Source organism: Lates calcarifer, linkage group LG21 (genome assembly GCF_001640805.2).
Source record: "Lates calcarifer isolate ASB-BC8 linkage group LG21, TLL_Latcal_v3, whole genome shotgun sequence".
Taxonomy (NCBI): Eukaryota; Metazoa; Chordata; class Actinopteri; family Centropomidae; genus Lates; species Lates calcarifer.
The window spans coordinates 8509744-8581832 of record NC_066853.1 but is presented as its reverse complement, the minus strand read 5'-3'; the positions used below and the strand labels follow the sequence as shown (position 1 = coordinate 8581832).

At 40.0% G+C, this 72089-nt stretch overlaps 3 protein-coding genes across 3 annotated transcripts; 1 reads left to right on the top strand and 2 right to left on the bottom strand.

Moving 5' to 3' along the window:
- The first annotated feature begins 11750 nt into the window (after positions 1 to 11750).
- On the top strand, positions 11751 to 21475 carry fzd4 (frizzled class receptor 4). Its single transcript, XM_018681600.2, has 6 exons — positions 11751 to 12454; positions 15625 to 15762; positions 15943 to 16329; positions 16989 to 17134; positions 17791 to 18038; positions 18200 to 21475. Exons 1-6 carry the CDS (start codon positions 12185 to 12187, stop codon positions 18616 to 18618), a joined length of 1608 nt encoding a protein of 535 aa, XP_018537116.1. The 5' UTR covers positions 11751 to 12184; the 3' UTR covers positions 18619 to 21475.
- A 26020-nt stretch (positions 21476 to 47495) lies between these two features.
- On the bottom strand, positions 47496 to 56416 carry rab38a (RAB38a, member RAS oncogene family). Its single transcript, XM_018681599.2, has 3 exons — positions 56106 to 56416; positions 52443 to 52723; positions 47496 to 48888 (listed from the first exon to the last, which is right to left on the bottom strand). The coding sequence occupies exons 1-3, from the start codon at positions 56305 to 56307 to the stop codon at positions 48733 to 48735; spliced, it is 639 nt and encodes a 212-aa protein (XP_018537115.1). The 5' UTR covers positions 56308 to 56416; the 3' UTR covers positions 47496 to 48732.
- Positions 56417 to 57078: 662 nt separating this feature from the next.
- Positions 57079 to 66514, bottom strand: ctsc (cathepsin C). The gene is made up of 8 exons (XM_018681598.2): positions 65889 to 66514; positions 64977 to 65122; positions 63993 to 64147; positions 61885 to 62040; positions 61529 to 61647; positions 59940 to 60071; positions 59311 to 59543; positions 57079 to 58536 (listed from the first exon to the last, which is right to left on the bottom strand). The coding sequence occupies exons 1-8, from the start codon at positions 66046 to 66048 to the stop codon at positions 58270 to 58272; spliced, it is 1368 nt and encodes a 455-aa protein (XP_018537114.1). The 5' UTR covers positions 66049 to 66514; the 3' UTR covers positions 57079 to 58269.
- Between the last annotated feature and the right edge of the window lie 5575 nt (positions 66515 to 72089).

Genomic DNA, 72089 nt, shown 5'->3' with positions numbered 1-72089 from the left:
AGGCCTTGGAGAGAGAGAATAGAGCCGAGAAGAAAGAGAAAAAAAAACAAAGATGGAGGAAGAAAGTGGGCCACGAGGAAAATGTTGGAAAAAGGGGGAAAGCAAGAAAGAGAAAATAATAAAATAAAGAGCGAAGAAAAGAGATAAATAAGCAAATAGATTGGGGTGGTGATGGAAATATGAGAGGTGAAAAATGTAAAATACACATAAACAAGCAAAAAAGGATAAAAAGAGAGGAAATGGAGAGGAAAAGATAGAGTGAGGAGGAATAGGAGACAGGCAAGGATGCAAAGGGAAAAGCTAAAGAAAGAGGCAATAAGTTGTGAGGAGAGAAACAGCACAGGAATGACTTTTACATCTGTAGCCAAAAATCCCTCTGGACCTTTGCACATACAGCAACACATTCACACATGCGCACACACAAAAATTCATCCTTGACTGTCCACTGAAATCTTTACATGCTGAAACACATATATTCAACAGTTTATTTTCCCCCTTTAAAGAAAAAGGAGGGATGTGGAAACATATAAATTCACAGGGGCTGTTGACAGCAGCCAGGAAAACAAGATGATGACTTGCCATGAATGACCTCATTAGGGTCAGGGGTCTCACACCCTGAGAAAAATAGCAAGAAAGAGAAAAAAGAGAAAGAAGGGGAGGAAGGGGTGGCGGGAAAAGAAAAGAAACAGAAATTTCTGACTTAATTTATTGTATTGATATATTTCACTATTTTCCATCGGCCTAGGAAGTTTAATGGGTTGGAATGTAATGGATGTGGCTTTGTAGTGACTTACTGATGCCCTAAATACATTTTTTTATCTTGTAAAAACAAGATGTCATCTTGTGGGAATATTAGTCATTACCAAGTTGGAACCAGATTTATTTATTGTGGGACTAAGTTGACACACATCTTACAGGGATGACGTACGTACGTACTGTCATCATAATAACTTTGGGTCAGAGACTATGTATTTTTGAAAACAGTTATGCAACTACCAAAAATGGAAAACTATTTTAAAGATGTTGGGTTTGAGGATGAAGTGCCAAACTCCCAGGTTCATTGAATACGGCAGTGCTGTATAAATCCAGCATGAATTATTGGACCCTATTTGCTCACATGGTTCTCTTTATTTCACTCAAGACGTTAAAAACTAGTTTATGTACATTTTTTTGCGACCCATCAAAAACTCCTTTGCACCTGTGTTATGTTCCTGTAAAAAGTTAAGATGTTTGTAGTCAATAGCAGGAAACGCTGGTAGGAGTCAACAGCACTATAAACCATGTCTGTGAAAAATGCCTCGTAACACATTCCACAGAGCCTCCTCACAGTGTTATGAATAGTTAAGTAGAAAAAGAGGGAAAATGTCAGGATGCCGTGTTGCAGATTTTTTTTTCTTTGTCCTTTACTTTAAAAGCACTGAATCATGTAAGAGATCTAACAATATGTATCTGTAAAAGCTTTCAGCACCAAAAGCGACATTAAACTTTGACTTTCCCGAGGCAGAAAATTTATAATTACAACATAAAATACTGTAACAACACTTCTTTGTGTCTTTAGTCAATTGTTTAACCTCACAGTGAGTATAAAGGAATAGCATACAAATACAACCTACACTGTCACACCCCTGCAATGTCACATCATCATCCTGCAGCCAACAGCACAGTGAATACACAACACTCTATCTCTGCTGCAGTCAAACAGACAGGGACAAGTGTAATTGTGGCTTGCGGTTTGGCTGAGCATTCAAACGGAAAAGCAGCTTGTCCACATCTCTGTCTGTGTGTCAGCGAGGTCCATTTGTCTTCCAGTCTGTGCATGTGCTTATGTGTGTGTGTGTGTGCGTGTGTGTAGGGAATGATTCAGTATGCATGTAGATTATGTCTGTCAGCCGCTGTCTGTGGTAAAGCTAGAAGTCATGAGACAAAGATGGGACACATGGACACATAAAACACACACGCACACACACACACGTGCACGCACACAAGTCAAACCACGATTGGGCTGAGAGGACCTGGTATGGTGAGAATGCTACGGCGGGCGCCCACTGCTGCAACAAACGTGAATAAGCCATTTGTATAAAGTATTTTCCCAGCACACACACACAACATATGCTGGATGACGTATGACTGTAAACCCACATCGGGTATCAAAACTAAACACCCACATGAGCTTATAGTGTACACAGAGGCATATTCACCAAAAACACACAACAACAGGCACACACGCAACTCTGAGAAGCTGCTGTTATTGAAGCTTTATCATCTTATTACTCCTTCAGGCAATTCAAGCATGGTAAAAATGATCTATTTATCCTCCAAATGTTAAGTAAACTTAAATAATGCCCTAAGATAAGACTGGGTTTTAGTATTAAAAGATGAAATAAAACGTATTGGAATTATTTCGGAAGTGTGTGTGCATACATGTGCATTCTTTTGAGGTTATTCTTGTCCAGATTCTCTGAATGAGCGGCAAAAAAACAGGAATCTGACTGTTGAATGAAAAGTGTTTGTGTATGTGAGAGCAGCAAACTGTGGGAGGGGGCTGGATCCAGCAGACAAACCAAACCACATATCAAACAGTGAGTGTGTGCGTCCGTTGTGAGCATGTGTGTGTTTGGTTTGATTTTTGTCATGCATATCAAGGCAAACACACACTCCCTACACTCCCTGTGCACATTTAATTCTAACGCTTTTATGAAACAGTACAACACACTACTCACACACACACATACACACACAGATAACTATATTCAGTGAATCTGACAAGTACAAAGGTTATCTAGTAATCAACAGTCACCCTGATGGAAAACTTGATTTTAAAACCCACTTTAAATATTTGGACTGTTCTCTCTTGTAGTTTTATGTTTCTACTCTATAAACATACACACACACACACACACACACACACACACATATAGTCTGTCTCTCTCTGTCTCTCTGAGTGTTTTCAGTGATTAAGTCACAGGATACCATGCAGGCTGCCAGTCCAGTTCTCAGGAATATTTAGCATCTCGTGCCACTGGGCTCTGCAGGCTAGTCTAGGCTGGTATGACGTGAGGGGCTGAATGCAAACACTAACCTGGTTAATATTCATTGTAATACACTCATGACTTTGTATATCTTCTGTGATGTTTTTCATAATCACGTGGCCGTCTGCACATGAAATCACATAATTCACGTTTGTGGTTGGTTCATGGTTGGTTCAGGTGCAACAGGAAAAAGCACTAAATATACTTATTAGGCTTTACCGAGAACACTTCCAGCACTACAGGAGAGCACCTCAGCCTGCCTATACATACAAACAAATGTATTAAATTAGCGATTTAAAGTCCTATTCAGCATTGGCCTAGACAGTGCATCCTCAGCTCTGAGTCACACTGAGTGCTTGGACCTGTTTTTCTTGGTCTTAGGGATTGACACATCTCAATAATAATTCAAATAAACCACTAACTCCCCAGTGGCAGATCAAGTAAGTAAGTGCACATTTTCTGTACCACAGGATTTGTCACTAGTGGGATGAGCTTGCTTTGTGTTGATCTAATCAGGTTAGCATCCAACACACTGAGACTCAGCATGTGTGAAGAGCAGTTTTATTAATTATATCTGAATATTAACCAGTGTAAAAGCCTGATCAAACATTAGCCAGAGACAGGCCACACACTTGACCTCTGCTGTTGTCAGAAATGAATTGTGAGTATATTACCACAGCAATATGCTTGAGTGTGTATTTGTATTGGTCTGTATTCCCACGACAGGGCCAGTGTTTACTCTTCCTCTGGAGACATGAGTTCTATTTCAGGGAGCAGAGCAACAAGACAGGGAAGAGACAGGTGCCAAGGAAGTCAGCACAGGGGTCTATGAATAACAAACTGACGGAGAAACGGATGATGGCGTGTCTGCGGTAGAAAGCAGCACACTAACAGAGCGCACAACCACGAAAATTATGATTCATTTTTTACTTTTTAAAAGTTACAGTTGCTCTTTCAGTCATATCACATAAAGACGATTTGATGAATATCTTCGTCTCTCTGGGAGCACGCAGTCCCATCTCTTTCCAACACTATATCTCTGAAGTAGTCGCTCCCTCTTTCCTCTCCGCATATTTCTCACTGTGTCGGAAAAATAGAGCACCCACCTCCCCTCTCAGTGTACAGTAAATCATTCTCTCCTTTGCTCTCTTTCTCTCTCTGCCTCTATGCACAGCTGCATGTTGGATGCCTGCCCTTCACCTTTTCAACACAGCAGTTGACAGAACATTTCCACTTCATTGTCAGAAAGCTCGCGCACATATATACACGTTCTCAACACATATTTCTCCCACCTTCTAAAAAACATCAGAGAATTGAAATCCCAATCATTTCCTCACACAATTTTGCCAAGAACTCAAAAAAAAAGTAAATATTCTAGCTGAACAACACATGCTTGTCGTTTGCGCATGTGTCGTTCACACATACATAATACTGTACAGGCAAACGTTGGCGAGTTCTACATTCTCACCTGATGGTGTCACAGTGGTCCTGCAGAGTCCATGGATGTATTACGTTCCAAGGACACACATGCAAACACACACACACACACACACACACACTCATGCTAAAGTGGTTCTCAGAAGTTGTCTGTCAAGAGGTAATCCTACTGGTCTTTTATGCACATTTTCATGAAATGGTTCAGTGTCTTGGCTTTGTGCAACATACAGCGAAAACACGGATCATGGAAACACACTTAGTTAAATATGCAAACTGTAAGACTTGCCAAAAATCCCATACTATGAAAATGATCACATTATTTCCAGGCACCAGGCAAATTTTTTAGCAACAGCACATCTACATTTGCATCTCTGCTACTCTAAAAATGAGTACAGCTTGGGTGTGGAAATGTTATTTCAGTTCATTTAGTTGCCAAACAAATGTATGTAGGTATTCCACTAATCCCTCTCAGGCAACAGTGAAGGCTCCACTGTCACTGAATAGTTCACTGCAGCAACAAATCTTGGCAGTGCATAAAGGGCATCTATCCATATATAAAATACTGTACAGACATAAAGTGACTACATGCACACCCACCCACCCAACGAGCACGGAGATAAATCAGTCTGTGAGCAGGGCTACAGAGATCCATATTATGTGGTTACTTAGTTACAGTGCATTAATAAAAGTTATCCCAGTCACCAGTCAGAGGAGAGGAGAAACAGCTGTGTCTGCAGAAGGTCAGGAGGAGGAGGAGAACTACTCCCTAATTTTCTGTGTGGGTGAATGTGTGTCTATGTGTGCACACTTAACTGTAATTAAGCTTTTACATGATACATGTCCCCTCTGATTAACTGTGAATAATGACAACAAAAGAACACAGTCACAGAAACATAGAAACACATTTAGTAGCCCCAACAGCTACCTAATTAGTTTGCCCAGCCTACTTAGTTAACCTCTGTGCTGACATGCTCTGCTCAGATACGGCTTTTCATCTGCTGAACCTCGCTGTCGTGACATTTCATTAATCACAGGAAGCTGCTTTCAGCTGGCGGTGCAGATGTTAGATGGATGGGAGATGGGAGATTTTATTTTCCTATTTTTCTTTTGTGAGCCAAATTCTCACCCACGCAGCCATATAGAGCAATGGGGACAATTTTTTTGAGGCAAGCACATCCGTCCACATCCCAACTGGACCGCTACCACCTGCTCATCAGATTTCTGGGAAAAGCTCATCAGCTGCCCAAAGCTGTGAGAGGGGAGTCTGCTGTTACATACGAGCAGGGTTACGGGGGTTAACTCTCCAACAAGAGGCCGATTTACAGCCACAGACAGGAGCCATCTATCAGCAGTCTGTTGCTTGTCACTAAACAGGCCAGACAGAGCTGCCTTGGGCCAAAGTCACCACTCAAAAAAGTGCCTTATAGAATTAAAAATGAATAGACAAGACACTTCCTGATGCATGGTAGTATCTTGCCACCAATTATGGTCATTTCATTATCAAGATATTTTTATGTAGGATATTATCTATGCAGGCAAACCAGTTTCCAGCAGTCTGTGGTTAAAAATAAATTTAAAAAAATACAAAAACTGAATTTCAAGACATCAAGATATTCCTTAAAAGGGCCTCCTTCTGAAATCCTTCATAAATATTCTTTTATATTGCATAAGTGGTGTATAACCACAAGCAAATTAGCAAATAAAATAAAACAAGTAGTCCAGATGATTTTTATCATCTGCTTATCCAGTATTTAGTGCATATGATGAACTACTATCCACTGTCTGTGGTTGGGAGGGAGAGAGACTCAAGCAAAACACAATCAGAGCCAGACCCAGACTCAACAGGAAGGCTTCGCTTGGTATTTCTCTGTGGTATCCTTAGATAGACGATAAGGTTGCAATGTGATGTTTCTAGGAATTGTACTGAAGGGTCAAATCTAACATAATATGATGGTAATGTAATTTAAAAAACATGAAGGAACCATACAGTTGTATTGGTTGACGTATTACTTCATAACAATGAACATGTTACCTGCACTTTATTCTGAAAAGTCACTATGAGTACATTTTTGGTGTGGTTTGTGGGTTTTGCTGATAATAATACAAATATAAAATTATGTAATTATGTATCAAGCATTTGGAGATTCATCTGAGTCTGGAAACTCTTAGGAAACCCACAGGCTCATTTCATGTTCAGTTGTATGACTGTTGAGCTTATTTCTGCTATATAAGCATGAGTAACGGGATCCATGATGACACAGGGTGTCTAAAAAGGCAGAAATAAGAGAATCTTAATAGCAGAAGTTCATGAAATTCCAGCTGAGTATAAAGAAATGGAAAGCTGAAGTAAAGGCCAGCGTAGAACAGGATGTCAGTGCTTGTGACGAAATGGATTTACTAGAAAAACTAATACTTAAGTGCAGCCAGTGATCCCTGGGGCAACTTTACCAAAGCTTCTTACTAGCAAAAACCCCAAAGGACTGAGGACTGGACTTTTTGCACACCAAGATTATAGATACTCAATACATGATTTATATGATAAAAACTGCCTAGTAGAAAAGAATTGTTATTATTGTTATTATTATTATTATTATTATTATTGCTATTTATACTCTGTAAGCTGCACAGCTACAATTAAAAAACATAGAGGAGTATATGTAAAATGGGGAGGATGGGAGTGGCAGTGACAGAGAGGTAAGATATGGAGCCAGAGACCAAACTGTGGAGGTGCGAAGTGATGGAGGAGAATTAAAGAAGAGTGTCTGGTTGTGTGTGCATGTGTATGGTACTCTAAAGCAGGGTAATGTGAGCCTGCTGCCCCAGAGGGGATAGATCACCTGCAGAAACTCCCCCACTCTCTTCTATCAAAATCCTCCCAACCCCATAATGATGTGAGCACTCACTCCGACACACTGTCTCCCCCCATCTACTCAAACACCCACATTCACATACACAGAAGCTTAAAAATACCAAATTCATGGAAGTAAAGCCACACACCTTCAGACCTTCACTCTCCTGCATGCAGAACATTCGCAGTTATGCACACTCACACCATTCCAAGGACTTGGCAGGCCTATTAATACCACACTTCAAGGACTAAGGCATTGGGCATTGAGCCATAAGATGCTATCTGGTGACTGATACACACTTGTGTCTCTCTTTTCTGTCCTCGGGGTACTGCCTTTCACTATGCCTGCCAAGCTGAAAGGTTAGAATGGCTACATTCCCACAGCAAGACCAAGCTGCCCTTAACAAGGCTGTGGCCAAACTAACATATTTACGTGTTCATAATAGAGGAGAAGGGGTGGTATGCTCCACATGTAAGATAACCACATACTTCAACTAAAGAGTTACACTTTGACACTGACCCTTAGAAACTGTGTACTTCAACACTGAATTTATTTAGTGATGTTCTTTGTGATGTTCTTCATGCAGGAACTGAATTTTTGTCAAATCAGTTTTTTCTTTTACATTTTATGAAGCGAGTAAATCATCTAAAATTAATTTGTAAAATCAAATATACACAGTACTGGCAAAAATAGAGGAAGTCTAAATTAATTTTGAACAGCTGGTGTTAAATCATTAAGGACAGATGCAGGTGCCGTGCCCATAGTAGTGCTGCAGCTGATTTTAGCTCCACTGAGCTTTACAGCTGTCTGCTCAAGCGAGGCTACATTATTAATAATCATAAATCAATTCCTCCACACCGATGCATGAATTTTAAACCAGCGGACACGCCAACTGAGACTGTGCGTTTTTCGAGCAGAGACGAGAGCAGATGTTATTTAACAGACATGGATAGATGAGTCTGTGATTAATGTAATTCCAACAAGGTCTTATTCCAGGAACGTCTGATAACAATTCAATACCAGAACTCTGACAAGACATAAATATTTCTTTAACTTGTCTCTTCACCCCAAATCCTGCCTTTCTACGCATAAAAAGTGGTGTTCGCTTATCATATTTACTCAGCCAGCCTATCTCATGTGGTACCTAAAATTCTGCACATATATTTCTGTTTTTTTATGTTATCGAGGAAGTAACAAAGCTGGCAGTGATGCAGGGTAGGGATTAGGGAAGTTAAGACTCTGGGGAGGTTTGATCCCAGGCCAGCCCGGGCACATGTCCTTCCAAAGGCAGCGCTCTTAAGCATTAAACCATCAAAATGCTAGCAATGGTGGGTAATTTGGGAAGGAAAACCACACCATTGAGTCCATCCTTTCTGTTGGCATCAACACGCAAAAAGAATCACATGAATGTTGTGTTGAAGGAAACTGTGTGGCATAGATAATTAGAAAGCCCTGACTATTTTTGCTTGGCCTACAGTGGTGGAAATCAACGCTACTGGACTGCACAACAAACCCTCACACAGACTTCATGCTGCATGTCAAGTTCGAAGTTGTAGTTTATTAGTCTGATCTAATCTCAAGTTGCAAAAGTTGCTTTCAGCATGAAATGTAGAAGTGTCAGCTCTTTATGTTCCAAAAAAGATAAACTCATAAAAATATGTTGAACTAGTAAATGTTTTGAGACTGTACACATGAACATGTTATCACTGCAGTGGGTAACATGCACGGCTGAAATTCCTAAACCCTCCTCAACCTCCCACGTCCAACCGTCCACATGTTTCTAATGCATTTTGATTAGATATTTACAGTGCCCATGGCCAGCCTCTGAAAACTGTTTTCCATACAGTCACCATCAATTAACTACTCAGCATAAATGTTTATATTATGCTTGCACTAACCCCAATATTGGCAGCCTGATTTCCTCCTGCAGCTGATTGCTGGTTTGGTCAGAAAAAATGGTTTGTGCATGGCCAGAAAATACACTCCTTGTGGATTCATGAAAAACCAGCACCAAAGTACTAAAATAACTTATTATGAGCAGCCAGAGATGCACATAACATTTAAGTCTCATGCACTGAATCAGCTTTATTCATGTCTTGTCTCATGTAAATAACTGTGATCTTAAATGTAGCTATTTAAAACCTCCAAGTTGCATATTTTTTTGCTTGGCAGCCAAATGTCAATTCAGTGAAGTAAATTTTAATGGGAAGCTTGTTTGGTTATTAACTCAGAGGTTTTATGGCTTAAAGGGTAACTGCGGTCATTATCCACTCAGTGTGATGGTCATTAGTTTGTCAGTTCCAACACGTTGTCTGCTCACCCTTGCTATTCACACTCTAGTGTGAAAGTAAACAGAGGGCTGATAATGTGCTTCTGTAACTCCTTACCACACACTCCCTCTCTCTCCTTCTCTCTGCCATCCTGACTCTACTTCTCTTCATCTACTGTTAAATTTAATTGACTTAATTAACTGATGTGATTAAGTGTCACTGTGATGCCAAAAAAGGCTCAATTTTTTTCCTTTGCTTTCTACTCAGATGTACACAAGTCTTTAAATTAAGCTTCAGCTTGGTTCTAAGATGTCTCTATTTCAGGTTCCCATCCATTCCTCTCTTTCTTTTGCATGCATGCGCGCACACACACACACACACACTCATACACACCACGCCCCTGATAACCATCAGCTCCAGGGCACACTCTATTGTTTCAGCTCAGTGCTAATTACTTCAGGTCTTAACCCCAGGTTCAGCCAAAGAGCAGCAGAGGGGGATGGTGTGTATATGTGAATGTCTGTATGTATGTGTGTGTGTGTGTGTGTGTGTGTGTGTGTGTGTGTGTGTGTGTGTGTGTGTGTGTGAGCAGAAAGAAGAAGTGTGTGTATGTGTGTGTGTTGGGGGCAGGGGGTAGGGTTGGCAGGGTGGAGAGGTCATTGCTGCTGCCAATCAATTGTCACACTGGATTTACCTTAACATCCCAGAATGATCCAGGAGGGAAAACATGGCAGCACAATGAGATCAGCTCCTGTTCTTTTCCTGATTTAAGAATTTATGTGATTCTCTTATCAACAGCAATTCCCATAAAACCTGATAGAAACACGTCAGGTTAAAGAAAAAACAGGAGTTAAGGAGGGAAGGGTTGAGGCACGAAATGAGTTGTTTCTAGTCTTATCTGGAAAGTATGCCATTTCGAACGGGAATGCCTCCACTTCCCTCTGTGTTGGTTCGGTGTGTTTCTTTAGATTAGGTTTGAGATTTAGAAAAGGGCACATATTTTGGGGTCCAGTCACACTTCCTCACTGTGTCTGTGTGTTTCTGGGTCATGTGTGGAATTTCAATATCAGGTCTGTTATCTCACCCTAATTCAGCTGTGTCAAAAGGTCAACACACAAAATTTAAATAAATACTGCTTGGATGTGAACATAAGAAGAAAACATCTGAATTTCAGAATTCTCACATAAAGGATGTGTATAGATTGAATTAAAAATGGGAGGATTTATTTAAAAAAGATTCTCATTTGAATGTCTGGGTACAGTAACATCAGGACATTGGTTCAGGTATTTGTAGTATTAGAAAAGGTCTGTGGAGCTCTTAGGTTGAGCTTGATTATACCTGGCAGACGCTTTAACAGCCTCAGAATTGTACAAATCACTTGGAAGAAAACACAAATCAAGTGTTCCTTGAGCTCTCCTCCTCCCAAATATTTGCAAAAAATCCAAGCACTTTCTCACCCAAGTCCACTTATGCAACACAGAAAAAAGCCAAAATAACACTCTTCACTGCTAGTTTCATGCTGTAAAAGAGAAACATTCTCCTGGGGTGCCACAAGCAAACAAAACCTGTCCAGTATGTGCATTCATTGCAATGCAAAACAGATTTCCAATGCCTCAGCATCACTTAAGGCCCTACTTTCAATTACAATGTCATGAGCACTTAGCGCTGACGGGCTTTTAGAGAAGGGGAGTGGAACCTGTGGTGAAGTTCCAGACAGCCTTAAAAGACCATTAGAGACTTTAAATATAAAATAAACACACACACACACACACACACAGGGGCACACTGAAAAATCCACTTTTCAGATGCTTATTTTCTAAAAATACAGCCAATAAAAATATATGTAAGCCACATCTGCTGGTATAAATACAGGTTCTGGATATTGTCAGAATTAGTTGGGCTCAGTGATTTTCTTTGCAGGATGAGAGGAGAGGAGAGGAAAATGGGGAAAGAAAAAGAAAAGGATGCAAGAGGACAGGAGTCAGGAGAAGGAAAAAGCTAAAGGAAAGGAGAAGGAGTAGAGGGGAGGAGATGAGGCTCACTCTTCTATTTTTCTCATGGATCCCGCCCTCCTGGTCAGGGGTTGGTCAGGGAAACCCAATTCCCGCGCATTGATTGGTCGGCTCTCCTCCGGACGGGCAAAATAGTCTCTCCTCACAGACACAATAAAGTTTAGTGCTGGACGCTTGCAGGCAGTAGGCGCAAAACCAGACCGCTGTATACCGTGGCTGCGCTGCGCTTCTCCGTACGGGAGTTACTAACGGGAAACAACGCAAGAGAAAAGGGACTGTGGGATTTATCCAAACGTAGGTTTTATTGACTGTACATGCACACATTGTTTTAATTGAAAACACGCGCTTTTGGTTACGCACAGATCTCGCAATGTTTCACTGCTCCTTTCTGGATATTTTCATCTATTGAATGGCTCGGAGTGGGATATTGTAGCCTCCAAAACGCACGGACTACACGCGCTCCCCTCCTGTTGGGACTATAAACACACGCTGCGGTTTCCAGGGCGACCTAACCTAACTTTGTGTTTGAGGAAATATCAACTTTGCCAACATTTACAGAGCGGCAGCCGCTCAGTGTCGCGGTTACCATGCCCGGGACGATGGTGTCGCTCCCCGGGGCAGCAGCCTTCCTCCTCTTATCCGGGCTGGTTGTCGGTCCGCTCAGCGTGGTGCGGGCTTTCGGCGACGAGGTGGAGGAGATGACCTGCGACCCGATCCGGATCAGCATGTGCCAGGGTCTCGGATACAACGTCACCAAGATGCCCAATCTGGTCGGCAACGTGCTGCAGTCGGACGCCGAGCTGCAGCTGACCACGTTCACACCGCTCATACAGTACGGCTGCTCCAGTCAACTCAAGGTACTGATGTGATACACAGTCAGTGCATACTGGTATTGCAATACAGTGTTGGATAGAATGGACAGTGTGTTATTAAAAGCATGCACCAATACTTTTACGCACATGCACACATTCAGGAACAGTGATCCTGGTCTCAAAAAGGCATGGCTGAGTCTGGGTAGTCTGCTACATGTGTATGTGTGTGCGAGTGTGGTCTCAGAGCACATGACAGGGAGCTAAGAGCAACTATTCAGTGAACACTTCAGACTAACGGTGCCAGTGATAGTGAGCAGCATAATATCGGTTGATAATGATTTCCCATATAGTGTTAGAATAAGTGGCGTCCCTTCCTTCCTTCCTTCCTGTTGTGCCAGGCTGTCATGCTAATTTCAATGAAAATGCCCCCTCTGTCTGTTGACATTCTGAGTTCATGCCCCACACAGCAACAGCTGAGTCTTGGGGGCTATATACTGTACTGTCTTCTTGTTAACAATGGTGGCCTCAGTGTCCTAAGACAAATGCTGCTTGTTTGCCTCATGCACCATGTAAGAAAAAATTAGATTGGCCCCATTACTTGTGTCTGAGATTTTACTTTAGACTATAATTGGAACAACTAGTGGCACGACGAGAACCTTTTTTTTTAAGTATCAGCAGCAATGTGAATTAATTGACTTTTTCTGAGAGACACCCTTACCTACACACATGAAATTCATGCCTATACATCTGCATACATGGATGTGAAAAGAAACACTTTCCCAAATGCTCCTTTGTGTCACTATTTTAAGGAAGTTTTATTTGCAAATCCACTGTCCTGTCTAGAGTGGTATGTGATTTTTATTACAATGTTAGAGTGAGTTATTGGTGTGTACAGGTGCTGGGAAACGGGTGAAATGAGTTTGACATGCTAAATTGATACAGCGCTTAAGGGACATTTGTGAGCATGTGTGTGAGACAGACAGACAGAAGAAGGAGCAACTGCAGCATAAAACCAAACTGTCCTCCTCCAGCTGAAAATTGTCTTGTAAGATTAGCTGACTGCCCCCCCCCCCCTTTCTCACACACAGACACGCTAAAGAGGGAGGAAAGGGGAAAGGGAAACCGTATCCCCTAACATTTGCTCTAATGGGAGGCTTCCTGACTAGTAACTCGAGCAGCTTTTAGCAGTGAAGTGACAGCACTCGGGTTTCTAACGGTCGGGGAAAACACCTAGAATGTGTTACATTACTGTCACAGGTAGAGTAGGCACAACTCACTATAAGAAATTGTACTGCATGTCATTTAATATCCACTGATTTTATAAATATTTGAGACTTTTACGAGCAGACACATAAAAGCTACACACACTCATTCTCAGGGCCACTTTTCTTAATTTGTGAACTTTGCTCATTTCATTTAATCAAATCATAAATTACTCAGGACAGCCATAATAAATGTGGTTCAAGTTTGGGAACAAAGATTCTCTATTTGTGGTGAGAAACTTAATACTGATCCCAGATCAGCCTGGCCGCTCCATTTGCAGAGATAAAGCTGTGCTACAGCCCAGATACTGATCAGAGAGCAGTGTAACAAATTGAGTTTAAAGGAAGTTCCCTTTGACTCAGATAACTGATTTTGACATTCCAAACTTCACAGTCAGGAACACAGTAGAGAGTTACTGAATCACGTTTTAGACTCAAAATCAAAAGACAAACGTAGGAATATTATTAGCCTGTAGATGTGTAACAGAACAGTAGCTGTAATATCTGTAATTCTTATACAATTTAACATGGTGCACCAATGCATATTTTTTTATGTTTATTCTGCAAATAAATTCTCACAGAAGGTAAGAGTTGTATGACATTTCTGTGTGTATTTATTTCCCAACCTTGACACGTGTCTCAGATTCATGTTTCATTTGGGCTCCGTTCAAGGGCTGATTTCAAGAAGAGATTTCTCTATCATTGGATCAAGGCCGCAAGCCCAAAACATTCTGTTCCTATTACGGCCCAATAAATATTTTGGTATTTTAGAGATGAAAACCTGCAGCAAACTCTTCACTGTAACACATTTTTGTATTTAAAGTCAATCACCACATCCAAGCTCCTGGAACGTATGTTTGTTTCATTTACCAGAAGGTAGCCCAGCGAAATGTAATTTCTGCTTCTGTGTATTTTCATATCGTGAGCCTGGCACAATTTTACACCCTGGCTTCAAACAGATTTGACCATAAAGGCATGAAATCACTTAAAATTGCAACCTTTTGTAACCCCAGAGTACCTCTTCCCACACATCTCAACCGCCTCATATAGTCAAATGTGACTTCAGACTGTTCACTATCTTTATAACCCTGACTTAGATATCTATTTCAAAACCATTGCCATGGGACATAGAAAACTGAGCCTTGGATTAGGGGGGATTATGCAGCATTACATGGCACATGCCCCCAGTGTTGTTAAGTCCACAGATTGTTTTTAAAGACGCAGAGTTGTATGTGTAACCTTGGAGCAGGTTAGTGTTGGCCGTGGTGTCTTGACTCAAGTTGTGGAGTTTTTATTAGAAGTGAAAATGGAGTCTCACAACTAAAGGAGGTGATGCAATGAATTGAAAGTAAAAGGCAGGGAAAAAGCAGCAAGATATGGGGGATACACATGTGGGAGTACATGGTGTAGCTATCTACCAGCTGTAATCCTGTTGTAATATATAGAAAGATGAGTCCATGGGGCATGGATAGCACTATTTCCACTTCTTAAACAAGCACATTACCACAGACGTGATTTACCTTCCCCTTCACAGTTTGATGTAACTTGACTGGAACAAAGTATACCAAGCAGTGAACTGAAATGTGACATAATATTGGATAACTGTTGCTCTCCTGTTGCACTTTCAGTGTCTCAATTGCAGTTGGTTTTGATAAACTTATTTTTCACTCTTCTTACATCATTGCTCAGGAGGTTTGTTTTTCTCTTTTCTCTTAAAAAAACAATAGTTCATACACAACACACTATTCTAATAGTAATTCTACACATTTGTAGTATCATCAGTCTCAGCCCATTTTATGACTTGTCACTGCTCCCTCTCTCCAAACTTTCTCTGCTGTTACCCTTTAATACATCCTGTTAAATCTCACAACTGAGGACACACTTTGCAGAATTTGGTAAAACAAAAAAATAAAAATGTTCAAGTTATAATCTTTTATCTTCATTTATCTCCAGTTCTTCCTGTGCTCAGTCTACGTGCCGATGTGCACAGACAAGGTGCCCATCCCCATTGGTCCATGTGGTAGCATGTGTCTGTCTGTCAAAAGAAAATGCCTCCCAGTGCTCCATGAGTTTGGCTTCATATGGCCTGAGGTGAGTCACATCATGACAGGAATATCCTGTGTGGATTAACAAATATAACTTTGGGGTGTGTTGTGTTATGTGGAAAAGGGGTGTAAATTCACACCAACTTGATGTGGATTATTTCAAAATGTTAATAGTATGTATCACAGCCTTAATAAAAATGCCACTTCTCGTCATATTTATCTCTAGGTGCTCAACTGCAGCCTCTTCCCACCTCAAAATGACCACAACCACATGTGTATGGAGGGTCCGGGCGATGAGGACCCTCCCTACCAGCCCGTCCGCCATCCTCCCCACCAGGAGGAGTGTCAGGCCCTGGGATCTGCACCCGACCAGTACACTTGGCTCAAACAGACTGAAAGCTGTACTCTCCAGTGTGGCTACGACAGCGGGCTCTACCGCCGAGGAGCCAAAGTCTTCACAGACGCATGGATGGCAGTGTGGGCCGTGCTGTGCTTCCTGTCAACCACTCTGACGGTCTTGACCTTTCTGTTGGATTCACAGCGTTTCTCCTACCCTGAGCGGCCCATCATCTTCCTGTCCATGTGCTGTAATCTGTACAGTGTGGCATACCTGGTAAGTGGGAGATTCAGGGCTACACTGTCCCATATAAATGAATTTGTTTAAGGAGAATGAATTTAAAAAGTCATATAATGATATAATGAGTGCAAAGTAAACATATAATTCACTGATTATTAGGTATTGACGGATTCATATGTAAATAAAAACTGTCTGCATACATTGTACATAGTCTTGTCAGTATTGATCAGTCCTCTATTCCTTTCCTTGCTTTTGTTTTTAATTTACTAGGGATTAATATAGCATGGACTATTTTTTGCACATTTATTATGTTGCATATTTGAATTCTATAATATATTATACTATTTTTAGGGTGCCTTTTACACACATGGCCAGGAGCAACACATCAAAATCAGCTACAATAAATTCTGCCTCATTTACAGTTTTCCTCTGTTTATAAATGAGTTTGGTCCTGGTCCATTAACAAATCAAAAATACATCTGGAATTCATGCCAAATTCAATAATCCAGTAATAATTGGTATTTAGACAGCAATAAGATAATTAGTGTAGATGTTTTTTTAATTCATCACTAAATACAGAGGACTACTTTCAGTGTAGCTGTAATAAGAAAGATGCCTCTTTTTGTCTTTTCCTATGATTAATAAATATTTTCCACCCCTATTTTCCCTTTTTGTTCTCTTGTTTCATCTTCTAGGTACGGCTGACCCTGGGGAGGGAACGTGTTTCCTGTGACCTGGATGCCACTGCAGTACCTATTCTAGTACAGGAAGGGTTAAAGAGCACCGGCTGTGCCATAGTCTTCCTCCTCCTGTATTTCTTTGGGATGGCCTCCTCACTCTGGTTAGTACAAACAAACTCACAAATATACTTTTTATCATATCAATCCTTCATCTCTTTTTCCCAGTTTGATGGTTGTCATCAGCTGTTGTGAATGGACTTTAGTGGAACAATTGGAACACGAGACTTGTATCCTGTTTTCTTTTAAGTCTAAGTATCCTGTCTCATAACCTCTGTACTAGATGGATTAATTTCCACATACAAAAGCAGCCTTTGTAAAAAAAAAATGCCACTTTTTGAGTGCGTTGTGCACCACAGTGCAGTGGAAACACACTGCTGTAACAGCACTTTTTCTTCCTTTTCAGTTTGCCCTCATTTTCCTGTTTGTCTTCACTCTTCTCTTGTGGAAACGCAACAAGCTGAAAAACCCAAGGACTTCACTCTCTCCTAAAATATGACCACATCCCTCTGTTATGTAACTCGTGACTATCTGGTGTCATGATGAGCTTATTACAACAGAGGACTGCACACATCCACACGATTGGCTATGAAAAAGCAATGTAAAGAGCAAAGTTTTGAGATGCTCTAGCAGTAAACGGCAGCCCAAAATTAGCATCTTGTTTCAAAGTGATGAGAAAGATAATCTGATAGTTGTAGACATGAGCAGTGTTCGCCCCTTCTCTCACTCTTCTTGATCTCTCCATTTGTCTCTCCTCCAGGTGGGTGATCCTGACACTCACTTGGTTCTTGGCTGCTGGACTGAAGTGGGGCCATGAGGCTATTGAGATGCACAGCTCCTACTTCCACATAGCAGCCTGGGCCATCCCAGCAGTTAAAACCATTGTCATCCTCATAATGAGACTGGTGGATGCAGATGATCTGACTGGACTCTGCTACGTTGGTAACCAGCAACAGGAGGCACTCACAGGCTTTGTAGTAGCTCCACTGGCTTCATACCTTCTCATAGGTAATTTTAACATGTTTGTATTAGATTTTACATCTTCCTGTTAAAAACACACATTAATTCTTTACTATGTAATCTGTCAGTTCTTGTATTGTGTTAAATGATTGTTATTTTGTTTTTCTATTTGATGGTCCTGATGACTTGTTTTCCACTCTGCACCTCAGGCACCCTGTTTATCTGTGCCGGCCTGGTGGCTCTTTTCAAGATCCGTTCCAATCTACAGAAGGACGGTGCCAAAACAGACAAGCTGGAGCGTTTAATGGTGAAGATCGGAGTGTTTTCTGTTCTCTACACTGTCCCAGCATCCACTGTCATCGGCTGTTACCTCTACCAGCTGTCTCACTGGGGGGAGTTTAGGGCCAGCACCAGGGACTCGTATGTGGCATCGGAGATGCTTCGAATCTTCATGTCACTGCTTGTGGGAATCACGTCAGGCATGTGGATCTGGTCGGCAAAAACCCTCCATACCTGGCAACGCTGCTCTGCCCGCCTGCTCAGGGATAGCAGGGCGAGCCGAGGGGGCAAGAGGGTGCCGGGGGAGGGCTGGATCAAACCGGGGAAAGGCAATGAGACAGTGGTGTGAGGAGAAAGAGAGAACCGACAGGAATGGACTTCTACCTGCCTTACTCTCACTTACATCAAACTCACTCTGCCTGATGAAGGAGGGAGAGGCTAGAGAATCAAGAGGTGAGAGGGAGATGAATAATGTGACACAGGAGCGTAGCAGGAGATTCTCAAGGAAGCCACTGGGTGTAATGGCATCGGAAAAGATTGCTAAGAGTCACAAGCATGCCTCACTTCATCTAACTGACTCTGTGCCTCTAATAAGAGCTAAGACAGAGAAAAAAAGGAGGACTGAGTCATACCTAAGTAGCAACAGTTGCCTCTCTACCTCTGTTAGACTTTTTGTGCAGAGAGACAGAGAAAGCAAAAAAATTAAAGAGAAAGAGAGACGGGAAAGGCGGAACCGAAGCATCAATATGCAGACCAGACACACCGATAAGCTGTGTAGCACCACGTCTACCTCTCTGTCTCTCTTTTCTCCACAGCCCTCAGCAGAAGAGACTGAACCTGCTGGATACAGTAAACCCTTATGTTGTTGTGTGTTTTTAGGGTCTTTTGAAGTTTTCAAATTTTACACTGGAGGGTCCTGGTGCAGATATTATACAGATCTAGGGCTGAAGTTTCCCAAAAGTATCTGACACCTTGAGAGCCCCTTCCACATAGGGAAATGAAAGGACAATGAAAATCTGAAATATACTTACATCTGCAGTAAGTTTACATTTGAACATTATTCTACATTTTTTGTAAATTATACCTTTTTGTACAATGTAAAAGAACAGGTATTATTGCTCAGAAATTTTTGGGAAACCAGCTCTAAGCTGTAATTATGCACTATAATTATGTACAGTATGTGAAGTGTCTGTGCTTGTCACAAGTGCATTACCAGGGATGGCAGTGGTGGGACTAATAACAAACAAATATATATTAATATGCACAGAGCCATTAACAGGGAGAGTTTGGTCAGTTTTCATTATAAACTACATAGAAATAATAACTAATGTGGTTTATTGTTCAAAAGTGTGAAAAATAAATCACAATCATTTTTCTTATTATGAAGGCGTAAAGAAGATTTTTTAAAAATCTGTCTTGTACATTTAGTTTGTGGTAGATATGAAGTCATACCACAATGAATCCTGGGAATACCCCAGCTGTGCCTTTTATTGACCCATAAATGTGGAAGTGGTGAGGCATCTGGGAAATGTAGGCCTGTGTGTTTTACCTCAGCAGTCTATGAGAAGCTCAGCTAATTTCCAGTGATATGTGCAGTCCTCTTGGAAACACTGCACTGTATATGCTCTTAAGTTACCATGAAATCCAGGAAATTAAATTATTCCCTCTGCCCTCTTGTCCAAACATCGGACCCGAGGCAGGTTAAAGAATTAGAGGTTATTAGACAATCACTTGCCAAAAGACACATTATGCAATAACAAAGAGCTGTGACAGACACATGCATATGCAGGTATACACACATAGGGATCAGTTCCCACGAATCTCATCCACCAGCTCATCCATAACCAAGCTATGATCACTGTCAGAAGGCAGAGAAAAAAAACACTAAGAACAAGAGAGTGTATCTGTCAAATTTTGGTCGCCTGCTTCTCGGTCTGTGTCCATGTATTTTTCTCAATTACTTCAGTTCAATAAGGCCATTATAGAAGCACAATGAAATTGGCACTATTAATAGGCGTGTCTGTTCTGCCTGCATATCTGTATGTCTGTCTGTCTGCTTCTCTTTAACCTTGTCTACTGCATCATGACTCATTTCCCAGACAATCAAGTCATCCCTGGAAAAGATTATTGTACATTACTTTCAGAATTTCATGGATGATAGAGATGAGATTTGGATTCACTGCGTCTAGCGGCGAATTTTGTTTCCACTATTTTAATCTTGCTGTTCTTCTCAATAACTCTAAGCTTTAATTACAATAATTTGACTCCTCATGTCTTACTGCTGCATTCAGCGAAATCAAATTCTGCATCTGCTCCTGTGTACCAGTATATTTTTGCCTGACAATCTATCTAGCAAAGCTCTTGTATTTCAAGTGAGTCTTTGAATGTATAAATATGTGGGGTGTGTGTCACATTACGCCTTGTACATCTGAGTAAAACAATTTGGTTCTGGGCGATTTTAATGTATAAGGGCTTGAATAATTTGGGGCTTTGCCCTCTTGTGTCTCATCTGAAACCAGTTAGTGCCTCACACAGCCTGTCATTGGTATTTTTTTTAGAAAAATATTTACAATGGGACAGAAAAAGATTTTTCTCAAAATATGTTAAATGTAACCTCACCCTTATTGCTTTCAAAGATGCTTTTTGGTGGTTCTGGTGAAACCTAGAACCCAGAAAAAACAGTGTGTTTCTCAAACCAGCATAACTTGGCACACTTTTCCAAAGTCAAACAAACATTACATTGAGTTAAAGTGAATTAAATTAACCTCTGAGCTAATGCAGTTTCCCTCTTAAACTGTTTTAATGTTTTGGCATTCTCCCCTTGTATGATCACATTGAGCTTCAGGTGACATTTCCAATCACTGAATAGTCATGCCTTGAAACACAGAGAGTGTGTGTGTCACAGCCTAATGAAGATTGAGAACCACTGGTAATACAGATTTGTAAATGCTTTTCGAGAAGCCTACATATGAATCAGTGTTGGGGGTTGGTTCACCAACAGTGATCGTAGCCTTTAAGGTCTTTCATTTGTGTAGAAAAACTCAGTGTCTTGATGATGTCATCAATGTATTATAAAGAAATTGCTAATTTATCCTTGTACAAAAAGTGACAAAAAAATTTAAAATGTTTGTTATTTAAAAAACACTTTTGTATCAGAAGATGATGAATAAAAACTTTTTGGTTTCCAATATGTTGGAACTGATTAATATGTGTTTGCGTATGTACATGTGTGCACGTGTGTGTCTGTGTGTGCATGTGTGTGTGTGTGTGTTTGGTCTATACAACATTAGAAATTTATAAAAAAAATACCTGCTCCAAGCGGGGAAAGTATTATAGCCTAGAGATTAGTAATCCTGTAATCCTGCTTCATCATGTCATGTATAGATATTTCCATGCCTCCTAAAAGCTGCTAAAGGGTAGTTACGCATATGAATGAGTGAGTGAATGAATGAATGGATGATTTCTGTCATGGGTCCACATAGTACCATAGTAAAACTGCTTTTAATGTCCCCTGAGTTGTTTTCACTTAATCAGCTGAACAATGCTGCCACCTCTTGTCTGATGCGACAAATTATGTTTTGATGCTTTATCAGGCACTAATGCTGTTAAACAACTGTTTGCAGCCTCATTACCCTGTAAACTACATATCTATACAGCAGTGTCTCAGTTTTGATCTGTCTGACATTTCTTACACTGGTTCAGGATAAGAAATGCTCCATAACCGCTAAATTTGTTTTGAATCCACAGTGGAAACACAGTGATTATACTATGTAAACATTACTGTACCATCCATCACATCTCATCAGCTATGAACTTGAAACCTCCCTCACTCATACACACACACGCACACAAATCACAGAAGCACACACACCTCATCTCACTTCAAAATTAGTTGTAATTTGGTTTTACAATTACACTTAATGCACTTTAGGCTGTAATTTACCAGTGCAGGGGTAAAATTGCATCTGGAGAAACTGATTAATTCTGGGCACACTTGCGTGTGCATTTGCGTGTGTGTGCACCGGCGAAAGACAGAGAGAAAAAGAGAGTCCAAATATCTAAGTCTGCAGCTCAGATAGCCTTCCTGTAATTTACTGTGAGTGAATTGAGTGTTTGTTTAAGAACTCACTCAAAAGCCCAAGGTAAAGGGAAAGTGACAGCATCTACTGCTCTATTGTTTCCAGATGTGGCTCCGCTGACACACACACACACAATACATACACTAGCAAGCATTCTTACGGACATGCACATTCACGCAGCACAGACAGAAAAAAAGGAGTTAAAGGAGTTCAATACTCTCAAATTCATACACTAAATGGAGTTTTTTGTATACATGGTTAAGCACACAACATACTGTAGTTGTGCTTTTCAGTCTGCAACAACCTCCCAGTTCACATTTTTCACTAAATGCCACAGGTCATTTGTCTCCAGGCTTCTCCTTCCTGGCAGCGGTTTTACTGTTTCTGCTGTAATTTAGAGATACAGTAACTTGTCACACATGCAAATCTTTAACAGCAAACAGCTCTCCTTAAATGCTGATTTTCCAACCTTAAAAATAACATAAAATTACACCTCTAACTTTATTTCTTACTCACAAATGACAGCTTTACAGCACAACCTCTGGATATCCGCTCTTGTGGCGACATTTGGACACAAGCAGTTCATGCTATGAAACACACACACATGCATGCCTCAGTCACGCACACACTTTGTTCCACTCTGTTAGTACTTTTTTTTTTTTTTTCAACAAAGCTGAAATGTGAAAGGGCATTATTAAAATTCCTTGGACTAATATTCCTGGGAATGTATTTTCAGAGTTGGGTTCCCTTGTGTGTAACTGTGTATATACTGTTTGTGTTTGCACGCATGGTGGTGTGAGGAGACTGGAAAGTATCTGAAACAGAGTGAGAGAGAGGCTCAAATTAGGACCCAGAGAAATAGAAAGTCAACAAAGAGAAAAGAAGTGAAAGAAAAAGAAAGTACAGAGACGAAAATAGAGAGGAAAGAGTAAAGTGAAAGGACTGATTGAAAGGAAGAGAGAAAAGGAAATCTGTCATCCTCCAACAACAGAATGCTGCAGCTGTTCCCTCTCAGCAATGTTGAAATCATTTTCCCATTCTGCTCAGTGTCTATGCTGTATGAATAGTTTTGAGTAATGGCCACCACTGGGGATTCTGGGTGACGTAGTTGTCTTGGACCAAGAGCCAATTCAGTGCAAGAAGGATTTGTAAATCCTAGTTCTTGGGCCAAACAAGCTAACGAGTTGAGACTAAAATCCAGAAACTCAGCCAAGAGAGAGACTGGAGAATTATTCACCATCAGAGAGCTCTGATACATGGCAGGGGGTGTGAAAGATTGCCTTTATTTTTTGGCAGAACATGTACTGTATGTTTAAGGTCAGGTCATATATTTGAAAATGCATACTATTGTAATATCAAAGAGTAACTTGTAAATATTTGTGTCTACAACTTAGTACATCATATTAAGCATTGTGTTTTGATATGGTGGAACAATATTGGAACTGTACTCCACGGAACATCAAGGAATTGCTGATATTCGATATGAGAGACTTTGATTTAGACACAGGTTTAGTCACAGGCTTCATGAAAACACATGTTTAATGGATTATAAAATGTGTTGATGCATTCTCACACATGGGTGTGAAACTTCATAAAACCTGTACTGATGTTTATGTGTGAACTGCCATCTCAGTTACACCACAATAGAACATTACCTTTTGTCACCACTAGATGTCACTCTTGATCAGTTTTGTCACTCCCCATAGGGAGGCAGTCTTTCCAGTGTCTTGTTTCTATACTGTAACTCTGGTAATGGGTGACTCAAAGTTATGTACCCATTTAACCTAGTTTTATAAAGAAATATCAATTGACATTTCTCACTGAAATACAACAAATTACCAGGTTTAGTACAAGGATAATCAGATCTACAGATAGGACAGAGGATGTCTGACAGAAAAGTAAATGCCAACTATTTTGATATTCAATAGTTTCAATCATTTTCTGAAAAAACGCAAAATGATCCCTGTTTCCAGCTCCTCAAATGAGAAACTTTTCTGCTTTTTTTTCTTTTTGTCATATATCATTGTAAACTAAAGATCTTTGGTTTTGGACTTGGACGGAGTGATTTTTTAAAACTCTTCTTCAACATTTAATAGACTAAATGATTAATGGTAATGAATCATTAGGAGCCCTACATCTGATAAAATGTAATTTGTGATTGCCCCAGTTTTTAGTATTTCACTTTTTGAATTCATGACCATCTCAGCAACTTAGTAGTTTATTAAGCTAAAATTATGGTTTAGAATTTTGGAGGGCAGAGGTGGAGTGCTGTGCATAAGTACTGTTCTGGGGTACTTTATGCTAGTATTTTGTTATGCTACATTTTTACTCCACTACATATGAGACTCATTACTCAGAAAATTGAAGACTCTCCACACCCACATATGTGCTTTCAATCACTCTGGCTAGTCAGACCTCTTGTCAGGTGTAAGATGAATAAAGCTATGATGGAAATTACATGATGTTGCCAAACTCTATGTACTAATAAACTGCCTCTATAGGTACAACAAAACCAATTAAAGGCTGAGGGTAATTTCAGCCCAGTCTGTACACCCCTACACAGTCCTGAGAAGAGCTCCTATCAGGTAACATAAATGAAAACATGTGTGGTTAGACTATGGGTCTGCATACAAAATTGCATACAAATTTTACATATAAAATATATGATGATCACTTATAGGCTTAGTATAATAAGTAGTTAGACTAACCAACTACTCACAGTCACTGGTTTTCACTGGCCAGATGCAACCAAGAGCATAACAACTAAAAAAGACACACACTCTCTTTTTATAACATCAAAACATGTTGATTATTAGTAATCACATACTAGTTGTTATATCTAGAAATATACTTGTGTTCATCTACCTCATAACATACATAAAGAGCCCTACGGGGAGCCATTTGTTGTGTATGGAGACTGTACTGTTGTGAAGCAAATGTGTTACAATGAATAAATGTGGTACCATGTGGGAGAAAGGCTGAGTGGGTTCTGTGTTTTTTCAGCAGGACATTTGTCAACTTTAGAAATGTCAACCGGTCAATACACACACCAACACACACACACAAAGAGGAGAGGGTGTAGAGACAGCATACTGCAGTATATCTGAATAGAAAAGAAACTTGGAGAAAAAAAAGATTTGGGAGAGTGGGGGTGGTGGTTGGGGTTGGGGGTTAGAAAAGGAGAGAGAATGATGAGAAAGAGGGAAAATGAGAAAGAAAATGAGAGTGGCGGTGGTGTTGTGTGGTTATGGAGAAAAGTCAGAGAAGAAGATGGAGGAGAGGCTAACAAGCGGAACATAATAAATGATCCCATTGTTTTCCTCAATCAGAAAGCCAGTTTGGCAAGCGGAATGACTGGAAATGACTCATACAAACATAATCTATCTCCAAGAGCCTGTCTGGGATTGTTTCCTATTAGTTTTTTCCTGTGCGATGGCGCTCTCAGAGTATAGAGCTAGAAGCCATAGAAAGACCTGGCTCCGGTAGGTCAGTTTCTTGGCACCCTGTTCTCTATGTTCTGCTAATTTGCAGTGTGAATACAAACAGTTCAGTTGGTCTCACTGCTGCCACTGACTGCCTGAGCCCGAATAGAAAAACTGGTTCTTGCTGTCAATCTTTCTAAAATAGTAGAAAAACTCAAGAGAAAACTCAATAGTAAGTTTTGTTTGTCCTCTGAGTGCATTTTGTCAGTTAGCCATGTGACCTTATGACCCCTCATGTGATCTCAAAATATTAACACCCCAGAAAAGGCTTTTTTTTTTTAGAATTACTGGTACTCAGGAAGTAGCAGCTTTGTGAGAATGCACTTAGACACGGGGGGGGGGGGACTCAGGGGACCATGAATGTAGCTGAATAAAATTTCATCTCAAGAGCCACACACCTAGCTTGGCTCATAACACAAATCCAGTAACTTGAACTCAGTACCTGTACATAGCCTATTACTTGATAGTAAAGTAAAGCAACAAACTACAAAACCCAACTTTTAATTAGACACTCAGTTTCATCCAAAGTGTTCTACATTTTGCTAAACATTTACCAAATTCAAATGATTTTGTGTGCAAGTTTGTGTGTTTTTATTTTGTGCCTGTATCCTTTATTCTTGTGTGTGTGTCTGTATGCTGTGCTCTTTTGGCAATGTTATATGCCATCTCATGTCTGACAGTGTTTGTAGATATTTGTATGTGTGTGTGTTTGTTTACTCACAGGTCAGTGACTTTGTGCTGCCAGTAGTGCCACTTTTAAACTTTACTGGACGCCTGAATAGACAAGACAGACAATTAGCTAAAGCCTATGATTCAGGACCCACTGCACCGCGCTTATTAGAACTAGTCCAACACACACATACAGCTACACCTCTGTCACACCAATATGGAAATGAAGTGGCATGCACACACGTCACAGACACACACACATATAAATACACAAAAACACACACAGCGACACACCAAAAGTCATCAGATAAGAAACAGGCACAATACGGGGAAAGAGACAGAGGAAGAGGCAGTGTAAGAAGAGACGACTGCGGGGTAAATGATAGCATCTATTTCTCTTTAATGTTTTATCAGCCACATGACTAATAAACACATGGCCAGTTTCCAAGAATTTGTGCTCTAGGAGCAAGTAAAGGTCCCAGAGCTAATATTCTACAGAATCCATCACAGATGATAACCTTCTTAAAATGACTACCAGGAATTTGCTCAAGTGATAAAATCTGACTTATTTGTTTGTGTCAATGACTGTGCCTTGCTTCTAAATGTCTAAATACAAGAAACATACAAATCTATTCCAAGTCACAGATTGCCAGATGCACATTCTGGTTCAAAGTAATATATCACAGAATGCTGTACTCCCAGTTTTCCTGCATTAATGCATTAAACTGTTAACATTCAATTAGTCTGTAGAAAAATGACAAACCTAAGGTGCTAAAAAAGAACTGGGTCAAAAAATAAAACCCTCTAAATGCCCATCCCTAAATCTATCTCAATGTCAAAACCAAACACCAAGTGAAATATAGGTTTAGGATTGGGGACATTTGCAAGACTTATTTTTAACCTGTGGCACATATCCAACAGGCCATTTTGATAAGTATGTCACAAAAACTGCCTCAGGAAATGCAGTGAAAGTATTATTGGCAGTTTTCATTTCAAACAGCTACAAAACTGGGTAAAACGAAGAGAAAAATATTCAAAAAATGGTTTTAATTGAACTTCTGTGAAGGATCCATATCTTTTTTGGCCTTTTGGTTCAAAAATATGAAAAATACTTAGACCCGAATTTCAATTATAATAAATCACAGCATGTTGATAGGTATCACTGGTGAACGCAGGCATTCACATGTAACATAAAATGAAACAAGATGATTAAAGCTATAGGTAAGCTTCATCCAAAATTCATAATTCATTCATCATACATACTTGCAATATTTCAATTAAATCACCATATTTAAGCCTGAATTTTCTGGTGCAAATACAGACATGTGGTTGGGATAAGTGCTCTTTTATATGCAAATAATGCTTCCAATGAGCTGAAAACATGAGACAAAACAAACTGTTGTGGTACCTAGGTGACAGTGATGCTGGTTATTCATTCACTGAGCACAGTAATGCAGGTAACCATACACATAGCAGCAACCACAGAATAGTCACTTAATTTACTGCAGTGTGGGGATTCACTGTCAATGCCAAAGGAGCATGATTACATTTTAGACAGGCACCAGCTTCATGTCACTTTACACATACTTTATGTGCCTGGCAGAATTACAGTAGATCTATGTTTTGCAGTGTGTGTTTATGTTTTAGACAAGCACAGAGAAAACATTACTGCTATTTAATGTTATTGACAATTTAATGATGTCAACAAACTGTTACATCTCACAAATTCACCAAAAGCTGCAGCTATAAAATTAAATGTTCCAAATGTAGTGTTGTAGTTGTGTAGTTGCTTTAGGCTTTATGTAACAGGCAATTAACAAGTCATTTTGACAGATTTTGTGAAACTCTGCTGCTGAGCTCCTCAAAATGCCACAATGGAACTGTGTCACAAAAGACTCTTTTCTTGGTACAGTTTCATCAAAAAACAAAAGCACTTGCCTCTCTTGTCAACATTTTGAGATGGCACAGTAAGAAAAGCACAGGTGTGAATAATACAATTAATGAAAGGCTAATTACATTTACAGTAGCTGCTTCAATTTCAGGGGTCTGTTACTTTGCATGTAACTCACTGTCACGTCTTACTGGGACACTTGAACAGAACAGAGCCATGGGTAATTTACTGTACACCTGTGTTTTTCCTACTATGACAAGTCAAAATGTCTGCTGTGAAAAAAGCCCATTAAAGTGATGTGAATGAACAAGTCCACTTTCCCCTTTAAATCAGCTGAAATGCTCATGTTGAAATTATTATACTTTAAGACTTTTTAATGACATGCAGGGTCATTAAAAATTATCAGTCATTAATGTCTGCTGTATGACTGCAGAATAACTAGCTAAAGCTAAATGATGCATTGCTAACTGACTGACATCAGCTACAAGTAAATGTTAGTTACAAAACATGAGCTATCTGTGAACTGTGACTGGTTTCGACAAGTCACACAGTTATAAAAGCTATTTTCTGTGTCAGTGGCATCTCTCCATCTGCCCATAAAATAACACTTATGTATGTGATTTTAAGTTAAATATTCGCATATGGTTATAAAATGCACAGGGAAACCGCAGAGTGGAGAGGGAGAGGAAATGCCTGAGAGCAAAGGGAGCAGAGGAAAAGAGATGGAGATTGATGAGGCCTATCATTTTCCATTAGTGAGGTCCAGATCATATATCTCATCCCTAATGAGACAAATATTAGCTACAAACCCCACTATACACACACATAAATACATACAAACACACATTAAGATACCTGTGATATGAAGGGGAGACCATATAAAAGCATTACCTGTCCACAGTAATGGCACACACAACAGTTCTGTTAACATTTCTGTCAAGACTGTGTGTCTATGGAGATTTTTCTGGTCATACCAAACAAGTATGTAGCACTGGATACAGACACACACCACACGACAATGAACCATCAAAGCCTGAGTTGAGAACAAATGTTAGTAAATGCTACTGATAGGTGATTTCAAAAATTTTGGTCCCAATGAAGTAAATAAATTTAAAATCATGACACTTACATAACAGCTGCTGAAGCTCTTGTGATAAAAATAATAATGATGTTGTCAATAAAACAGCTAATACTACATCATGACAGAGGTAAAGTCTGTACATGTATGCAGTCTATCTGGATATTATTCCTCACTTAGAAACATCCATCAGTGAAGTCTGCCAGGGTTTTACAAGGGCTTCTCCCTCCTCCCCTCTGTTTGGTTTCAGCTTTGTGATTATGTTTGATCAAATTTGTGGTATTGTGGTTCTAGCATACTGTCTACCTGAAAATATCACAGCTGGTAATATTTTTATTAGCAGGGCAGAAAAAATACTACAAACATTCTACATTTTCAGCCAGAAACCAGCTGCAACACTGAGGACAGGTAATGGCTAATCTCTTCTTTTACAGTCAGCGGCAATAATGCTGTGGTATGGTCACAGTTCTCCACTAAATGGAAGAGGAATAGATTTGTTTCAAGCAAAGTACAAAGGAAAGAGACTGTAATGTTTATATTTAGTTGCAGACCTGCAGGTGTAAAAGATGAAGGGTTCTCGCACTTTGTGCACAAACTGAACCCTAATTATGTTTCCCCCAAAAGGCACATCTGCATACAGGACTGTGTGTGTGTGTGTGTGTGTGTGTGTGTGTGTGTGTAGGGATAAAGTAGACAAAACATTCAACATTTTAATTGCACAATCAATCATTTTCTCCTTTTCAGGCTCTAATGGGAACCACCAAATACTACAGCACTGTAAGTATGGATGCATACCTGCTATTGTGATGTTGACCATAAATTTAAAAAATTTGTTTTGGGGAGTGGGAAAATTCCCAACGAACCACTTCCAAATTAAAGCCAGAGCTTTTCCCATTAAGGAATGGGGCATCAGTGGAGAAGTCACCTGCCTAGTGCAAAAATGAAACTTGTATCATTGTAGCATAACCATCAGGGCTGCAACTAATAATGTAAAATATTCATTTGGTCTATAAATTGTCAAATGTTTTATAAATGTCGGTCCACTAGAGCAGGAGTTGACATTTTTAAATGTCTTGTTTAGCCCAACCAGACCCAAAAAGATTCAGTTTATTGTCATAGAAGACAAAGTAAACTTTAAAATAAAATATTAGAGGGTGGAAAAAGTGAATTATAGAGATCATTGCTTTAAAAGTTTCTATAATGATAATCAATTATCAGATTTGCTGCCAATCGATCTATTTATCAGCTTGTTGCTTATATAATAATTCTTTGTTTTTGTTAGCACACTTCATATAACTATACGTTTGATTTAATAGGAATAAATATCCTATTTTATTCTATGCAATCCTTAACTAGAAACTAGGATGACTACAGCCTACACTTATCTTAGAGGTGGCTACCTGTTGGAATAGTTTCCTTCCACATGCATCAGTCCAGGTATGACAACGAAGACCATCCTCCAGTGACTGTAGGGGAATATAACAATACAGGTGTGTGCTTCAGTGCGCTGTCATCCTTCAATGATACTACCATGGAGCTGTCAGAGGAGGAGGGTTTCTGGCCTCAAGGTAAAACCACTATTAAAAGTGATTGAATACTCTGTCCTAGAAAGAAATTCCTACTGTGACCACTCATTGCAGTCCACCAAGGAAATCTGAGGCTGTTTTTTTTTTTTTTTCAACTAACACAGGGCTGCTGAGGCTGTAAAATGTTTGACTTCAGAGAGTATTGACATAATAAAAAAACACTTCAAATACTTAATAAATCACCATCATGAACAAAAACATCATCTCCATCATAAGCTGTAGGACCTGCAACCTCCTCAGGTGATTCTTTATTTCATTTGCTGAAATACAATTATATGAACATTATCATGAAAAACATACGGATCAGCAAATCTGCAGCATTCACAGTCTGTTAACGTTTCTTTAGTTAAAAAAAACAACTGCAGTGCCATCTGGGCAGATATGTAGAGTGTAGGAAACAGCGTGACTGCTGATGCAAAAAAGCACAGTAAACGTCCCTTTACCTGTACAAGCAGGGAAGAATGTATAAAAAAAGAATATGTATGTACAAAGACTTTGTTTTTTTGTTCTAATAGCATCCGTTTATAGTTTTGTTCTACTGGGTGCCACATTCATTGTGCATATGTTATTCCTCAGTCTCACTTCCTATTTCTAGGGACACATAAGTCCTTATGACTCACTTGTGTTGGCTGCATATTAAGCTTAACAAATCCGCCTTTAAAACACATTTAATTGTATACTATTTGAGCCAATTGGTGCAGCTGGATTCTTACTTATCTTGTGTCCATAAGGTGTGAATCACCCATAGAGGTTAAATACTGCAGAACTCCCCCTCTAATTAGTAGAAGTGAGTGGCATCCTCAGGACTTCACAGGAAGTACAACTCTCTTCGACCAGGCTGGTAGCTACCACTGAGGACACTGAGGTAATTTCCTTAATATTGTACAACTACATGCAAATCATGACCTGATATTTTTTTTATTGTCAAATTTCTGCTTTAGGTCAAAAACATTAATTAAAATTAAGGTATTCCTTATCTTGAGAATGAGGATGAACTGGGGGACAGGGATGCTACTTTAAGGGATTTTAGCCTCTTGACCTCAGTATTTCTAAAACCAAAGCTATGCCCTGTCTTTCACTTGTTTTTACTAGATATCCCACAACCTGGATGACTGACTGTGTGTGGCTTTGGAAACTGATGTAGCTGTAGTAGTAGTGTTAGAAAGTGCATGGAAGATGGAGAATTCATTTTCAGAAGACAAGTTCAATGACTTGCACGTAATGAAATCAGTCATGTATTGTATCTACAGGTGCCTTGTTGTGCTCTTCCCCCTCTTCTCATTCTCCTCTCTGTCAGGTAGTGCTGCCCTGGCCCAGAGATGATGTGATAATACCTAAATAAGGTGCCCTTGAAGCTGACAGCTCCCTGGTTCAGAGACTACACAGTGTAGTCTAATAAAAGCTGACACTGCTACATCTGTGGCTACTTATTAGTTATTGCTTGAGGGAAAGTACAGAATAAGCATACATTAACATCAAATTAATGAACCTACTGTATGGATATTGAATTACATGATATAACAGTTGGCTGTGTACTGTCTACAGGCTCTGGTTTAAAGGACCAGTGTGGAGGACTTAGGGGAGTAGCAGAAATGGAAAATAATATTCATAATTAAGTTTTCATTAGTGTGTAATCACCTGAAACTAAGAATCACTGTTTCCTTGTTAGGTTAGAGTGAGACCTTCATATCTACGTGTGGAGTGGGTCTTCATACCGCCATGTTTCTATAACAGACACTCGCACTAGTGAGAGCCTTTTGCATTTCTACGTTACCATAGGTTCTTTAACCACCATAGGTTATATATAATATCTGATGTATTTTCACAACTTCTGATAATTCAGTTCTATTAAATGTAGGTATTAAAAACCAAGTCAGCAAATACTTCAGATGCTTTCATATAGTTACTATACAGTGTCTGCTTTGAGAAATACACATGGATAAATGGAATCAGGATCAGACATTGAAACACTCATTACTTTGAGGCTTGGTCCTGGCAGGCAGCCTCGCTGCTGTCTGAACCAACTCACCTCCAGAGGGTGATCAATGGGTAGCACTGCACATGTTTTCTGATGATCCATACCTCTATCCAGAACAAATGGGGTCAGGTCTCCTTGAACAACTAAAAAGTTCATCGCTAGCCCAAGGAGTTCTGACACTAATTGCACTCATAAACCACAATGTGTCCAAACAATAGATGTGTTTAGACGGTCCAGGAGAAGCACACTGAGTCTAGCTACTGTATGCTGGGACTTAATACCCCATGCCACTTCTGACTAACTTTTCCCCAGAGAAATGAAACTGTATACCACATTCCCTGAGCCAGTTTATGTTGTCACGTTCAACATCACATTCTGCCTCATCTGAAGCTGCTCTGCTCGTGCTCTTTGCCTGCAGACATTTTGCCCGCCTTTCACCTTGCAAGTGTTGAGCAAATATTATCTTTTCTCCCCATGCTAGCATGGTCCTGGATGAAACTAGGGAATTTAGGGAATCTTTGCAGGATCCAACAGAGCAAGGAGGTAGTGTAAACATCAGTTCATCACTGGTTCGTTCAGCACACAGGGATTTACAACACTAGAAACGCCACAGCCGAGTCTGAGAAAATTACTGTAAAAGAAGAAGCTAAAGTACATGTGCAAAAACACACACAAAGAATTGAACATCGAACCACTAAGCATACCCATGCATTAGAAAGGGCACTCTCAAGGAATACATAATGACTCTCATACATGCATGAACGTCCACACACACTGAGGTGAGTGATCAGTCTTATTTTACAGCAACGATTGTGGAGCAGTCTGCAAAAATCAATGGGTAATCTAAATGTCAGACATAGCTTTAATGTCAGTATAACTAAAATGTCATAAAAATCCACATTCACTCTCGCCTCCCAGGTCAGTTCACAGAGAAGCACCGCATATGTACACACAGAGACACACACCGACACACCGTAGCTATTAACAGACACACCGTACCAGTGCTTTACGCCATTACTATTTCTATCTCTTTCTCTTCTCTTCAATTCTCTTCTTTCCTACATTATAAGAATTTTCATTTTCATTCAATTTAAATCACTCAAACTTCCCAGAGGTTGACCCTTAATCTTTTAGGTGGCCTCCTGGCCTTTTCTGTAGCATCAGGCCAAAATACCCACTTGGATACAAAAAATTAAAAAAAAAAAATCACAAAAATGACACATTCTGTTACAAACATCAAATTGTGTGAGTCTGGCACTTTATCCCCAAAAGCATTCAGTGGTCAAGTTTGGACACACAGGATAAATAATCATCTAACAGGCATGAAATTTGATGAGTACATCCATGACCCTGAGGAAATCAGTATGACTGGAATAACATGCTTGTCAGATCATCAGACACCATCTCAAACTTTAATTCATTAATTTTGGTTGCAAACTTCTTCTCCACTCCACCTCCACCTTTGGCTTTGCAGGTATAATGAATGCTGCAGCCTTTATGGGTTGCTAGGTCTGCTTTAGACCATTTGTCTTGTTTCTTCATTTCCTTACCATTTTCTCCTCATTCTCTCTCCTTCTCTCACGCAGTTTTACAGGAATCAGCCTTATTCTCTTCTTAAATCTTTCACCATTTCCCATCTCTTCCTATTCCACTCCTCTCCTCCTCCCATTTCCCACAACCTCTTGTTCCTCATTTGTAATCCCCACATGTGCACATCCTGTCCTTCAACCTCAGCCTCATTCCCGGTCATCCTTTCCATCCCTCTCCATCCCTCTCCATCCCTCTCCTGCTCTCGTCTTCCTCTTGAGCACTGCTTAAGGCCATAATCTGTCTTCCAGTGCTCACCGCTGATTGGGTCCATGGGGAAATGGCAGCAGGAGACAGGTGGAGCGACAGGGTAAAGGAGCAGCTGTGATTGAAAGATAGCGTGTGAGTGTGTGTGCATGTGTGTGTGAGAATGAGAAGGAGTGGGAGAGCATCTGAACATTGGAGGGAGATTTCTGGCCCTCATTTGAAACAAGAGAAACTTTTTCTTCTTGTTGCTGCGTGTTGTCTGTCAAACAGACACACACACGGTAACACACACACACATTCTCTCCTTCCAATGACTCTGCACGGGCTGCATGCATTATGTATGAATGTGGATGAGGGGAAGGAACAGACAGGTTAGGTGTGTGTGTGTGTGTGTGTGACCATGTGCTGGGCAACGCAGTGTGACCGATTGGTTGTAGACTCCCAGTCTAAATCCCCTTTTAGACAGGTACATGGCTCAGATCGAATCCTGAGATATATAAGAGATGTGTGTGCACAAGCACATCTGTGGTTCACTCTTCATGTCCATCTGTGCATAATAAATCTGTGTCTGGCTGATAAATTTGTGTCTGTGTTTGTTCCTCTGAGTCCTGTATGCTTGTGGTGCAATTTATTCAAACAACCTTTACAGCAGCAGAGCTCATTTAAGTCCTGCAAGGCTCCCACACTAACACAAAAAGAGCAGTAAGCTGTTCTAAGCATATTGAACAAACTTATATACCAGCACAAACTTTAAAACTCTTATATCCAAGCCAAGGTCTAATTCCTTTTGGGCACTGCAGCCTATATGCAACAGACTGCTAATAATAAATATACAACCACATTCCCCAGTAAAGCTATACTGAAACTTAACACAAAAGAGGATAAAAACCCAATTACACGACAATGGCCAACAACAAATAAAAAATGCTACAGACACCATGGTGGGTGCAACATGCATCGCCACATTAACCAAACTGCTTAACATTAGCTTTACAATCACATGTAGAATAGAGCATCTCCAGGGCAGACAATTCTTCAGCAATATAAACACAGCTGCAGCAGCACACAACTGACATTAAAGAGCCTGCGCAGCTTTGGTATACAGTTTAATGTACAAACACACAAGGTCTGGTTGCTCATGTTCTCCTTTAGAGACTGACTTATAATCATCTGTGAGTTTGTTGTTGAACTCACCTGTTTGAAAGGTGCTTTGTACCAGGAAAGCCTCCACAGTCTGCCTCGTTCATTCTCTTTGGGTCTGAAATCCGATCCACTCAGCTACTCCTGTCCCATTACGCTCCTGAGTTTTATGATTAGTTTTGCGCATGTAAAATAAGCACCCAAGTCACAGCTGTGCCAGGACTTGTGAAAAAGTAGTCAGACAGTACGTAGACACCTGATGGAGGTCGCCTCCATGACCATTTAGCTTGAGTTAGCGTTTGCCTGTTTGCCGCGCGACACTGTTTGATTTCGGTCACTCAGTGTGCCAGCCGGGTGGTGCATTCATTAATTAAGATAGATGCAAACAGTTTAACCTTTGCCAAGGTGTAACGATGCCATCCTTAATCATGATACATACAGTTGTCACCCTCAGTAACGTCCAGTGCAGTATATGATGTTTTTACTGTTCATAAACTGCCGATTGAAGACCCGCCCGGGCCTCACTGTCCACAGGCCCCTGCACCCCTGACACCATGCCAGTGCGCATGAGCCAATTTAAAATTAAAAGAAACCAAATGTGACAGCGAAACTATGAATAGAATGAGAAGGCCATCTGTTAAACCCGCAGACTGCCTGACAAGTAAACTGTCTACGTGAGCAGCTTGCATTCCCTAACAAATTCACAAACTATTCAGTTTTAATCCTCCATCCTTCTGCCACTACAACCTTTTAGTTAAGCATCTTTATCGTTGACAGTTTGTAAAATTGTCATTGGCTTTGAAACTCCCCTCATGAATTTAAGTCAAAGATTTAATGAAATTTTGTGTAAATTATTGTCACTTTACTCCCAGGTGTTAAAATCATACATAACATCATAGGGCACAAAGCATAATGAACTCAGGCTAATTTCTCAGAAACTGTTCTTATCAGGGTGTTAAAGCACCTTTAAACACGTTTTCTTTACTTTGTCAAGTTCAAGTAATTGCAAGCTGTAATAATATTATTTTTTGTGATTTTATGCTTTGTCCAAAAAGAAGCCCTGTGGCTTTAATTCTAAGGGACCCCGAAACTTGACATTGATGTATTTAGATCAGTGTAACAGGCACTGTTACCAAAGTATATTGCAACTTTGTTGAACGGTATAAATTTGATGTCATCCACATTAAGTTAGTTAACCACAGGAATGACAGCAGCAACTATTAATAAAAGGGGTTGCAGTAATCCAAAGTAATCACTGCTAACTGTTTTTAGAAGTGACTGGCACAACATTTCACGATGGTTTTAATGCTGTTGGGATTTGTTATGAAATGCTGGCCTACAGCACAATGACCAATGCCAAGTAATATTTGCAGATATAGAGGAATCATTTATTTTAATGCAAACCTGAACTTTGTAATGTCAGCTGGAAGCAAATTCAGCTTTGCTATTTCATGACAGCAAATCTATCTCTCTGCAGTGAGCATCTAGTATGTGTTTGTTTAAGCAGGGGTTTGTTTGTAAAGGACAGTTGCGGATGGAGACAGCGTGCCCATGAAGCCATGCAGCAGGAGTGTCTGCCAGTTCCTGGCACACCATCAAAGACAACAAGATGGGGACAGAAAGAGGAAAAAGACATGAAAGCGAGATGGGGGGATGGAGACAAGAGAGGGCTTGTGTTACAAGGCATATGGCCTGTGTGAGGAGACAGATGTTTCTGTGTGGAGGGGAGAGGTGACTGAGCACACACGTCCTGTTGCGTCTGCTATTGCAGTGCCCCCATGGGATTGACAGACAGATGTGTGGATGTGTGTGCTGGGACTCTCGAAGCTCATCTAACCCTTCTCTAATGATATTCTCTCCTCTCCTTTCCACTGATCACCAACATCATCTCCTCATCACGCTTCACTTCCATGATTCCTCCACAGTTGCTCATACATCTCATCCCTGTCTCCCCTTTTGCATGTATAGTATTATGTTTTTTTTATAGGTCTTTATATGTTTCTGTCTATACTTGATTTAAAAAAAACTCTCAGTGTTCTCAGTAGTAACCTTTTCTATAAATCTGTCCCATGATTCTCAATTAAATTAACACTATTTACTCAACAGTCGAGACTCACTGCTCAAGGTAAGCGCGATACACAATTACACTGAAAATATCTAGTCATTTCAATACAACAGATAATATACTACAAGTTATTCCCATGACTGCTTGCTTCCAAGAAAAGCTACTTTAAGACAACTTTATTAAAGCAACTGCGTGTGAAATTTCATGTGATTATGGCATAATCCAATTTATTCAATTGGGCTTGTTTGTAGAACAATGGGACAATCCGGTTTAAAAAATAATCCAGTATTGAACCATGCTTAACATTTTGGGAAATATGTTCATTTGTTCTCCTGCCAAGACTTAGATGAACAATGATCCCACCTTCGTGCCTGTGTGTTAGGTTTGAAGCTGGACTCAGCCTAGCTTAGCATTTAGATTTCATCAGACTTGTTCTCATCACTGTATCACAATATCACTGTACTGTAACAAAACAAATAGACAAGTAGATAAAGCACCGTACACCTGTCCCACCGATGGATGGTGCCAACTCCCACTCCACCCCACTGGCTTTCTGCATAGGTCCCCTGAAAAACCACCTCTGCCAAATACTTATTTTCCCCTTTTTTCTCTCTCTCTCTTCCTTTTCTTCTTCTTCTTTAAGCATGGAATATAAAGATATGAATATCTGTATGTATGTATGTGATGCTTTATATCATCTATCTATGGGCTAAATCACTCATTATGTGTTTGTCTTGCTTCATCAATAAAAACAAATTAAAAACTGTCTCTTTTCATGCCCTTCTATTTTCTGTCTTTTCTCTCTCTCCTTTCTGTAGAATGTGGACAGATGAGTTTGGTGTCAGGTCTCAGGTGGTCTCGTGTTTGTCCTGTTTTTCCTTCATTCCCTCTCCCAGGGATAGAGACTATCGCTGATATAGCTATAAATCACATTGTACGTCTGTGTTTGTGTGTGTGTGTGTGTGTGTGTGTGTGTGAAAGAGAGAGACAGAGAGAGACAAAGAGGGAAAGACATGATTAAAGAGCAGAGAGTGAAGCAACAGTGGAGATGCAGAGATATGGTAAAGGTGACACAGAAACAGAGGATGAATATTCAGCTCTGCTTTTCAACACTTCAGAAGATGTCAGGATGTAATTGGCTACTGCATTATTTAATTTAATAGACATAAGTGCACCCATGATGTCAAATGCAATTCTTTATGATTTATCAAGTGGTTTATCAATGCTCTCCCACTCCAGTGGTGCCCTTGCTATACTCTATAGATTACTATTACTATTACTCTGTATTCTTAGACATACAAAAATAGTCTTTGTCTGGTGTCTTATTTGCTGTATTGCATTTCAGCTTACAGTGAACATGATGACACCATCTAACAATATGCAATCAGTCATCATTCAGCTACTAATCATCTAGTCTTTTTAGTGGAGCGTCAGCTGACTGGATGTAAATGAAAACATGGTGCCAGGCTGTTTTACAGACTGGGCACTGAAAAGAGATTAGATGTTGTGGCTGATGCAGGTCACATTCTTTCACCTTGCATGTGATGTGTAGCATTGATAATAACACCCTAATCTGCTTTCAGTGCTGCTGGTGTTACTATAACCAGGAGAAGTTGGTCAGGTTTACACACTGGTTTTAGTCTTGGACAGAAAAACACATCACATGCATTCACAGTCAAACAACCACAGATGCTGGGAACTTGTTTTTTTACTATCAGCATGTGCATGTGATATTTAAGAACCATATAATATGTTGCTAGCAAACAGTTGCAAAGAATTCATTTGGATCAATGAATTTAGTAGTGTTAATATGAAAACAGTGATAAGTTTCAAATCTGGTTGCCGAAATCAAATTGACATGTGAATGGGCACATACAAATCAGAAAGATGGAGGATTGACCACAGTTTTTGATGCTTCATTGCTTTTTACAAAGTTGCGGATGTCTTTATCTTTAATGATCATTTATTTTGCTTTGAAACAAGCTCTTGTGCTGCTGGGATACCAGAAATACCTGAGGGTCACAGGCCTGACAGAGTTAAGCAGTCTCTGTATTTTGATGCTAAAGCAGTAAAGCTGCGAATTAATGGGCCATGTGTGTGTACCACATAACACAGAGAGAAGGGGGGGTATGATGAGTTACAGCTCCCTATGTAGGGATATCCCACCACTGAGTCTATACAGGTCACTGGAGCGAAAATCCAAACACACATAGGAGCACATAAATATACACCCGGCAGCCTCACTGCAATTTATTACCTCTATTTATATCTGTTACAGCTGTGGAGGAGAGAAGGAGTGAGAGAGAGAATAGGAGGAGGAGGAGTGGGGATTGGAAAATGCAGGGAAATGGGGCAGGAGGTAGAGAGACAGGGATATAGACAATGGCAGGGGAGAGAGGGAGGTAGAAAAGAGAGGAGAGGGTGGTAGAGAGGGACGTTAGCAGGTGTTTTGGTACAAAGAATATAAGAACAGGAGAAATAGACTAAAGAGGACTAAGACAGACAGAAAGAAGAGAGAGGTCTGTAGGATTCTGGGACAGCTGAGATCTTGCGGAACAAGACGACATCCTCTGTTGCCATGACAACTGCCTCCACATGAGCCATCACTCGGTCCCATGCTCGCTCGCCCCCACATAGAGAGGAGGCACACACACACACACACGCATACATTCATGCACAGGCTCACAGACACAACTCTTGAAAATGCCCTCAAACTCCCACGCTGCCTGGCAACTTACCTCTCATCCGCCCACCTCCCTCCTCTCCATCCTCCCACACTCTAACCACCCATCCATCCATCCATCCATTCATCCATCCATCCATCCATGCAGTCTACCCTCCCAACACATCAACAACATCCATGCCTCCTTGTGCTCTGACTGCCACTCTTATGTACATCCACAGTGTCATTTCCCTCTGCTTGGGGTTTCATTTGAGTTATCAGAGACGTCTTGAAAATTGTAACGTGCTAATATTTCTTGTTATGGTATTGTGCATTTTAGCCATGTAACACTTTGACATGCAGATGTACAAACGTTTGAGGTATCATAGTCTCAGATTATTGTGTTTTTAATTTTACACTGCCTTACCTTTTTATCTCCATCTTAACTCGCTAACATGGTTTCACGTGGACATCATTGTGTTTGTGTAGCCAGATTATGTCAATCAGAGAGAGCAATGAGAGGTGGGGGAGTGTTTGTTGGTATGTAGTGCTACACATGCACTGCTAGATAGCGCTGTCAGGCACCAGAGGGAGGACCGCAGCTGTTGAACTGAATCCACAGACACTCACAGTTGCTACAAATTCATGCACAGTTTTAGCATGTGTGTAAAAAAAAACAAACACACACACACACACACACAAGACACACACACAGTGGAATTTATCAGGCTTTTAAAAATTGCATGGATAGAATACACTCAGCATAAGGTCACATTAACATGGATATTCTGTACACACGCTGTTCCGTGCACATCCACTAGAGGAGAAACAGTTGGCACAGAGAGGAAGGGCATTGCTGACCAGTATTCCACATAGCACTCTCCCTGCCAAAACAAAGAGAGGCAGCAAACATTCTGCCCCCCCACCCCACACACACAGACACACACACACACACACACACGTATGCAGTGGCCTTGGCCAAAATACCCATCCCAGGGACAAATGCCGCAGCAGCAATCGACTTCCTGAGCAGAGGGACACTTGTTGTAATGTGGAAATCATTAAATCTATATTGTCATAAATTATACTGACATTTCCCTCCTTTTGCCACAATAGCTGGATATATTGTATGATAATGTGACACAACAACTAGCCCAATTGTTTCTACAGAGGACAATGTGCCATCATCGAACTAGGACACACAATCACTAAATGGAAAACAATAATTAACATTAGCATATGGTATAATACATGTAGTGCTGCAGACCCTCATTTTTATCATTCTGTACCGAAGCATGTCACAATCGCTGTCCAAGGTGCTGATCTGAGACTGCCAGAGATGCAGAGCTGTCCACGTCGTCACTGATATACCAACAGTGGTCTAGTCGTAAATTCTATTGAATTAAACCAACACATAACCTGCGTGACAAAAGAAAAACATCCCTCAGGGAAGATAGGAAGACATAATATCTTTGCACGTGAACATTGCCAAGAACACAATCTGAACACTTTCGCATTTCTGAGATGAATGCAAGATAGTTTCCCCCACTACATAAACATAAATAGATACACTTTTGGATGACAAACAAATGGCCTTGAATGCTAAATCATTAATTTTCTCTATAATTTCTTGTTTTCTCCACAATGGAGGGTTGGGCCTCTCCCAGCATGCACTAGGTGAAAGGTAGTGCAACATCCTTTAAAGGTTGACTGTCTACAAGGGTAACACTGACTTATTCATATACCTGTGGGCAGCCTAGACTCCCCAGTCTACCAGGCTAACCCGAGAGTATCTGACTTTTTCTTGCTGTAAGTTGACAGTGTTAATCACTGAGCTGTTGTGTCTTATACACAGACAGTCAAATAGAGAGCAGACTCTCTCAGTCACTGATGATCTGCTAGTACAGATAAGAGACTAAATTTGTGACGTAGTGGATGTTTTCAAACCAGAAAGTGATCCAGTTGCTGTCCACTGTCTGTGATGAGGTAGTAGAGTTGATGTTTGTTGCTTCAAGCCACAGAATCAAAACCTGCCAATACATTTCAGTAGGCAATTTCTCTTTGTGTACATTCTGGCATGACTCTTCTATCCTTGTGAACCTGAAAGCATCTGTGAGAAACCTGAAGAAAAATTGATTAATAGCAGCCAGTTTATTGAAAAGTGAAAGCAGTTTGTAGAAAATAAAGTCAAACTCTACCACTGCCTAAAAGGAAACTATACACTAAAAATCCTTTGAACTCTTCAGGGATTTTTCAGTCTTTTATTATAATAACAGATGATACGCATTCATCTCCTCTTTCTTTCATAAAGTGTACTGTTAAAACACAAGGAGGCAGTTCTTGAAGATCTAAGTGCTGCATTTTCTTTCGAAGTTCAAAAAATGTGTTTTTCTGGCAACTTTAGGATGTTTATTTTCTCTGACAGCAGTGTTAACCAGGTGACACTAAGACTATGCCACTTGTCTTTCCTCATCAGCAATACACTGATCTGAAGCTCACAAAGCTGCCAAAGCTGCACAAACAATAAATTACCAAATTACAACTAAATCCTAATTCAACTACAACAAAGCTAAATCACATCATCACATGTATGAGTAGGACATTGCTACACTCATAAAAGAGTGTGGTGGTGGTTCTCCGTCTACCTTCATGCATTAACATCTCAAATAATGATGCTCTGTTCTTTGGCTCATTTGATGCTTGGTACAGGTCCAGTGTGGGAGCACACAGGCCATGGCTCAGACAGAGACGTATCTCAGCCCTCCTTAGCTCTCCCAGCATGGGTATTTTTGTGATTTAGACAAAAAGCCCCTAGTGGGCAGTTGTTTACTCTCCGAACAACCATTCCATTCAGTCAGGGGCTGGTCAGGGTATATTATTGTTTTTTGGCCCAGCTGGAAGTACATTAAAATTTTAACAGCTTCTGGATTTTACTAGCAGCTAAGCTCCTCAGTGGGCAAAGAGATTCACAATACAAATGAAAATTTGCTGAAGTAACTCCAGTTATGATTATTTGCATATTCTAGTGTTTTATGGAACATGCTGCTAATTGATTGGGGCGATGAGTGCAGCAATTTGTCTCAGGATGCTGAGGCTGGACAACGATGGGGTTAACCAACAGGTAAACCAGTTACATGACTATAGATGTAAACTCTCATTAACCACCATTTCATCTTGTATGCTTCCACATCCTCCTAAAATACTTGATTAATTTCATAGATTCAGTCTAATTCTAGCTTTACCACTTTACATGAATCAAATACTGATCTTAATGGCTACACGAATTACCATTTTCTAGGGGAATATCTACTAATTTGTGCTGATATATGAATGGCCTCATGAAAAACAAACAAGACACTCCTTTTATACAACAAGCTTGTAATTGCCATCAAATCTAAAAGTACCAATGCCTATTCTGGTGGCAGAAATGTACGAACAATATCCAGCCTACACAAATGTGTCAAATAGTATCTGCTGCAAGTGTAAACAAATCCTCAAGTGTAATCAATAGTGCATTTGTGTGTGTGTGTGTGTGTGTGTGTGTGTGTGTGTGTGTGTGTGTGTGTGTGTGAGACCTGGGTCTAGGATTGAAGCGGATTCTCTCTCCGGCCAAGCTGGTTGTGAATGATGAGTCATTCAGAGTAGGCCTTTGATATTCCACATAGCACTCCATTTAAAACTCACTGAGACTTCTGCTGCTGCGAGGTCACACACACACACACACACACACACACACACACACACATACACATCATGAGATGAGTATACACACACAGATGCAACCACAGACAAACACTCACACCTATTGATCAAAGTTGGAGGTGCAGCTGCTATTTTCATTCATCCAGAGTCTCCCCTGGCTCCTGCTATCGATTCTCTTTTACTGTGTGTTTAATTCACCGCCAGAGTACGCCTGCCACAGCCTCCACTTCCAACACCTCTCTCAATGTTTATCGACCATATAGTAGCACTACATCTGAGCTTGGTGCCTGTATTTTCACTGTGACTGTTTTATTGCCACTCTCATAACATTTTATTATTTATACTTTCTGTATCATTGCTGCAAGATGAATATCCTTTATCTCTTAAGGGTGATTTTTTTCACTTGAGAACATACAGCTGAATTTGCAATGGATTTTTGAACCTTCAGAGGATTATATGAATGTGTTTCTTCTTGCAAAGTTTGCTAGAGGAACTCTTTGTATACTGCAGATGAAGGCTATTGCACAACATTTAATACAATTTACATCACAGAAACCATGATGGCACTGACAGGTAAGCTGTGTGTACATGTATTAGTGTGTGTGTGTGTGTGTGAGAGAGAGAGAAAGAGGGAAAAAAGTCATCCTGCAAGCACGTGCAGCTTATTTCTTCCTTATCCTGTATGACTGAGAAGTCTTGTGATTATAGTCCCTTGTTATGCTTCCTCTATCTTTCTCTTTCTCTCTCTCACTCCTTTTTTCCTTCTCTCCCTGAGAAAGAAAACCCAAGGAGAACTACAAGGACAGGGCCTGTAAGTAAAGAGAAATGAAACTATCACTCTCTCTGCAGCTTGTTGCCTTAGAGACCAACAGAGAGCGAGAGATAAATCTGTGAAGTCTTCTGATCATCTGTGTATGTGCGTGTGTGAGCGTTTGACTCTGTGTGTGTGTGTGAGGAGGGTGCCTGTGTGGGTGCAGAGAAAGCAGGTCGGCTTCTGACACAAAGCGGTGGAAAATTCCCACATTACTCCATGCATAACCTGTCCTTCCCCTGCCTTGTGGTTCCTCTCAGAAATTGTTGCATTGATGCTGGAAATCAGATCCAATTATTACAAATTAGAGAGTGACACCACCTTTATCCAGCACACGCCCTAACCTCTAAACCAATATCCATCAGAGACTCTGCTAAACAATAGATTGTGCCTTTGTCTCTCAGGGACGAAAAGAAACCACAACGTTAAATGAGGCACAAAATGTTATCTTCAGAGGACAATAATTAGACAGAGTCACTGTTTGAGGCAAGGGAACAGAGGGAGCTGGTGGGGACAAACAGCTGAAATAGGTTGGTTAACAGGGCAGTAATGTTTTGGTACAGAAATCTTAATCTTATACTATATGAATAGTGAAGTTGTTCAATCTGAAATCCAGGTTTACATTCTGACAGAGAGATCAACCAGAGACAGCTCTTTTAATCTCAGTAATCATCAGTATTAATAAATGACACAGTATCTGGTAGCCTTGAATAGCTTTGAATGCCTCTGTGTATTTTCAGATACAATGTAAGCCTATACCAGTGCTCTACATTGGTATGTATGTGTGACGGTAAAGGTGGCATAGTCTGCCTGACTGCAGTCACATGGCGGGTCAGTGGCTGGTCACTGAGGGGGGAAAAAAAAACAACAAACAAGAACTGGCATCTTAACTTTTTCTCTGTGAAATCGGATTTTCAACATATTAGAGGGAGGGACCAGTTACACATACAGCGAGAGAAACAGCAGAAAACAACCTCTATCTATAAGAGGAATGTTTGTCCAGAGGAAATATTTTAAAAAGAGAGACACAGTAGTATGGAAAATGCATTCTGTGGTTCAGTGCCAGAGGATTTTTGAACTGCATCAGTTTGAATTTGTCATGCTTAGACTAAATCCCTGAATTAACAAGACTGATTTCAGCAACCACTTTCTAAAAATAATTCACTATTTCTTCATCATGTAGATCCGACTAAAATCATGTCGCTTTGATCACAAATCAGATGCTTTGTATGTTAAGTGATGGCAGTGAATGATTTGAAGAATGCTTCATTAATTAACCACATTGTCAAAGGATATCAGGGCCAATATGTATCAGACTCTGAGGAATGACATTTAAGACTGCAGAAGTAAGAACCACCGTAATTGTAAAGGGAGAAAGAAGTGATCACATGACTGATCACAAGTACGCTCAGAGAGGGAATAGTCAAACAGAGATCAATATCCTACATCTACTGTATGGTACAGTCTTTATTTTAACTCAAGTCAGGATCTTCATCTTAATCTTAACTCAACCAAATCATTTTTGTGCCTAAACTAAACAATGACTGCTTCATAAGCTTAACCATGTATCTGTTATTGTAATCATGATGATGGTCCAGTATACTTACTGCTGGTATGTCCCATGAATTTAATCTGAGGGTCAGGACAAATGACCTATATCATCATATCAATTAGGCTGGAGGACCTGTTGATCTGATCACAACCCAAAAACACACTGCCTAGCCAGAGATAGAAGATTAGATAGAAAACTGATTTTCGCTCTCCTGGAGCCCCATCTGCATTTCTGTTGAACATATGACTTGTAACAAAATATCAAGATGTAGTGGGAGCACAGACACGACAGAGAGTCAAATCTGCTTTCTTTAAACAAGCCAAATAATGGTGAAATTAATCCACACATAAACATAAACACGCAATCTGTATTTTATGCTGGAAAAGGTATGTTTTTTAATGTTTGCATAGTGTACTGCATAAGAGTGAGGGATCAGATTGCATACTTACACAGGTGTTTTCACTCATGTTGTCTGATTAGGCCTCCTCACAGGACCGTGTGGACGAGAACAGGACTGTGCTTTAACAGTTCCCTCACTCTCCTGGTAATTTATTAGGGTTAGAGTTACCTTTCCCATTGTTATTAGTTACATTTACAGAGTTTGGTAACATCATGTTATCCCCAGCATAGCTCCACCCAACTCCAACATAACCAGAGGTCTAATCAGAGTCACTGAAAACACCTGGGTGTGAAGAGCCTTTAAAAAGATAATGACATAAAATCACATGCAAGCAAACTGTAGGTCAGTAAAGCTGTGGTTTATTCATATGAACATGTTGAAAACTGGATACATCTTTGGTTCTACAACCAGTTTTATTAAATTGTATATAATATGTACATGTTTGTATATATATCTGCATTTATGCCACATTACAAATGTTACAAATATTGAACAGTGGAATAGAAATTTAATATAAAACCATCCAATTAAAATGGAAAACAAAAATAGACATTATCCTTGCTTTAACATGACTTTCCTTAATACACACGTTTGTCAGAGAACTTGAATATGTTGCCGTGGAAATGAGCTGAACTCTACCTCAGTGATGAAAGTCATCATACATGTACCTTTTAAGTGCACTTATAAATTAAATATATAGTGAATATATCTATTGGAGGCATTACATAAAATGGGCTGTATTAGAAAAGGCACTTTAATTACATCAGTATAACCTGCTGTACATTACATTATTGGAGCCACCAGGTGTACATAAAGAAGGACAGAAAAGGACTGGCCCCAAAGGATAGTGTTATAAAAATGACCATGTAAAATAAAATGAAACCAGGATATAATGTGACTGTAGTGTTATCAGGACTGAGGTTGAGCTTTTTTTTCTGCTCATTAGCTCAGGATGACATGCGAAAAACTAAAAATGCTATCAAGGAGGGGTGAGGAGGAAAAAAAGAGTGGGCAAGAGACTGCAAGAAAAGAAGAGAGGCGAAGGGATGAAGCAAGAAAGAGAGGGAGAGGGAGGGAGAAACAAAGGCAACTACTGTGGTTTGTAAACAGAGATTACCTCTGCTGACTTTTAGCACAGACATACTGTGACTTGCTGCAGTCTTTCTGTGCATGTGTTCATTACCTGTGTCTCCATGGTAACCGAAGTGGCAGTGTCAAAGCTTGACGTTGCCCAGAGGGTGACCTTGCCTTTTACAAGCACACTCAGCTGCATCTATCTCCCTTTTCTCTCTTTCTCTCTCAGATTCAATCCATCCATTTCTTGAGCCAGCTGCCTCTCTGTCATCGCCATCCACCACCACCACCCCACACACAAACACACACCCACCACCCATCCCCAGAGCTATCATAGAGAGGAAAAGAGTTGGCACCCATACCTTCTTCCTCAAAAAACTAAAACAAAACAAAACAAAACAAACAAACTAAAAAAAAACAGCAAAAGTAGTTCACTTGCTCACAGACAAACTTGACTTTGTGTAATGAGATACAAAAGGACATCCAACTGTCAGAAGCTGTTACTGAGCTCTGAAGCAGGAGGAGCATGTCCCGCCTTTGTCCTTCTCTAACTGGGGGGTGATGGTGTCGGGGACTTCGGATTGGAGCATGTCTTTCTCACTGGCAATGATGTGTTTCACCAGGCAGTTGGCTGCTTCATCGATGTTGATGTTTTCCTAAGGAGATGGGGAGGAAGTAAAAGAACAAATAGAAAAAGAGGTGGGGATATGAAAACGGGGGGGGGGGGCAACAAAAAGAGGGTTAAATCGATTGATGCAAACATTTTTATGGAAAGGATAAAATGTATGCAGCAAGACAGACCTGTGGGAACAGGGGGAGTGAATCGAATGGATCATTACTAGACTGAGTAGCCGGATGAAGCACCAGTCAGCAGCAATGATGTGGACATGGACTGAAAATTGAGTTTTGCATACATTTCTTCAAAGTAGCTGTCAGCAGTCTGTGCAGCTGAGGCAGAGACAAATGGCAACGTTCCTTTAAACACAGATTTTTTTTTATTTTTTTTTTTCAAATGTGATGTTGAAATGTCCCATCTGAACAATGGAATTTCAACGTAAATAAATACAAAATAATAACCAAAAATGATTTATCTTCTGTATGTCCACATTTGCAAAATAACTCACAGTTTAAATCTTAGAGTGTTATCTGCTCCTGCATACCAGAAAAGAATTCCTCCTCATTTTATACCAGTTTATTTCTCTCTAGTAGCAGCCAAAACCATCAAATAAGAATACTAATAGCTCAATGTATTCAGACATTCACATACAGGATGAATATGCAGATTCAAACCCAAATTATATCTAATGATTCAATTCTCAGCATTTGATTCTTTCCAATGATCTGCATCTGCATCTTACAAATAATTCCACAGGGAATGAATAAAGTCAAAGTGTGTGTTTTCTCTGACAGCTGTGTGGCTGGAGGTGATTTTAACAGGAGAGAATAAAAGTTGTGTCAACAAACTACAGGTGAGCCAGCCTTAAATGCTGCCTATTCTTGTCTGTTTGCTTTACATTGCAAATTAAGCACAGCTATACATAGTATTTGTTGCTTCACTGCACTCGATTTCCCTGTGAATATAATTTTTCCATTATGTTAATCTTTATTATGCCATTACCAAAGGTTATCTTGAGGAAATTTTGCTTTAATTGGATACAGACAGGGAGCAGGGCGTAGAGAGGGTGAAGACATGCAACAAAGGCCTGGAACAAGTAACGCTGTGGTTATATGGTATGTGTCCAACACAACTCGGCCACAGGATGGATGTCCATATATGAAATTATTACAGCCAGCATTATAGAGCTACATAATGATCCTAAGAAAGCTTTCTTATTTGATTTATAAACCTTGTCTACCCATCAAAATAAGACACAAATACAAAATGTCCTCGACAGCACCCAGAGATTTGACAGCATCAGTCTGAAGATATTGAGTGACTTGGGCCAGAGTTGAAAACTGAGCAAGCTAGAGAAATGGCCCTGGGTGTTAGAATGAGGTTCACATGAGGAGAGAAAACAAGCAACTAACGAGCAATTATTGATGAGAAAGAAGCTCTCTGTCTCTCTCTCTTTTCTAATATGTGAAGTGTGCTACAGGAGCAGTAGAGATCTAACAGTATGCTCAGTAGGATGTGACATGTGCCTTCTACAGCGCCCTGAACTTCACACACACACACACACACACACACACAAGCCCTTCTGTGTGTGCCTTGTCATAATCTATCATCCTTACTGTTAGATCGGGGAAAAAAAGATTCTACTAAACCAAAATAAAACAACAACAACAGAAAGCTCCTTCTCTACACTCTGCTAGCTTCACTTCTTTCTTGTGCATTCCTGTGTATACAGAGCATATCCAGGGTTGTTTAAGATAAAAGTTTGAAATTATTCTTCTGACAGGTTATTTGGGCGATATACTTCAGACTCCCAGTCTTCTTATTTTCTTGTACAAGTGACATTTGGGGCATCGAGATGCACATCACTTAATATTCATGGTAATTTATCAGTCATAAATATGTTGATGCTGGTTTCAAAATGGCAGTAGACTTGCTGCTGAAAAACATTTTGGGATGTTTTTTTCAAACACAAAACAAAGAGTAGAGGGCTTTGGACTATGCAGAGGACACTGGCTCACTGGTGTAACTATACCATTTTTCATATACCAGCTCCAACTGTGAGACCATCTACGATTTTTCCGAAACATTACATTGCTGGTTGTATTTTTGCCTTAGTTTCATCAGCTTACATCCTCAATTTACTTCACCCATCCTCACCATTCTCTCGCTGCAGCAGTTATTGTTGGTCACAACTACTTCCAGCTGCCTCCATCACCTGTTTGTCTGTTTCTTTGTTTGGTACATCTCAATTCAGATGCAGATTTCTGATCATTTTCTATTAATAAAAGATTTAGAGGAGTGTGCTGCCTTGGTGAGCTCACTCTCTGGCATAAGAACAAAACAAAACAAGAAAAAAATATATATACACAGTGCCAGAATTAAGTGTTTCAATTTTGGTCAAATTTGAGTGCAGTTTTTGCACTGTGTATAGATGCATGTGTTTTTGTGTGTGTCCATGTGCACGTCTTAGTCTATTTTCTTCCTTTGCCGTCCAGCTGTGAGATTCCTGCTCCACATTAGCAGCTATAATCAGGGCTTGTGCTGGTGTGTCAGTGTGTTAGTGTGTAGGTGGGTGAATCCTCAGCTCATCTCACAGCCAGAAGTCACTCACTGTATTTCTGTCTGTGTCAATGAGTTCTACTCTGATTTCACTAAAGTTGATTGAAGCTTTATTAGTTTTACATATTAAACTTCATTAAACATATTAGTTTCATATTTTCTTTTTTTATCAGTGTTTTTCTGTTTACATTGTTGCTCTACAAAATAATTGTCCACCTCAGACTGTAAAAGTTACATGGGTTGACTGAGGTGTGCATAAACTGTAAACATGGCACTGTAATATTTCTTTATTCAATACATAGCAAGTAGGTTCAGTGTATTGATCCACTTACTGTGGGTGCATCTGCATCACATACCTGTTGAAGATTAATTCTTATAATTACAGAATTGTTGTTTGTTTACTGTTTCCAATCTTTATACTCGGCTAAGATAACTGGCTGCTGGTTTCAGCACTATATTGGACAGTCTTGAGGGTGGTATCAATCTTCTCATCTAACTCTTGATAAGGGGGGAAAAAAGCAATTTCCTGAAGAAAATTAAAAAGTCAAACTACTTCTTCAGATCTGTGTCAGTTAACAGAAAACAGTAGCCTGATACATTCCCTCAAGATTCCTGGACATCCTGTCTGGATGATAGAGCACCTGATGCCAGTGCAGCTGACCTGGAATAACATGGGAGGAATGTCTGCAGTGAGACAGCTCTGTGAAAAAGCAGCAGAGCTCAGTGATTTAGGCTTTATTCATATGCAAATACTGAATAGACTGAGAGTCTGCAGTTTTAAAGGATTTCTTCACATCCTGAATGTGCCTCTGCGGTGGCATCTCCACAGAGTAATCAGGTGCTGGGGCCGATACAGTTGAGCTGGTGGGGAGTTAGCTGCTTCACAAGGACTTTTGTACAGGAAGGACATGCCTGCTTACACAGGGGCTTGAACCTCAGATCTCCTGGACTGGGCTGCGTATTCACAACACCTTTCTGCTTGCTATGTGACTGCTTTGTATTTGTGTGTGTGTGTGTGTGTTCCATCTTTCTCACCTTAGCAGATGTCTCGTACCATCCCACAAAGCCGTTCTCCTGACAGAATTGCTCCATCTTTATTCCATTATTGGTCAGTACATCTCGACCCTGGTCACATTTATTAGCCAAAAGCACAGTGGATACATGTTTCCCATTGGCAAGTGTCAGTTTGGAATCCAAGTCCTCCTTCCATTTGGTGACGGCCTCAAAGGAGGCGGGCCTTGTGACATCAAACACAATGAAGGCACCCATGGCCTCGCGGTAGTATACACGAGTCATGTTGCCAAACCTTTCCTGACCTGGAGGACACACACACAGACAAAGATACACATTCACACACAGAAGGTTTATTAACTTTTTATACCTTCTGATGCACATAGAGAAATTCATCTTTTGCCTGCTGATGTAACACAGAAAGATGGGAGTGGTGCAGGGTCATTTTAGCAGCAAACAGACACAGACTCCCATATAGAAGGCATCCAATTTACCAATTTTATCACACTCTTTTTCATATGTGCCACCATGCACACATTCTCTACATACCTCACCTTCTCCATAACTCTATGCACTCATTTGCATGCATGTTTTTAATGTTAAAAGTGCTGCAGAAAGAGAAAGAGGTAAGATGCAGAGACAGATAGAGGCAGGATGGGAAGAGGAGAGAGGTGTCTTTGGTGTGTGTGTGTGTGTGTGTGTGTTTCTGTGTGTGTGTGTGTTCGCCTGCCTGTGAACTTGTCTGTAAAAATTCCTGAGGGTAAAATTAATTCGATAAGCCCTGCTGGAATGTTGTATCCACACTGATTTTCCCATCCGTAACTTCTGCTAGAGCACCATCAGTACCAGCTCCACACTGGCAGAGTGCAATCAGCCTGTGGGCAAGAGATTTTCACACTGTGGACTGACCAAAAAAAACCTAAGCTGGTCCTTCCATAAGCAGTCTACAGTGTAGTGAAGAGGAGAGGAGTTAATATTAATTCACATGTTACTGTGCCGAGGCACATACAAACATTTCCTGTTCACCTGCACTCCTGCACTGGTGGATCAGAGCACAGGGTCAGTGGCAGAACACCTGGGATGTATGTCTTGTTGAAGGGCATACAGTATCAGAAGGACAGAGACTTGTATTATATTATGAGATATTATAGAAGAGTGTTACTGTATACCAAGTGAAAAACTATATTTCCAGCTTTCTTTATAAGCTACCTCAAACATACTACTGTTTATTAGGTAATGATATTATAGAGGGTGTTTAATGGCCCAAGTACCTCCCTCTAACATTATATATTATATATATTTGTGACTAAATATACAGTAATTTAACATCTAGAGCTCTGGTCTGCAGCCACACTTCCACAGCTCGATATGGGATTACAAATGGCTTAACAGTATATAACAGCAGTACAGCCCCAAACCCAGCTCACTCACATGTATGCAGCTGTCACCATGTTGGCATAGGCCACAGAAAAATGGCAGGCAAAAATAGAATGGTTGAAGTTGTTATTTTTGTCTTGGGAAATGCACAGAAACGGCAAGTGATTTATTACTTCTGTGGCATGAGAAAACTTAAGTCCACCATCAAATCCCCAAACAAACCAACAGCAAGGCTAGGTAAGGTAAAATGATATAATCAAAATGTAATTGTTTAAAAACATATTCTGCATATTTGTTTTGTAACCAGTGTGCCCATCATCTTCAAAAACCTTTTTTCAAACATCCAAACTAAATGCAGAGTATACAGGATACTGTAATGGACAGAGCTCATCCAGGATTATGCAGAACTGCAATTTAGGTTTTCCCACCTCAGGGCTTCTCTTCAGGGCCTATGTAGTGAGTACAGTACAGACCTATAGCAGCTTTCTCTGAGGGAGACACTCATCCTTCGTTCACAATAAAAGCTTTCTGTATACAAGAGCTTGGGCCTCAAATCTCACTCACATGAGTTTGAGACACATGACTGCTTGCGCTTACTGGAGAAGGCGCACAGGAGGGGAGAGAGCAGCAGGTCAGAGGATTCTTCTAAACCTCAGCCGACGCTCATGTGAGATGAGACTGGTGTAGCCTTTAGGTTTATTATCTTAGCTGACAGCGTCACAGTCAAAAGCTTGTATTATTTCTGATTTCTGTGTTAGGCCAAAGGCAATCAAGACATTAAATACTCAGATGAAAAGAGATGAGAATTTCTCATTCTCATACATTTTCTAATCTTCTTATCAAACAGACCCTTCTACTCCTCAGATCTAAGTAATTGTACAAAATTTCATAGCTGAAGAGGGTTACACAGTTCAGGAGACTGCAGGGAGGAAACTAGGGGCAAGACTTGATTTCTGTTAATATAGTCTATAAATGTATGTACAAATATATGAATGGATAGATATGTGATTGAATTACTTGTTACTATAAATTTAGATAAGAGACATCCTGTATATTTGTCCTCCAACTAGGTTTAGAGCAGAAAAACAAGGCATTGGTGATTAATTGACATCAAATTATAACCATGACAGTATAAACATGATTGTACTTCATTACAGTCTTGAAACACTGTGCTCCTAATTGGTTCATACGATTATGTCATTTTTACCCCTCACAGACCAGCTGATATTAAAAACAATCACAAACTGATGCCACGGCTGCTTTCTGCTGTATCATGTGGTGTCACAATGCTCTTTCATAAGGTCATGAGGAAAGTACAAATTATTTTACGTATAAATGATGACATTAATTTAATCTTAACAAAATGTATACAGTAATATTCATACAAGATGTGATTTTGGTTCCTCTTTTTTCAGTTTCATGACTTCTCCGTATTTGTGTGTGTTTTCCTTTGGAATGTAAATAGAAAAGAAGCATGTAATTGTAGAAATGTGTAGCCAAATGATGTGAAGTGAGTAATTCCAGCAGGTCAGCTGGTACACATGAGGAACATTAACCCTAGATAACCCTTCATATCATCCCGCTATAGAAATGGTTAAATAACAAGTGTGAAAAAAATTGTCAAATTTGTGGATTACCGCCCTTTTAACATTCATTACAAGATACTTTGAAAGTCAGTTTTCTTCTCAGGCCACACACTCGCTGACTTGAAAATAAGTTATAATAATATATCTAATAATTATTTAATTTATTATTGGGAAAGCTTTATCTCTAAGCTAAAATGGCATTAACCATGTGATAACTGGTTTTCATAACAGCCGTGAAACAGAGTCATTCAATCATGTAAGGTTTGAACAAACAACAAAACTAATCTAAAAATAATCAACCAAGACTCTAACTTGCTACTAACATTAATGAATTTGCAAATGTGGCCTTAAGCTAATTTTACTTCCAAGGTAATTTTCAACAAACTGGGTGCCTTTATTCAATTTTCTACCAAAATAGTGTCCATTTTTAGCTTCAGCTGATAAACTAAATTAACCAGTAAATCAAACTATCTTTGAACGGGTGTCCCATCACATGTGCTGATACTTCAAAAAAAATATCTACAAATTTAAATGTTTTCCTTGGCTGTGGCTCATCTTACAAAATACACGAGTAAAGTTTGAGTTAGGGGAAAATCAGTCGCACAAATTATCCTGTGTGGGAAATTTCAGATCTCTTATCAAATTTTCCTCAGTGCTCCGTGTCTGTTAACCCTCTTGTATATCTGCCTTTTTCGTGTGAGCCGTGCGTTGAATCGGACTGTACCTGCAATGTCCCACAGCTGTAGGCGCACCGTCTCCTGGTCCCAGTTGAGGACTTTGAGAGCGAAGTCCACCCCGATGGTGGCTCGGTAATTGGGGCTGAAGTTGTGGTGGACATAACGCTTGATGATGCTGGTCTTGCCGACCCCGAGGTCCCCTATCACAAGAATCTTATAGAGATGTTCCTTATGGTGGTTATTCTGCATGGCGACCGAGGAGGGCGAGAGCTGAGCATGAATCCACTGTAGAGAAGAGGACCGACGAGATGAAGGGGGGAGAAGCACAGGACAGCGCAGAGGGAACTACAGAGTTGGTAATGAGGAGGGGAGGTAAAGTACGCCCTGGCCCACACAGGGAAGTGGAGCAGAGACGTCTGGACCTTGTGACTCACGCAGGGGAGCTGCCTGGGACTGTATTCAAAACTTCCTAGTCTAGCATTTATTTACTTATGTAAAGTGTTCTTATCATAAAGCAGCATTTTTATATTGTAGTTGGTTGAGAAAGAGCTATTTTATACACTGTTGGGTAGTTTAATGATAAAAAGTTAATTTAGATTTGTAGTAGATTGTAGATTTGCGCTTTGTGTGTAAAATCTGAACCTGTACATTTGCTGTCGGACAAATGTGACTGAATAGAAAGCAACATTCTCTCTAAAAGGGAGTATACAGGTACATTAAATGGAAATAAGTTACAACTGTAGTTCACAGAATTTGAGCAAATTGACCTACCTCCTTCCAGTGTTAAATCAGAGCCACTCTTCAGCCACATAAAAGGAGCCACTGCCAGGTGACTAACTATTATTAGTTTTCTGGACACCATTCAGTCAACACCTTGAATTTCGTTGTGCGGCACATTTTTGTTCTTATTTTTCCAGTGAGAAAACTGATTGCTCTGTATAAAAATATAAAATTGTATCAAATAAAATCCAATATACATTAATGAATCAAACTGTAGTCCCACACAGATAAAACCACATATTCGTGAAATGCTTTTATTCCATCGGATTTAGCAAAACAGTGCAAATCTGACAATACAATGTAAAACAAATGCTTACTCTGAAACATATCAATGGGAGACAGGCTAAAAGGCACTACAATCAATTACATCCCTTTACTGATTATAAAATCCCTTTTAAATTCTCCACAAGGGAAGTCTTACAATTTGCCCCACAAAGAGAAACATGGCAGTCATAGTTTAAACTTGATGCAAGGACAGAAAAATGCCAATTCTCCAGTGTTTCCCTGAGACAAAGAGCCAATGTCCTGCACCCAACAGACAAATTCAAATGCTCACTCCTCAATTCCCTTCAGTGTTGCAGTTAGAATTTACTACTGTCGTGATTTGTCACAGTATGTACCAATCTATTTCGACTGATTTTAAAAGTTTGTGTTGGCAGTTACAGCTTGATTTAAATCATTTGTAGATAGCTAAATCAATGATTGCTGGAATTAGGAAACAAAAAAGAAGGATGCAACATGGTGTGCATTGATACTTTCAGAAATTAACCATAAAACAGAAGTTGTTGTGTCCTACATCTACAGTGACTGGATTAGAGATTGGATATTAAAAGTTTTCCACTGAGTAATTCTGAATTTGGTTTTGTCTCTCATTACATTTTACTCCCATAAACCATCACCTTCCTGACTAAGCAGATCTGCTCTGTGGGTGAGGCCGGGGCTGACAAAAACCAGTGGCTACGTTTCAGGTTTCCAATAAAATTGTCTGGATCCACTACTGTAAACATTTCAGCATTTGAAAGGAGACAGGAGATTAATCAGAATTAAAAGTCTTGATTTAGGCTTAGAAAATGTTCAAATTCAATTATTCTGACTGATGAAATCTGTTACTTTTGGTTTTGGGTGGATTCCCTTTAATATATTTCATAGTCATATGTAATATTGGCATTAAAGCTGAAAATTCATAACTTCTCATTTTAATGTCATGCAGTTTTTTTGCACTGCAGTACTTGACATCTGCTTGTTGGATTAGGAAGGAAGAAGACACAGTGCTACATGATGTCACCTACTGTGAGAAGTTACAGATTTTAGCTTCAAATTTCCAACCTCCCATGCACACGTTGAAACAGCCCAGTTACACAGGGAATAAAGTGGCACTATTGATACTCATCTTCAGGACACCCATTCCTCCCAATCCTGAGCGTACAGCTTCTACAGTTTGGGGATAGGGTTGGCTGCGACTGCAATGCTCTCAATAGCACACTCATCGCTTCCCCGGCGGATTCGGAAGAAGCCATCCTCACCCCAGGTGGTGCCCCAGCTGTTCTTAACAATCCAGTACTTCTGTCCGGTCATGTGGCAGCGGCCATACCCCACCAACAGCACAGCGTGGTTAGTCAGCTCGAAGGGGTTGAAGCTGTCTGCGAGGCCTGTGTGGTGGTAGATGCCCTCCTTATAATGCATGAAGTCAGGGTAGACCTATGAGGGGAATGGGATTATTCACTTTTTATTCCTGTTAACTTTGTGTTAGATTCAAAATATACCTATGACACAAAAATGTCTGAATTGTAAAGGCTAGGCACAGAGAACATTTTATAGAGATTTTTTTTAGATTAGAGAAAAATTAGCTCCGTTTGTTATCATTTTACTGTATAAACTGTGATTTTGGGTTAACAGGACAAGTTAAACCTTAGAAAACAGAATCTATTGAGAGTGGCTGACATAATACTGGTGTACCATAATAATGGTGAATTCAATTAAATGGAGTGACAAAATTATCCAGTTTAAAGCTTTGCAATACAGAACAGACATAGCTGATCTCACGCAGGTATGAACTAGTAGCCAACTGTGTTATTATGCACACTATGGAAAGCAAGAATATTTTCTTCCTAGGTGTTAATACAAAAATACTGAACATGTGAAAGTTTCCAGCAATAAAAGACTCTTCTTCTAATTCTCTTTTCTTCGCTCAAATTTGTCCCTATGAGAAATATAGGGATAAGAAAACAAAATCTTGAGCAGTAAACATCTTTCCTCAAAGCAGTTTATGCAAAAGGTTGAACATAAACTTTAACTAACTACAGGCCACTTTAGCGGATTTCTGGATGACACAGCACCTGAGTCAGGCCTAAAACAATGGAAAGACAGCAACTTATGATAATCAAACTCAACTTAAACTCTAACCTGCATTGATAGCGAACACAAAATGTATGTCCAACAAAGCTGTTAAGAAACAGCAAGAAGCTGGTGTACCTCAAAGGCCACTCCCATCGGTCCATTCTTGACCAGTTCCAACATCATGGCCACCTCACTGCAGCCGCCATAAAACCCACCAACATAGTTGTACTCTGCTGTGTAAATGTGGCCGCAGTTTTTAGGCAGGCCACATGGTGTGTCTTTTGCAACATATGGAAAGCATGACTCTTCCACAACGCCGAAATCCTGTGTATACTTCCCAATCAGGTATGGGAATCCACCATCACAACCTTGAAGAGAAGGGATGAATTTTAGATCTGTCTCATATTTTCAGAGGTCATCTTGACATTCTTTACAGGGTGAAATCGCTCATGTGGTCCAGGATGGAAAAATTAATGAGGCTTTCATCAGGACTCTTCAAAAATAATTAATCAAAATGTTCTAATCAGGCTGGTTGTTAAACACTTGACTTTTCTAAAGGTAGTAAGGACACACTTTCCAAAAAATGCTTAAGCGCTACTTGTTCTGATTAGGGAGGAAGTCAGCCCAGAGTTTCCTACATACAGCAGTGTATCATTTAAATGTTGTGCCTGCTGCCCAGTTCATATTGGCAAAATATGGCATCAAAGGTTTTAATGAACTGATATGGCCAGGAAACACATTTTTCACATTGAACGTTAATTTACCTTGAGAATATTCAGAGCAGGAGACCACCTGCTGTGGGCTGAGGATGGGAGTCTCACTGTTGTTGGTGAGGATTCGAATGCGAGCTTCCAGCATTCCCATGGTGGCAAAAGAGTAGCAGCTACCACATGATGCTGCAACAGAACAGAGATTTAGATTAGAGTTAAATCACACTGCTGTGTAACAACAGCGCGGGAATAAATTCTGGCTTTGTGAAACTTGTTTTTGTTGACTGTTGAAGTCAACGCTCGTCCTTTCTGAGGTTGTAACTAGCAGCAATTTTGTACTAGATAGCATTATATTAACAAGTACTACTAATGTTCCGCCCTAATGTATGTCAACATCTCGTATGTTGTATGTCAAAGTGTAGATATTGCACTACCCCTCTGATACAACCCCCCTGAAACAAAATCCTGGTATATTCGTCATTCTGTGCATTTTACTAATACAAAAGGCACTGTGAATGCAATGTGTTGTAATGTAGAATACATTACACTCAGTCCTGAAGTTTCTGTAATGTTCTTGCCTCAGTACACTTATCCACATTAGCTGTAATGCATAATGGAGCGAGGCACAGAGACAGATGATTAAAGCCACTGGTTACCATCCATAGTGTGAGACACCAGGTTCTTAATAGAATGCTCTGCAGAAACAAATTAGGTCAGAGAACAGAGGCTGTGGGGATTTGCAGGGTGGTTTAATTGTAATAATGATTCAAGTCAGGGTGACACTGAGAACAGTTTTTATTTGGGTCCCAGACCTTAAGTCTTGTAAGACTAATAAGGTGTAACAACTATTCATTTAAATTAAAGACCCATGCTAAGTGGGTCGACTCTGGTGTCCTAATGTTTTATTATATATGATACAATCAGTGTCTGAGATGATTCTGGAGAAAACAGTGTGGTCACAAATGTTTGTCATGTTTGTCCCCCATGACACAAGATTAAGAGCTTTCCCACAGGATTTGTGATTAATTTGCTACAATGCCAGTTACACCTGCATCTTCCCTTAAAAGTCAACATCGGGAAGACCAATTTATCCTAAATCCTACAAGTTTTTGTGAACTGAAATGGAACCTACAAAATCCACCCGACTTGTAATATTGCAGCAAAATAAGCTCCACAGCACTGTTCGGTGGCTTAGAGGGCTTCTATTGAAACACTTCAGCCCTCTCCAGATCCTTAAACCCAGCCCTACAGAGGCCCTCTCAGACACTCAAACTACTCAGCACGCATAATCTCTCCACTCACACACTAGGCTGTGCAGAAACACAGGAGGAGAGCAGAAAGCAGACCCAGGCCTGCCAAGAGGGAAGCAAAGTAGCTGGCGAGCTGCTGTTCAGCCTCTGCCCTCACTGACAGCTGCTCAACTGTAAAAAGGTACAGCTTTGTCTGCCTCTGATCGTGCAAATCTTCTGATTCATATTGTTTGCGTTTTACATTTCTAACATGTGTGCACAGGTAACATACGGTAATATCTCTGTCCTTTTAAAGTTGATTTTTGGGATGTTATGAATGCACTAACTCATTTGCCATGACAATACTAAACAGTAAAATATGCTTTCAAGATTTCTGCAGAACAACAGTGTCACCTTGGTTTCGCACAGGGCTGACAAAGTTAACACCGTTGATGTTTCTCCAATCCCAGTGCTCAGGTAGAGCTGCCACCATCTTGGCTACTTCAGCTCTCACAGGCATGGGGCGAACACGTCTGAAGTAAGAAATAAAGAATCACATTTATTTCATACACCTCCCAACCTAATGAGCAGGAGTCTAGCAGGATTTATAGGGGAAAACAAATTCTTAATAGTAGTAATTGTAAATTAAGCATGTTAGTTATTCATTTAGAAGCACAAATTACTCATTAATGCACTTTTTTTTTCCTGTCCATGACATCTAAGGGACTCTACAGCATACTGAAGAGTAGGAAATGCAAGTAAATACTCACATGGGGATACGGGAGGCGGGCCCTCCTGCTCTATATTGCAGCTCTTGCAGAGTGTACATTTCATGTTCTGGGTAGGCCACAGCCTTCCAAGAATTCTGAACCGAGTTGATGGCATCAATGAAGTCCAGGTTGTGTTTGTACGGCTTCTGGAGCAGCCTGCAGGGTGAATAATGTCAACACAAGAGCAACCTTGAGACACTTGTACGGTTTTTATTGATGGAACTTTGTGTTAAGTTAGTATTAAGTTTTGTGGTCTTGTTTTACTGTGCTGCTGTTGTGTTGGACTGCATTATATAGGGATAGAGAGATTTCCAATTGTGTTTACCAACCCCCACAGGTTATTGCCAGTACCACAAGCAGTAATTACTGCAGTTTTGCTGTATGGGACAGTAAAAGGCAAATGTTCTTGTTAGTTTGCCCAGCCCTAAATCAAACTGGATAGGACTTGCCTTACTGCTGCACCAATGTTTCATTCAAAAATTAATATGCATCCTTATTAATAATTATACCACTAATGCATAGTGTGAAATATTTTGGTCCTAATGATCACAATAGTCATTCTGTCCTATATGCATTACAACTTCTGTAAGTTAGTTTAACTTGGGTAACAAAGCCTTGCAAAGATATTTTCCAGTTACGAATACTGATGTAAAGAACAGTTTTGTAAAGAGGTTTCAGGATAAATTGATCTTGTGTGCTGAAGACTGTCCCAGTAAGAAACTGCGCATAACAAAGTTCCTAGGAAGGCTACTCTAGTACAACTCCCAACACAATACAAGTCATTTTTAAAATCAGACTAAAAGGCAAGACATACCAGCAATGACCATATGATCAGCTACAGAATGGTGCAGAAAATATCCTACTCCTTTTAGTACAAGTCCAGCCAAATGACTATAAGCACTGTTGTTTCAAATCCACTTATTTTAACACAAGTGTAAATCATTACCAAGGGTGCAAAGTTTCACATTTCATGCTGAAAGAAGGTGTTAGCTGCAGATTGATACCACCAAGTATAAACTTTTCAGCAGCTACTGTGAGTTTCCTGTATGTGACAAAAACACAGCATGATACAGTTTTAAATGTGAAGGCGTGGAGACGTTTTGCCTGTTCCTAAGTTAGTGACTCATGGTTTTAATGACACACTGACCAAGAGAAATAGCACTCTTGCCATGCATGCCATTGCTTTTTGCAGTAGGACATGACTAGTAAAATGCTGTGTTTCTTAAGGACTATCTGAAGTCCATGAACAAGAAAGTTAACTTAGCAAGGTCTGCATTCACAGACAGACCTAAAATGCCACTGATAATCTTATAAGCTGAGGGCAAAATATACTCTAAACATTAAGACACCTTTGCATACACAAGAGCTGAAATAATGCGGTTTCTTCTCTTCGCAAAAACCTGTTGAGTCAAAGCTTAAGAGCAAGATGTGGGTTAGGGTTAGGGGGTTAGGGTGAGAGAAATTATGACTGAAAATACAAACCTTTTATATTTTCATGATGCAACTGTATTGAAATATTATACTAAAACCATACATTAAACTGTATTGGTATACATTAAATTTTTGTTTTTCCTGGTTAATGTTAAATTATATTACTCTGGCTCAAACAGAAATATTTTCTTTAGATATATTGCTCATGGTTTACATGACAAACTAGAATTCAATCAAACTGGAACCGAAAAGTCAAGGAGGCAGCTTTAATTTGCCAGAAATCGAGCCAAGAGGTTGATTTAACATTCATTTCCCCATCGAGTATTTTTGTAATCTCCTGTTCACCAATGATTAAGTTTTGTAATGTCAGATTTCTCAGATGTAAAGCCAGGCCCATTCCCAAGGCCTGCTGAGGCTGAGTAAGACCAGCTCAGTTCACACCATGGCAGGAACAACGGAGCGAGAGAATGTGTGGATTAAAGCAGAGATGTCAAAACTGTACAGGGTACTGTGAGTAAAGATCATCAGCACTGCCTGCACTGAGATTCTGAGTACAAACACATTTTCCCATGTGCCCAAGACCACTGACATCTTGCTCGTTAGCTTGTGTTTTTTTAGCCTGCATTTCTCTACTTTGTGCTTTGGTTAGGTTACCAAGCTAACAAAATTTTATGTACCTGCTGCTGAGGAGTGGTTTGTAATCTGTGCGGGGTGGTACTGGTGTCACCCTCTTCCCTACAAAACAGGCCCAGTTGTTTCCCAGGACATCATGGACCCACCCTGGCAGGGTCTGGTCACAGTAGCTGGTCACCTTGGTGCCCTCCTGAGAATACTGAAAGTGTAAGGAGACAAACAGATTAGGGCTCACTGTTCAACATACAATGCAATTATTTTATGCAAATACTAAGATTTTTTTATATAAACCTCAGATTATTCCATATAAAAGGTTAATTCTGTTTTCACTGCATCACTCAGTCAATCTTTGAGTTATAAGTTTAAGAAGGGACTACCAATTCCTGCACAAGTCTTGTGCAACAAAATCTCACCATTGTCCTCATATTGCCCCATTAAGCTAAATCACATCTGGGGAATGAGGAAGTTGACATTGACAAGTCCTAACATCGGCCTGAAGACAGATGGGCTATGGCACTTCCCTAAACTCAGTGTCATGTGAGTGAGGAGAGGTAACGCATGACTGAAAGCTTAACCTTAAATATAGTGCATATTTCCAACAAACATCAGCATGCTCCAAGTGTACCAAAGATATGCATGTTTTACAGATACAGTTATATCAGATGGAGGAGAGAGGAAACTGAGTGATGGTGAAACTCAGCCTTTAATGTCAGAGAATGTCTAAAAATATAACTTGGACAACTATTAACCCACAGCACAACTTCCTTTACACATTATTTCCAATAAGTTGTCTCTGTTTAGAGTTGAAATTTGACTAAATTAAGTTTGTGATCAGTTGGGCTATGAGTCAAGATAACAGTGCATGATGCAACTAATACGACCTAGATAAGAATATCTAAGTAGTCTGCAGAGAGCATTTTCGGTTGAAAACATGAGCAGTCAAGAAATGACAGGTTTTTACATGATTACCATGGCAAGAGACTGAAATTATCTCTCAGATAAATGGCTTGTGTCTGCTCATCTTTTACCTTGAAGAAGGCGAACCATTTGTATCCATTGAGGACCACCTCAAAGCCCTGGTTGTAGATGATGGTGAAGAAGCCGGTGTTCCCCAGCTCATCTGTGGCTACAGACAGTTTCTCCAGGGTCACAGTCACAGAGCTCTTACCTGTAGCTGAAGAGGAACAACCCACCATACAAGTGTTTAACTGCAGTCGATGATTCAGCTACAGTCAACTCCTACATTCATTTCCAACATTCAACCAGTCATCACTGACAAAGAAATTATTTATATTATATATATATAGCTGATTTAGACTGATTTGTACATAATATTTGTATGTACAAAGGATTTATAAGTTGTAATTAATGGAATCTCTAATGATTAATAAATCATCTAATGTTTTAGAGATCAGTTAAAAGCAATCAATAAGAACAACTTTTGGGTTGCCAGGTCGTGGAAAATCCCCCTCCAGCATGACACTGTCTTTTTTTATGCTAACTCTTCTCCAATGGACTGTTTGACCACTTCCTGGAAAAAGGCTGCAGGACATCTGGACTAAAATCTATTTACAAACAAATTATTATTACATTTACGACTACAGACTACCAATTTTACAGGTGCACTGTCCTAGAGTTAGCTTAAAGCTCATTTTTACCTGCAGTCCCTTGGCAGGTTACTATTAAAACTATACACACAATCACAGAAAAGCACTGAAACAAGCAACACAACACACACCATGTCAGCAACAAACGTATAATAGACAAGCTTAAAGAAACAACGTGTCTTTCATTCAAACCACACAACACAAAGAGGAAGTCATTAGGGAATCACCTGCTGCAGTTTGTTTGAACTGAAAACCTACAGTGTACAGGCCCAAACATGTCACATGACTTCCAAATAACGAAGCTGCTTCATTGGTACATGGGGGGGTAATTACCTTCAGCGGAGCAGTTGATGGATTTGTCGTGTCCTCCTTTAGACAACTGAAACACCCATGTCCCCAGCAGCTCTTCATATGTGCAGTTGGCTGGTGTGTCACCCCAGGACCCTTCAACCCAAAGCAGGAGCACACACACTAGCACACCGCTCAGCCTCATCCTCACACACAGCTAGCGTACTTGCCCACACACACACACGCACGCACACACACGCACGCACACCTTAACAACTACGCAGCTGGATCTGCGTCTTCCGAGAAAAGCCAAACAGTTTGACAGTAGTTGTTTGTCCGTACCACCACTGTAACTCTTCTAGTGACCCCTGTCCTTTACCCGCTATTTATACAAACTGAAACTTTTACCAAAGAGGCACACTCCAACCTCACTGGTCAAGATGAATCACTAAAGACAAAAAAGTAACAATGCGCATGCGCACTATTGGCTAGCCTCCTCACGTCCTCGGCAGTTAAAGCAGACCCCAGCAGGCATGTTTCCTTATACTCTCACTAATACAACACTATTTTCACTACACCAGCTCATATTGTCCTTTCTTTAATAACAAAAATGTTCGTTCTAAGTACGCTATGAGGCGCTTATCGACTTGTCAGTCAACCGGGTTTTATCGCACGAAGGCGGACGCACATAACAGTGAACCTCTCGCTTTCGACTGCCCTTTGTCTCTTCCTCACTTCTTGGTTTCGTTTGCCTTGTCATATGACCGACGGAGCAATGCGCATGTGCAGCGGGGGAGGGCGCGGGGAAAAATTGCAGGTAAAAGTCTGTGATTGGTTAAAAAAAAAGTAATTTAGTAGCAATTTTAGCTTTGACATTTTTATTGCAGAAAATTATGAGGACTTTGTGACAGTTTAGAATTTTAAAAATGTTTTTATCAATATATTTAGCCTACTTACTCCTATTTTTAAGACTTAAGGGTAGGCTGCATTCTGTGTTTTTATAACCTGGATTTTATTTTCATAACTTTAGTCTTATACTGTAGGCAAAGATAACATATAACGTAATGACGACTTCATACAGACTAGGTGTGCCAGTTCCAAGGCCAACAGACATGGCTTACAGGGACACCTAGTGTAAGACAAACTGAGCTATCTGCCAGTGACGAGACAAAATTATAATGATTAATAAGTGTCCAAAATATCAGCTTACTGCCCATGATAGAGTAAACAACTAAATGATGGAGTAATGTTAGTGATAACCAGGTGGTGCTTTCTAACACACCCAAATATTAGATTTTATAGTTTCACTGCCAAGGTTTTAGGATGCAGCAAGTCTGCTCAACATCATTTTACAAGGGAGACCATTAAAACATAACACAACCATTTGACATTTGCAAGCAGTTTGTAAATACATCCACATTTTCACCATGGTATCTTAACTACTTATAGTCAACCACTGAATGTACATGCACTCAACTTTGGTAGGGTTTGCAAAATCTAATAGTTGTCTTTAAATTTAGAGGTCTTTAAAAGACATTTTTGGGGAAAAAAAATGTGTATAAGTAATTTGGTCATTTACCAAAGCTGAAACATTAACTGGGTTTATGATGCCCTGTGTGATGAGCCAGAGAGACCAAACGACATCACATTAGAGCAGCAAATTGCTCTACACATAAAGAGCTCACAGATCACACAGAGGTGGTCTGAGTGTTTAAATGTGCTGTGGCCTGATACATGACCTTTCCCATTAGTTTGTGTAAATACTAGAATACATTTTTTTCATTTTGAGTCTGCTGTTTAGTTCTTGTTTGTCACATTGTAATCTTGTTTATAATGTTGTGATTTTCTAATAATCCCTGTGGAGGAATTTTATTTTTAATTCTCTCCTAAGGGAGGTCAGGGCAGCTTGGCTCTTTGAATGTGTGTGTTTGTGTTTGTGTGTGTGTGTCTGTCATTGTATCCTGATAGCAGGTCTGTTGTTAAAGGGGTTAAAGAGCTTATTTTAGCCAGCGGGCACTTAAGAGAAGTGCTGGAGGCTTTGATCACCATAGTAACCATGACATAGACTGACTCATCTCCTTGACAGACCATAATAAGCACTCATCTGAAGAAGGGACTGAAGATGTATTAGTCATGCAGTCTCATTAGTGCCATTACACTGCGTTTGTGTGGAAGTGTGTGCGTGTGCGCGCATTAGTGTGGGCACATGTTATTGCGTTTATGTGTCTGTGTGGGTATGTGTGTGTGCCTATGCAATAACGCAAACTAGAGGAGCAGGGAGCAGAGAGACAGAGACGGAGGGAGGATGTTGTGAATGTTAACAGCCTGAACCCACTGGGCTCCCTCTAAGAGTGACTCATTGAAACTTGTGTTTCAATCTTGATATTGTTCTCGCTTCCACTGGCAGGAAATTAAAACTGAAGTGACTTTCAGTTCTGTTATATTGGCACCCACAGATTTGTTCCTTGCTAGCTTGGTTTCCTCTCTCCCTATCACAAATTTCTTCTTCTGTCATGCCTTTTTGGTTACTCTCCTCTCCTCTCTCAGTCCGTTGTCCCCTTGCTGTTGTTCGCCATACTCCCGTTTCATGTTGCTTAATTTTTTGTGCATGTTTCCCCCAACACAGAGACATTATACAACAGAGAACCTATCTGTAAATTTGTATATGTCCCTGTCCCTTTGGTCTATAAAAACATCCATCACAGTTTCCTGATGCCTAATGTGATGTCCTCTAATGCCTTGTTTTACCAAATATCCAAAGATATTAAATTAAAGGTGTACAGTACTGTATCTCATAAGCATGAGCATGCCTCCATCTGTGTTTCCCTTCTTTGTATTTGTTGTGCAGTTTCTCACTCTCTAACACATTAAAAAAACACCCTACCTTGAAGCTGCAGCAGCCATTTGAGCCTGAGGTTAGCACTACATCTATGCACATTTAAACTCTGACTGAGTTGCTGAAATTAAAATGAGTGTAATAACAAGTCATTTGTAAAACCATTTGCTCCATTCCTCTGTTCAGACTGGTTGGGTCATGTTCGAAGCTGTTAAATACCTGCTGAACAACTGTGACTAAACTGCCTTTATATATTATCACACTGTGTGAAAGTCATTAGACTCTTCCTGTTGCTTGTGTCACCTAGAAACCACTTTAGCTGTTCAAGGGCAAATTTGGTTGAAACAATCATATTAATATTACTTTTAGTTCCACTCATTGAGGTGATTTTAACAGCTAAGAGCTTGTTGTTCATATCTCTCAGCAGTATTAACATCACTGCCTTTTTCTGCCTTTCCTGTTACATTGATCAGCTAGACAAAAAAGGATGCAAGAGCAGCATTTCATTAAGTTGGAGGTGTGGGTGGAGCCACTCCATCACAGAGTGGGGTTGGACACTTTAGCCTTGTGGTATTAATGTTGCATCCTTCACATTTAAATTAAGTCCTCCGGAGTGGTTTCACGGTCAGTTACCTCAGCCATACACACACACCTACACAGAAAAAGAACAGAGTGCTGTGGAATGAATTTTTTCACCTTCCTTGTACATATGCTCATGCCCACACATGCATACTATGTATATACATGCAGCAAATATATACATGTATGACCGTGCACACGCACGCACAGTCACACTTACTGTTAACCACATGCTGCCACGACACTCTTTGCCCACACAGACTTTATATATAGGGCCCATCTGACCACACTGAACCCACAGCTTGCCATTTACATTTAACTCTCAACGCTGATTACAGTAAATGTATATTGTGGAATACTGTACGAGAACTACTTTTATTCTATTCTTTTCTATTTTTTTTCAGTGGCATGCAAAAGTCATCTTCTCAATATAAGCATGTTTATTCATTTCAAAATGTTAGGAGCCAAAGATACACACACTGATTTTTCTTATAGCACAATTCACAGCTGAGCATATAGGTATATAGAGTAGAAATTAGGGGGATTTTTAGGGGCTGTAATGGGCACTATAACATGATATCTAAATCAGAGATAAACTGGTTTAGTTCTTTTAATCAAGTGTTACTCACTGAAATATGCCAGCTGAAGCAGTTACAGATGATAACATTATTTATTCATTTTCTTGCCTAGAGTTAGGTGAGACAATTGATACCACTCTTGTGTCGCTATGAATATGTATATGAATATGAATGTGGTTAGCTTATCTTAGCTTTCACCTTAGTATCATTAATTATTGATCAGTCACTGAAAAGTTTAATGACACACAGTCTAATTATTCTACCTGGGTCTGTTTTTTCAAGCAATCACACAAGCTACTTATGATATTTGTGTTGTCCCACAACAATGAACTATTACAACTGGTTATTCAAAGCTGAGATACAGGGGTGACTATGTATGCCTTTGAGGATTAAATCAATACACATTCCTCAAAGAGAGACAAACACATGTGACAATGCCACAGGAGACTATCAAAGCAGATGATGCATGCAGTCATGGTACTTGAATAAATCCATCAGTGACAGAGCAGAACTGATGAATGTGATTGTGAATGTATTACATGTGCGTGTCCCTCCCACTGTAATGACATACCAATTGCTCCTAACATATTATTTGTTCTGCCAGGTTAATTTAGAGTCTTTCACTGATTTCCTTTCTAGTTTTTGCCCCAGTGTCAATAATTATTGATTAATCACTGAAAAGCAAGTTTAATGGTACACAATATAATTACTTTATGTGCTTATGTTTTTTGTTTTTATATCAGGCAATTCAAGGCATCAGTAACAGCTCAGAACTGATGAATATGTGTTATCCTTGTATTCCCACTGTTCACTTATTGCCTTTTCATCCTCTCCGTTTATTTGAAGAGTGGGCCATGTGCAACAATTTTCCGATTTCTGTACTGAGACATGGAAAGAGAAAGAGCGGTGGGGCAGAGTGATGGAGGGAATTATAAGAGGGTGAATTGGGGAGACAGAGAGGAGAGAATGAGAGAGAGAATGAAAGATGGCAGGGTAATTTCATTGTCTTGACCTGTACGGCTTCAGTTAAATGAATGAAATGTTTTTTGGGGGCTGATTCATTCTGTCATACTGGCTGCCATGTCACTGTGACACTGAAGGAGATGGAGGAGGAAACAAATATCACGGGAGCTGTCAAGGTGCTGCCTAGCAGTTTCGAATGCTCAGTTCATTGTTGGCTCTAAAACTGGGAGTTTGTCCAACTACTGGATGTAATAAAACCACTGAAGACCAGACTGGAAACTCAAGACCTGAACGCTGACAAAGTTTTGTTTTTCCACAAATAATCACAATCATCATGCTGTGGAAAACACTTTGTGGACAAAAACAAACACAGTGCTATGCACAATTTCTGAAGCAGCAGCTGGAATTCACAAGAAGGGATTCACTGTTTGAGCATCTTCTCTCATGATACTCTATACCTGCTGATACAGAGAAACAATCTGATGCCTGAGCTTTCTTTTTCCTAGATTTAAAAACTGAAACCTTGCTGCAAGGAACTCATCTTTTTTTTTTTTTTTTTTTAAATGAAAGCCATCATTTGGCCTGGGATTTCTGGTGCACTAAAACCTGAGTCTGTTAGTCCACCATGACTAACTAACCTGCAATTGATAGTAGAAACAATAAAAATTACAATGATACTGAGGAGAAAGATGTATATTTAATGTGGGCTGATCAACTCATGGATGATACCTGATACGTTTCATGATGTCAAAATCTGTACTCAGGGATGCATGTTATTTATTATTACAACTATTGCTTTAAAAGACAGAGAAGACGAGGAGGTCAATCATAGTTGTTTTTTTTTTAATAATGATTTCAATAATGATTCAAAGGTACTCTGTAGTACACTTACACAATGATTTATCAATGGCAAAACAAATAAAAAGCAAAACCCTTTTTTTTTGATAGTTTTTTTTCCCCCACACCATATCCCATCTCCTGTCTGACTCCACAGCACTGCTGTATGGTGGTCACACTGACTGGAGGCTCCCAGACTCATTGAGTTACATCCCAGTAAGAAAAAACACGAAGAAAACCATGTCATTATGAAGAGCTGTAAGTTAGAGTTAATGAATGCCCTGCAGCTTTTTTTCTTCCATTTTTAGTAGGTTACTCTAGCTCTTTCTTGGTGCTCAGAGGGTGGGCGTTTCACTGCATTGAGTTGAACTATGGTTACTTTCAGAAATTCCACCTGTTAATACCAATTGCTGTGGTAGCACGGTTTGTCTGTGGAGAGAAGTACTCAACAAA

Bases quoted from the DNA above. Each gene is read 5' to 3' on its own strand.
- fzd4 (XM_018681600.2), top strand. From the start codon at position 12,185: ATGCCCGGGACGATGGTGTCGCTCCCCGGGGCAGCAGCCTTCCTCCTC. The intron at 12,455-15,624 runs GTACTGATGTGA...ATTTATCTCCAG, and splicing joins GCTGCTCCAGTCAACTCAAG to TTCTTCCTGTGCTCAGTCTA. The intron at 17,135-17,790 runs GTTAGTACAAAC...TCTCTCCTCCAG, and splicing joins GGGATGGCCTCCTCACTCTG to GTGGGTGATCCTGACACTCA.
- rab38a (XM_018681599.2), bottom strand. From the start codon at position 56,307: ATGCAGAATAACCACCATAAGGAACATCTCTATAAGATTCTTGTGATA. The intron at 52,724-56,105 runs GTACAGTCCGAT...TGTGTCCTCCAG, and splicing joins ACAGCTGTGGGACATTGCAG to GTCAGGAAAGGTTTGGCAAC. The intron at 48,889-52,442 runs GTGAGAAAGATG...CCATCTCCTTAG, and splicing joins GGTACGAGACATCTGCTAAG to GAAAACATCAACATCGATGA.
- ctsc (XM_018681598.2), bottom strand. From the start codon at position 66,048: ATGAGGCTGAGCGGTGTGCTAGTGTGTGTGCTCCTGCTTTGGGTTGAA. The intron at 65,123-65,888 runs GTAATTACCCCC...GTTCCTCTTCAG, and splicing joins CATCAACTGCTCCGCTGAAG to CTACAGGTAAGAGCTCTGTG. The intron at 60,072-61,528 runs GTGACACTGTTG...GTTCTGTTGCAG, and splicing joins CAGCCCTGTGCGAAACCAAG to CATCATGTGGTAGCTGCTAC.